Source organism: Erinaceus europaeus, chromosome 3, assembly GCF_950295315.1.
Source record: "Erinaceus europaeus chromosome 3, mEriEur2.1, whole genome shotgun sequence".
Classification (NCBI taxonomy): domain Eukaryota; kingdom Metazoa; phylum Chordata; class Mammalia; order Eulipotyphla; family Erinaceidae; genus Erinaceus; species Erinaceus europaeus.
Genome location: NC_080164.1, coordinates 34389825 through 34461913, shown reverse-complemented (window position 1 = coordinate 34461913; position 72089 = coordinate 34389825).

Sequence of the window (72089 nt, the reverse complement as noted above, 5' to 3'; positions counted from 1 at the left end):
TCTGGAGCCCCGCTAGTCCATGTCACCTTTACTCTAATTCTTAACCCAAATTAAATTATAATCACCTCTTTGGTGTCACCCCTTATTGACTGGCCTGCTAAAGGCAGAAAATCCTACCGTTGCCGACGATGCGATCAGAGCACTCGCTGTTAGCAGCTTCTCAGTCCGCCATCTTCCCGCCGTCCTGTTTTACTTCCTTAAGAATCAGCTGCCTCTGCTCAGGCAGCTTGAGGCAATCTAGGACAGGGTTTTTTACCCTGCTCTATTTAATTATTAATATTATATAAAAGTGTATCTCCCCCCCTTTACTCTTAGTGTATTTTTCATTGCTAGGGGACTGGGCATCTTATCCATTGCAAGAGGAACTTGTTTTACTACTCCTACCTCCTTTACCCACTCTCCCTTTCTCCCGCCTCCTAGATAATTAAAAAATAAAATAAAGTAAATACATAAATTAATTAATTAAAAAAATTTCCTTTCACTGCTCCTTTATTACAGTTCTTTTTCTTATCTTTTTTTTCTTTTCTCTCTCTTGTTTTACTTTCTTTTTTTTCTTGTCTTCCTTACTTCCTCCTTCTTTGGCTTTCTGAATTCACTGATACTCGTTTGTGAATTATTTTGGGGAAGAAATCTGATTCAGAGTGGACTCTCTATGTGGGTGTCTCTGCTCTATTTCCCTTTCTCTTCTTGCTACTCCTAGAATACACAGCGGATAGTAGATTTTCATAATTGTCTATTCTTGCTATCCTTTTTTTCCTTTCTCTTTCTTCTTCACCTGGACTTGGCTGCTATTTTTTCACAGACTGGAAACATTGTTTGGCTAACTGGTAGTGGTTAAACTGCTTCAATCCTTGCTTCAGTTGCTATTATAAATTCTGAGGTTGGTGATTGCATTTGTCATAAAGGTATTTAGTACAGTGTTGCTTGTACTCAAAACACAACAACTGAGGAACAACAGAACATAAAAATAAGAAACACATTAATCAAAAAAATGGGTAGATCAAGAGCAAATAAAACTGCTACTACAATGAATGAAGACAAGAGCCCAGAAGAAACCAAAAATCAGCCAGAAGTAACCATAGATAAGAAAAGTATGCAAGCAATAATAAACTTATTAATCACAGAAATGAAAACAACATTGGAGGAAAGGAATGGCAGTATTAGGGAAACAACAGTTGAGACCCCCAAGGAAAATACCGATTATCTTGAGGCAATTAGAGAACTGAAAGCTGAAATAGCTGAACTGAGGAAAGCAGCTGAGGGAAGGGAAAGCAGACTAACAGAAGCAGAAAACAGAACTAGCCAGTCAGAAGATGAGCTAGAGAAAACTAAGAAAGAGGTGAAAGAGCTCAAAAAGAGATTAAGAGACACTGGAAACAACAGCAGAGACATACGGGACGATCTCGAAAAAAGTAACATTCTTATAATTGGCCTGCCAGAGGAAGAAAGAGAGGAAGGGAAAGGAAAAATTATAGAGGAAATTATAGAAGAATACTTCCCAGACCTGAATTACAGAAAGGACATTAAGATTCAAGAGTCTCAGAGATTTCCAAACAGAATCAACCCAGACCTGAAGACACCAAGACATATCATAGTCACAATGAGAAGAAGTAAGGATAAAGAAAGGATCCTAAAGGCTGCAAGAGACAAAAAAAAGTCACATACAGGGGAAAACCCATAAGACTATCAGGAGACTTATCCACTCAAACTCTAAAAGCCAGAGGAGAGAATGGCAAGATATCTATTGAGCCCTAAAAGAAAAAGGGTTTGAACCAAGGATAATATATCCTGCTAGACTTTCATTCAAACTAGGTGGAGGGCTCAATACCTTCTTAGACAAACAACAGTTAAAGGAAGCAACCATCACCAAACCGGCCCTGAAAGAGGCTCTAAAAGACCTCTTATAAACAAGAACTTCACTATAATACTTGCCATATATCAAAGGAAATAAAAATTCATTGAACAATGGTACCACAATACATTAAATCCATAATATCAATAAATGTCAATGGCTTAAACTCACCCATCAAAAGGCACAGAGTGGGAATATGGTTCAGAAAACACAACCCAACCACATGCTGCTTGCAAAAATCCCATCTGACACAAGATAAACACAGACTTAAAGTGAAAGGATGGAAAGCTATCATATAGGCTAATGGAACACACACACACACACACACACACACACACACACACACACACACACACACACACACAAAGCTGGAACAGCCATTCTCATCTCTGACACAATAGATTTTAAATTAAATAAAGTAATAAAAGATAGCAAGAACATTACATAATGATTAGAGGATCAATCAGCCAAGAAGACTTAACAATTATTAACATCTGTGCACCCAATGAGGGATCTAAATACATCAAGCACCTACAGAAAGAACGTCAAAAATGCATCAATAGTAATACAATAATAGTGGGAGATTTTAACACCCCACTCTCACACTTAGATCAACAAAGCAAAGAATCAACAAAGAAACAAGAGAATTAAAAGAAGAGATGGTCAGACTAGACCCCCTGGACATCTTCAGAGCCCTTCACCATAAAAGCCTGGAATACACATTCTTCTCAAATCCACATAACACATACTCAAGGATAGACCACATGTTAACCCACAAAGACAGTATCAATAAGTTCAAGAACATTGAAATCATCCCAAGTGTCTTCTCAGACCACAGTGGAGTAAAACTAACATTTAACAACAAACAGAAAATTATTAAAAGGCACAGGATTTGGAAACTAAACAACATACTGCTTAAGACCCACTGGGTCAGAGAGTCACTCAAGCAAGAAATTCAAATGTTCCTTGAAACAAATGAAAATGAAGACACAACCTATCAAAATATTTGGGACACAGCTAAAGCAGTATTGAGAGGGAAACTCATAGCCATATAATCACATATTAAACAACAAGAAAAATCTCAAACAACCTTACTGCACACCTCAAGGACTTAGAGGTAGAAGAACAAAGGAACCCTAAAGCAACCAGAAGGACAGAGATCACTAACATTAGAGCAGAAATAAACAACATTGAAAATAAGAGAACCATACAGAAGATCAAAGAAGCCAAATGTTGTTTCTTTGAAAGATTAAACAAAACTGACAAATCCCTAGCCAGACTCACTAAACAAAAAAGGGAGAAGACTCAAATTCATAGAATTGTAAATGATAGAGGAGATAGCACAACTGACACCACAGAAATCCAGAAAATCATTCGAGACTTCTATGAAGAACTATATGACACCAAGCTAGAAAATCTGGAAGAAATGGAACAATTGCTAGAAGCATATGCCCTTTCAAAATGGAACCAAGAAGAACTACAAAACCTAAATGCACCAATCACAGACAAAGAAATCGAAACCATTATTAAGAATCTCCCCAACAACAAATTGGACCAGATGACTCCACAAACGAATTCTACACAACCTTCAGGAAACAGTTAATACCCATACTTCTAAAGGTTTTCCATAAGATTGAAAAAACAGGAACACTCCCTTCCACCTTCTATGAAGCCAACATCACCCCGATACCAATAGCAGATAGGGACACCACAAAAAAGGAAAACTACAGACCAATATCTCTGATGAACATAAATGCCAAAATAGTAAACAAGATCTTGCCAACCAGATACAGTAGCATATCAAAAAGATTGTTCATCATGATCAAGTGGGATTTATCCCAATAATGTAAGGTTGGTTCAACATACATAAGTCAATCAATGTCATTCACCACATCAATAAAAGCAAAGCCAAAAAACCACATGATTATCTCAATAGATGCAGAGAAAGCCTTTGACAAAATCCAACACCCATTCATGCTCAAAACCCTACAAAAAATGGGAATAGATGGGAAATTCCTCAAGATAGTGGAATCCATATATAGCAAACCTACAGACAACATCATACTCAATGGACAGAAGATGAAAGCATTCCCCCTCAGATCGTGGACTAGACAGGGCTGTCCACTGTCACCATTACTCTTCAACATAGTGTTGGAAGTTCTTGCCATAGCAATCAGGCAAGAGAAATGAATCAAAGGAACACAGATAGGAAGGGAAGAATTCAAGCTCTCACTATTTATAGATGATATGATAGTATACATAGAAAAACCTAAAGAATCCAGCAGAAAACTATTGGAAGTTATTAGGCAATATAGCAAGGTGTCAGGCTACAATATCAATGTACAAAAATCAGTGGCATTTCTTTATGAAAACACTAAATCTCAAGAAGACATCCAGAAATCACTCCCATTCACTGTTGCAGCAAAATCAATAAAATACCTAGTAGAAAAGCTGACCAATTAAGTGAAAGACTTGTATACTGAAAACTATGAGTCAGTATTCAAGGAAACAGAAGCTAATACCAAAAAAATGGAAAGACATCCCATGCTCATGGATCAGAAGAATAAATATCATCAAAATGAATATTCTCCCCAGAGCAATATACTAATTTAATGCAATACCTATCAAAGTTCCACCAAGCTTCTTTAAGAGGATAGAACAAAAACTACAATCATTTATCTGGAAAGAGAAAACACCTAGAATTGCCAAAACCATCTTGAGGAAAAGAAAGAGAAATGGAGGCATCATACTCCCAGACCTCAAACTTTATTATAAAGCCATCATAATCAAAACATCATGGTACTGGAGCAAAAATAGGCACACAGACCAGTGGAACTGAACTGAAAGCCTAGAACTAAACCCCCACACCTATGGACATCTAGTCTTTGATAAGGGGGCCCAAAGTATTAAATGGAGGAAGGAGGTTATCTTCAATAAATGGTGTTGGGGAAACTTGACTGAAACATGCAGAAAAATGAAACTGAACCACCTTATCTCACCAGAAACAAAAACCAACTCCAAATGGATTAAAGACCTGGATGTTAGACCGGAAACAATCAAATACTTAGAGGAAAACATTGGTAAAACACTTTCCCACCTACACCTCAAGTACATCTTTGATGAAACAAACCCAATTGCAAGGAAGACTAAAGCAGAAACAAACAAATGGGACTATATCAAATTGAAAAGCTTCTGCACAGCCAAACAATCACACAAATAAAGAGATCCCTCACAGAATGGGAGAAGATCTTTATATGCCATACATCAGACAAGAGACTAATCACCAAAATATACAAAGAGCTCAGCAAACTTAGCACCAAAAAAGCAAAAGACTTCATCCGTAAATGGGTAGAGGATATGAACAGAACATTCACTCCAGAGGAGATCCAAAAGGTTAACAAACATAGGAAAACTGCTCTAGGTCACTGATTGTCAGAGAAATGCAAATAAAGACAATATTGAGATGCCACCTCACCCCTGTGAGAATGGCATACATCAAAAAAGACAGCAGCAACAAATGCTGGAGAGGCTGTGGGGACAGAGGAACCTTTCTGTACTGCTGGTGGGAATGTAAATTGGTATAGCCTCTGTGGAAAGCTGTCTGGAGAACTCTCAGAAGGCTAGACATGGACCTTCCATATGACCCAGTAATTCCTCTCCTGGGGATATAACCCAAGGACTCCATAACACCCAACCAAAAAGAGGTGTGTACTCCTATGTTCATAGCAGCACAGTTCATAATAGCTAAAACCTGGAAGCAACCCAGGTGCCCAACAACAGATGAGTGGCTGAGAAAGCTGTGGTATATATACACAATGGAATACTATGCAGCTACTAAGAACAATAAACTCAACTTCTCTGACCCACTTGGTCAGAACTAGAAGGAATTATATTAAGTGAGCTAAGTCAGAAAGATAAAGATGAGTATGGGATGATCCCACTCATCAACAGAAGTTGAGAAAGAAGATCAGAAAGAGAAATTAAAGGCAGGATCTGACTAAATTGAAAGTAGGGAACCAAAGTAAAAACCCTGTGGTGAGCGGGAGAGTGGACATGTGGCTTCCTGGGCAGGGGGTGGGGGCGTGATGGGGTTGGGGGGTAGGGGTGGGTGTGTGGGATGGGACACAATCTTTTGGTGATGGGAATGGTGTTTATGTACACACCTATTAAATTGTAGTAATATAAATCACTGTTTAATTAATATAAGGGGGAAAATTGATTGTATGTCTAACAAAGGGACCTTTCAAAGCTAACCCAATTTTTAAATAATGTGATGATAACAGTAACTATCCATTGTCTTCTTGATCCCTAAGACAGCAGGAACCTCACATTTCCACTATAGAGCTTAAACTTCCCCCAGTTTCATTGAGTTCAGTTATAACTTTAAAAAACGTCCATCTGAGTAAGGACACATGGAATTACTTTTGTTTTCTGATTGACAATATAAATCACTTAGTCATAGATAATGTTTCAGAGCAATGGTTATAAAGATGTTGGGTGTAACTAGATGAAATATATTGACATTGATGATGAACACAACAATAACAAATGTTTTTTCCACTGTACTGTACTCACTATTCATTTAGTGTCAATGGATTGAAGACTACTGACCTTATTTTAAGCTTATTCTGTTGGCATCTATTTCATTGTAATCATATCCTGGGATAAAATACAGCCATTACTAAAACTTATTTATTACTCTTAATGACAGCTCAGGATATTTACTATACTTCTATTTTCTTGCTCAACATTTTCCATTCCCTCTTTGTATTTAATTATAGACTACTACTTCAGTGGTATTTGAGGCCAGTCAGTCAAACCCAATCCCTACAGAGAGATATGTCATAGTCATTGCTATTTTCTTCATCTAGGAAGGAATTCATCTGTATTCTTGAAGTAACATTCCTACATCTGTGCTCAAGCTATCTTATCTTCTTCAATTGCTCTTTCTTGTAGTTTACATGAAAGCTTGTATTTTTTAGCCCTAAAACATGTCCTCTCCTTCATGTGTCACTTGTGAGCTGACTCATCATCTGTATAATTCCCTCCTACATCTGTGTCACTACCCCAAATCTCCCATTTCTTATGCACATTTGTCACAGGAGATAGTTCACAATAATCATTTTCACTAGTTCAGTATACTCATTGTAGCACAGTCCTGTTTAGGATTTACCCCATTTCTTTACTTGCTAGCAGTTTCAAGGGAGAAAATTACACTTACTGGAGGCTATAAGTCTGTCATTTGTACAAGTATAATTTTTCACTAGTTGGATATACTTTACTCATTTATCTCAACTCATTTAATTTCCAAGTCTACTGGCAATGTATCTTCTGCATTGCCTGGAGTCCTTCCATCCAGATCCATTTTTAGGGCAACAAAGATTATTCTGTTTCTTGAAACTCCCTACCCAAGAGTTTCTAAGACACTTGCATCTTCAAGGACTCGTCTAACCTGCTGGTTGTTTCCCCATTTTTTAGTATGACTTTAATTACTTCCTTGTTTGTTAGAAATTCTTTTTTTCATATATTTTACTTATTTAATTTTAATGAGAGAATGAAGAGAGAGAGAGCTACCAAAGCACTGCTCAGCTCTAGTTTATGGTGATGCTGGGGATTAAGCCTGGGACCTCAGAGCCTCAGCCATGGAAACCTTTTGTATAGCCATTAAACAGTCTCCCCAGCCCACTCTGATTGCTTCTCAAATGAAATGAGAATGATCTCCCCTGGATATCTCCTCTTTAGACTCCTAGATGAATCTTTAAATCGATTAGATAACCTAAGCCTTTACTTTTTTCTTACACTTTTGCTGAGAACATTAAACTTTCACAGCAGGAATTTGTTGTACACTGTAACCTAACTATCAGACTCTGGTACAGTGGAAACCAGTTCTTGTGATGGAAAACAAAAGATTAATAGCACGGAGTAGTTTTCAAGTATAGTACATCATAGATATTCAATAAACAATTCTTGAATGAATTAACGATTAAGAAAACTCTGAGATCCTCAGAGGATGAATTATTTTCAGGTTACTGCTGTCTACCATTCTGGATTCATTTAACCACACTTAGGGGGGAGCCAAATATATCTTCTAGCAGTTTCAAGGGAGAAAATTACACTTACTGGAGGCTATAAGTCTGTCATTTGTACAAGTATAATTTTTCATTAGTTGGATATATTTTACTCCTCTTTGAATATATTCTCTGGTTTCTGAAAAAGGTTTATTTCAGAGAAAGTACCAAAGGGGACAAGCATTACTCATAAAAGACCATCTCAGTCAAGTTCTAATGGCAAGAAGAGCCAAGTCAACCAGCTACCACAAGCCTTTTCCCCCTTTACCATCTGCACTAAATACTTGCTAGAAACCATCAGGTGGCTGCTCAGGATGAAAAGAAAGGATTTTCTCTATAATGTATTTCATTACAGAGATTGTTTAAGGCACGATTTCTGTTTATGGTCCCAGGATAAATTATAATCACCTTTGTTTACTTCCTATTCCTTTCTTAATTAACTGACAACCTATTAGCATACATTTTTTATCCCAGGAGCATTAATTATACATAATTTATATCATAGGCATTTATTCCATATCAGTGGGATGAATAAAACATTTACCTGCTTATAGCTACTTGAGGTTAACATTTTTATACAAAAAAACTCACCTGAGACTTCCAATCAAATTATTGGATTTTTAATTTTCTGTTACATAATGATACTGTACTAGTCAACATCGTAGTTTTTTATTCCACGCTAGGCTAAACAGTCGTTTAGCAGAGTGCTGTGCTGGCAGCATTAATTAACCAATGATACATGCTTTGCTGCACAATGAGATGCATATAATAAAAGTGTAAAACTTGCTACTATGAGAGCTGGATGCATACTGAGATCATACTACCAATGTAACCCTGGTGAAGTTATAAGGGAGTTGAAGACTTTAGTTCCAGACATGTCAGAACTGGAAGCCATCCTGAAGATCAAAGGCATCAGCTTTAGAGGTTGAAAGGTAAGAACACTGAGGGTCAGAGAAGGCAAATATTGGCACATCCCACTCTGTCAGCAAGCAAATGTCAGAGCTCCAGATACAGTATTAATGCAGGGACCACATTCCAGCACTAATCCACCCTCAAAGGTATGTTCTTCTCTCTGGCAATATGGCAAAACCTGCAGGTTTGAAGCAGCTGAAGTTCCATAGATCCATACCCAAATGTTTTGAAATATGTTCTATAAAAATCAAACTTTGGAGAGCAGTCTTTAAGTTGCTTAATGTGGAGGTAAAGTGTTATCAAACAGTATCAGTAAAAGTCTTGCAAAAGAAAAGATGATTGACTCTAGTGTCCTAAGTCAGAAAGTTTCTGTTATAGGTTACACAACTCCTTGTCAATTTCCTCTCCCATGACTGTTTTGCTTTTTGCTGAATGCATGGGTGCTCAATTTGTGGCCCCTAGGCATTGTCAGCTCTCTGAACATTGATTCATCAATACAGTATAGCAAAAAAAAAAAAAAAAAAAAAAAAAAAATCAGTGGCAGAGCTAACTTAAATTCAAATGTTCTGTTTTACCTGAGAAATCTTCTGTTGTTTATGGAGAAATACAGAGGAGCTTGGTAGTTTCATGAGGGAAGGAAGAAGACACATATGTGCTTGAAGCTGAACCAGCTTGCTTACAATCCAGGTGGTAGGTGGTGGAGAAGGAGAAAGGACAACTGGAGGAGATGACGTATCTCTCTGTGATAAGCCCTCTGTGAGCTGCCAGTTCCAGAAGGAGGGGCCTTCCTGGCCCTACTACATAAAGGCAGACATTTTCTGATCAGTCTAAGCTCTTCTTATCCTCTAGTAATAATTATTTTCAAACTAGTCTTTGGGCACAAGAAATTCAGATAGTCCTAGTGGGAGTGTCAGAGAAAAATGGGTCCTTAGTTCCTAGGGAATGGGCTGTTTTGGTAGCTCTGTTGTGTCTCCACTGGTCAGCAAATAGTCTCATACAAAGAAACTTATTAATTCAATGGACTCCTGATGCTGCATTGGGGCCTCTTGATAATAGGCTATTCGGAATTAGAAATTTGACATTTTCAGGGACATCAGAGTGAGAAAAAAAAAAAGAAAAAAAATCTGTGAGTACCAGAGCAGTGGTATTTAGTTGATTTTGACAGCAATTATACCCAGGGAAGACAAGTTCAATGATCTCACAAGGCTGTCTGTACTGCATGGGCCTCTTACCCTAATTCTATTTGTAGTAGGATGCAAAAGTCATCTCCGTTTCTCTTGAGATACCAGTTTTTTTGCTCAGCCTGAGAAGATGATAAAATATAATAATTCACTGTGAGATGATGAATAATTTTTTTTCTGTTGAGGTGATTAGTGGTTTTCAGTAAATACAGTTGTTGATACAAGAGTAAATTTTCTCAACTTTTTAAAAAACACTCTCACTCCCAGACTAAGTCCTCCGCTCCACTATTGTGAGCCAGGATCTGAAAATTGCCTCCCTCACCCTGCCCCCCAGAGGTCTTTATTTTGGTGCCCACATGAAACATAATAGGAACTAAAATCTGATTTTTAAAAGAAAAACAATAAAATGCACACACACAACACACACACACATATATATATAAACTAATATGAGTAGTGATCTCTGGAACAATGGAAACACAGACAATGTTCATATGTCACTACTTATTTTTATTCATTTTCAATATGCTTTATAATGAGTAGAAGTACTTAAATAACTTACAAAGTGACACAAAAATACAGTAATAAAAAGTGAAATAGTGGTAAAGCCACCTTTATCATGGATGTGCTTACTATAAAGACTAGCACATGTATGACCCTGGTGCTCAATGAAAACTATTAAAGAAAACACCAATTTGCTCACCAACTACATTCAAACAAAAAAATTCAGATTATTTTTTCTTCTCGCTTGGCTCATAGAGCAATGGGTTAGACAGAGGGAGGAAAACATAACATTTAGTCAAGCAAACTGGTCAGTAGAAGAAGGTGTTGATTCAAAATTGTTGTGTTTTAAAATATAACATACTCAGCTCTCATTCACAGTATATTGATCTAGTTCTTGCCAAAAATATTTTGAAGAATGAGCCTTGTTTTTGAAGTTAAACTCATGCTCCTTTGAGCCACTCCTTACATTTTGTTTTGCCAACTGTTGAGCTCTAGTCACTGGGGAATATAATATGTATATAGCCTGCCTTCAATCCTGTCTCCAAAGGTGCTTTCAGGGTATGGAAACTACTCCATCCAAGGTTCTTGTTTCAGTTTACCTTCAACTTCCTTGACAGAACCTGTCAGTGACACTCTTAGCATCTGCTTGGTGGTAATTATATTTTCTTGTCTTATTACCTCAGTGATCCTGAGAGAAATTCAGTCACTGCTCGCTATTCACATTTCCTCTTTGCACCAATTTCTTTGCCTCTGCATCTCTGTGTGAATTTTTTCTAGCTCTGCAGAATGTAATATTTTTAAGACTGTACTCGTAGAAAATTGTCCCTCATTTTAACATTTCACTTTTGAGGTTTATCGAATATTTCAGTAACTTGAAACTGGCTCTGTTTTTAGTGAAAATGACTTTACTTAGTTATTTGTGACTAAATTTACCAACAACTATTATTTCTATTGTTATTCCAACATGAGGTGAATTTTATTGAGCACCAGGACATTGTGAGTACAATTATAAGCAAGATATAGCCTCTGGCTTCAAGAAAACTATGAATTAACATAATAAACATGTAAAAGATATTTTAGTTTAATATTTAACACAAACATATCATAAAATATTACATTCTAATAAGGTCATTATATAAGAACATCAACTTGAAAACTATCAAGAGCTTAAGGGGAAAAAAAAAACACCGGTAGTGTTCATCTTTACAAATAACCAGGAAGTTTTTTTTTTATTTAAGAAAGTATTAATTAACAAAACCATAGGGTAGGAGGGGTACAAATCCACACAATTCCCACCACCCATTCTCCATATCCCACCCCCTCCCCTGATAGCTTTCCCATTCTCTATCCCTCTGGGAGCATGGACCCAGGGTCATTGTGGGTTGCAGAAGGTAGAAGGTCTGGCTTCTGTAATTGCTTCCCCGCTGAACATGGGCGTTGACTGGTCGGTCCATACTACCAGTCTGCCTCTCTCTTTCCCTAGTAGGGTGGGTCTCTGGGGAAGCAGAGCTCCAGGACACATTGGTGGGGTCTTCAGTCTAGGGAAGCCTGGCCGGCATCCTGATGACATCTGGAACCTGGTGACTGAAAAGAGAGTTAACATACGAAGCCAAACAAGTTGTTGAGCAATCATGGATCCAAAGGTTTGAATAGTGGAGAGGAGGTGTTGGGCGGGTACTCACTGCAAACTCTAGTGTACTGCTTTCAGGTAAATATTTTGCACTAGTTTACGCATACGTGTGAACATATGCTCTTTCTCACAGAAACTGGTGTATATCTAGGTTTTGGGACTTTGTTAGAAAGTGAACCACCTGAGATGGAATTAGAGTATACTATGACAGGAAAGATCTCACCTGAGTATTGAAGCTGGAGGGTTGTCATTCCACATGTGTAGTCTCTGGACACAGTCTGAAGTAAAGCATGTTGAGGTGGCAATTGTGTTGGTTAGGTTGTGATCGGCAGATATAATATTATTTGATATGGATTGGGAGAGGCATACGGGAAAGTGGGCCCTATCCAATGGTTCCAGGACTGGGGGAAGTAGAGGCTCTATAGTGGAGATGTGAGGTTCCTGCTGTCTTAGGGTTCAAAAAGACAATCGATAGTTAATGTTATCATCACATTATTTGGTAATTGGGTTAACTTTGAAAGGTCCTTTTGTTAGGGTTTGCTGTACAGTACCCAGTATCTTGTATATAGCTGTGCTATTGGTTGCTTCTGATCTACTTAGTCTAGGCTTTTGAGAGAGTCTGCATATCAATTACACTGCATATATTGAGAAAAGATTTAGTTTGTGTTTTGAAAAACTTCGAGACATACAATTAATTTTCCCCCTCTCATATTAATTAACTAGTGATGTATATGACTACATTTTACTAGGAGTGTACATTGGTTTGTTTCTGCTTTAGTCTTCCTTGCAATTGGGTTTGATTCATCAAAGATGCCCTTGATGTGTAGGTGGGAAACTGTTTTACCAATGTTTTCCTCTAAGTATTTGATTGTTTGTGGTCTGACATCTAGGTCTTTGATCCATTTGGAGTTGATTTTTGTTTCTGGTGAGATAAAGTGGTTCAGTTTCATTCTTCTGCATGTTACAACCCAGTTTTCCCAGCACCATTTATTGAAGAGAGCCTCCTTCTTCCATTTAATCCTTTGGGCCCCCTTATCAAAGATTAGATGTATGGGGATTTATTTCTGGGCTTTCAATTCTGTTCCACTGGTCTGTGTGCCTATTTTTTTCCAGAACAATGCTGTTTTGATGATGATGGCTTTATAATATAGTTTAAGGTCTGGGAATGTGATGCCTCCATTTCTGTTTCTTTTCCTTAAGATGGTTTTTGGCAATTCTAGGTGTTTTCATTTTCCAGATAAATGATTGTAATGTTTGTTCTATTCTCTTAAAGAAGCTTGGTGGAACTTTGATGGGTATTGAATTAAATTTGTATATGGCTCTGGGGAGAATATTCATTTTGATGATATATATTCTTACAATCCATGAGCATGGGATATCTTTCCATTTCTTGGTATCAGTTTCTATTTCCTTGAGTAGCGACTCATAGTTTTCAGTATATAAGTCTTTCACTTCTTTGGTCAACTTTATTCCTAGGTATTTGATTGATTTTGCTGAAATAGTAAATGGGAGTGATTTCTGGATGTCTTCTTCTTCAGATTTAGTGTTTGCATAAAGAAATGCCACTAATTTTTGTACATTGATTTTGTAGCCTGATACCTTGCTATATTGCATAATAACTTCCAGTAGTTTTCTGCTGGATTCTGTAGGTTTTTCTATGTATACTATCATATCATCTGCAAATAGTGAGAGCTTGAATTCTTCCCTTCCAATCTGTATTCCTTTGATTTCTTTCTCTTGCCTGATTGCTATGGAAAGAACTTCCAATACTATGTTGAAGAGTAACGGTGACAGTGGACAGCCCTGTCTAGTCCCTGATCTGAGGGGGAATGCTTTCATCTTCTGTCCATTGAGTATGATGTTGTCTGTAGGTTTGCTATATTTAGACTCCACTATCTTGAGGAATTTCCCATTTTTTGTAGAGTTTTGAGCATGAATGGGTGTTGGATTTTGTCAAAGGCTTTCTCTGCATCTATTGAGATAATCATGTGGTTTTTGGCTTTGCTTTTATTGATGTGCTGAATGACATTGATTGACTTACGGATGTTGAACCAGCCTTGCATTCCTGGGATGAATCCCACATGGTCGTGATGACCAATCTTTTTGATATGTTGCTGTATCCAGTTGGCCAAGATCTTGTTTAATATTTTGGCATCTATGTTCATCAGAGATATTGGTCTGTAGTTTTCCTTTTTTGTTCTGTCCCTATCAGCTTTTGGTATCAGGGTGATGTTGGCTTCATAGAAGGAGGAAGGGAGTATTCCTGTTTCTTCAATCTTATGGAAAAGCTTAAGAAGTATGGGTACTAACTGTTTCCTGAAAGTTTTGTAGAATTCGTTTGTGAAGCCATCTGGTCCAGGACTTTTGTTGTTGGGGAGGTTCTTAATTACGGTTTCAATTTCTTTGTTTGTTATTGGTGCATTTAGATTTTGTAGTTCTTCTTGGTTCAGTTTTGGAAGGGCATATGCTTCTAGAAATTGATCCATTTCTTCCAGATTCTCTAGCTTGGTGGCATATAGTTCTTCATAGAAGTTTCGCAGGATTCTCTGGATTTCTGTGGTGTCTTTTGTGATATCTCCTCCATCGTTTACAGTTCTATTAATTTGCGTCTTCTCTCTTTTTGTTTGGTGAGTCTGGCTAGGGGTTTGTCAATTTTGTTTAATCTTTCAAAGAACCAACATTTGGCTTCATTGATCTTTTGTATGGTTCTTTTATTTTCGATGTTGTTTATTTCTGCTCTAACTTTAGTGATTTCTGTCCTTCTGGATGCTTTATGGTTCCTTTGTTCCTCTTCCTCTAAGTCCTTGAGGTGTGCAGTAAGGTCATTCATTTGAGCTTCTTCTTGATGTTTAATATGTGATTGTATGGCTATAAGTTTCCCTCTCAGTACTGCTTTAGCTGTGTCCCAAATATTTTGATAGGTTGTGTCTTCCTTTTCATTTGTTTCCAGGAACATTTGAATTTCCTGCTTGAGTGAATCTCTGACCTAGTGGGTCTTAAGGAGTATGTTGTTTAGTTTCCAAATTCTGTGACTTTTAATAATTGTCTCTCTGTTGTTAAATGTTAGTTTTACTCCACTGTGGTCTGAGAAGATACTAGGGATGATTTCAATGTTCTTGAATTTATTGATGCTGTCTTTGTGGCCTAACATGTGGTCTATCCTTGAGTATGTGTTATGTGGATTTGAAAAGAAGGTATATTCCAGTTTTTTGGGGTGAAGGACTCTGAAAATGTCCAAGAGGTCTAGTCTGTCAATCTCTTCATTCAGTTCTCTTGTATCTTTGTTGGTTTTCTTCTTTGTTGATCTGTCTAAGTGTGAGAGTGGGGTATTGAAGTCTCCCACTATTATTGTATTACTATTGATGTATTTTTGAAATTCTTTCAGTAAGTGCTTGATGTATTTAGATGATCCCTCATTGGGTGCATAGATGTTAATGATTGTTAAGTCTTCTTGGCTGATTGATCCTCTAATCATTATGTAATGTGCTTGCCTATCTTTTATTACTTTATCTAATTTAAAATCTATCGTGTCTGAGATGAGAATGGCTGTTTCTGCCCTTTTTTGTGGTCCTTTAGCCTGTATGATAGTTTTCCATCCTTTCACTTTAAGTCTGTGTTTATCTTGTGACAGATGGGATTCTTACAAGCAGCATATGGTTGGATTATGTTTTCTGATCCATCCCCCAACTCTGTGCCTTTGGATGGGTGAGTTTAGGCCATTGACATTTATTGATATTATGGATTTAATGTATTGTAGTGCCATTGTTAAAAAAAATGGTTTTGTTTGCTCTGATATATTGCCAGTATTGTAGTGATGTTCTTGTTTATAAGAGGTCTTTTAGAACCTCTTTCATGGCCGGTTTGGTGATGGTTGCCTCCTTTAACTGTTGTTTGTCTAAGAAGGTTTTGATCCCTCCATCTAGTTTGAATGAAAGTCTAGCAGGATATATTATCCTTGGTTGAAACCCTTTTTCTTTTAGGGCTCAATAGATATCTTGCCATTCTCTTCTGGCTTTTAGAGTTTGAATGGAGAAGTCTGCAGATAATCTTATGGGTTTTCCCTTGTCTGGGAATTTTTATTTGTCTCTTGCAGGCTTTAGGATCCTTTCTTTATCCTTACTTCTTCTCATTGTGACTTTGATGTGTCTTGGTGTCTTCAGGTCTGGGTTGATTCTGTTTGGTACTCTCTGGGCCTCTTGAATCTTGATGTCGATGTCCTTTCTGTTATTCAGGTCTGGGAAGTTTTCTTCTATTATTTCCTCTAGAATGTTTGCTTCCCCTTCCTCTCTTTCTTCCTCTGGCAGGCCAATTATGCGAATTTTACTTCTTTTGAGATCATCCCATATGTCTCTGTTGTTGTTTTCAGTGTCTCTCAATCTCTTTTTCAACTCTTTCACCTCTTTCTTAGTTTTCTCTAACTCATCCTCTGTCTGACTAATTCTGTTTTCTGCTTCTGTTAGTCTGCTTTCCCTTGCCTCAGCTTCTTTCTTCATTACAGCTATTTCAGCTTTCAGTTCTCTAATTGCCTCAAGATAATCCGTATTTTCCTTGGGGGTCTCAACTGTTGTTTCCCTAATACTGCAATTCCTTTCCTCCAATGTTGTTTTCATTTCTGTGATTAATAAGTTTATTATTGCTTGCATACTTTTCTTATCTATGGTTACTTCTGGCTGATTTGTAGTTTCTTCTTGGCTCTTGTCTTCATTCATTGGAGTAGCAGTTTTATTTGTTTTTGATCTACCCATTTTTTTGATTTATGTTTTTTTTTATGCTCTGTTGTTTCTCAGCTGTTGTGTCTTGAGTACAAGCAACACTGTACTAAATACCTTTATGACAATTACACTCACCAACCTCAGGAATTACAGTAGCAATGGAAGCAAGTATTAAAGCAGTTTAATCACTACCAGTTAGCCAAACAATTTCTCCAGTCCGTGAAAGAATAGTAATCAAATCCCAGTGAAGAAGAAAGAGAGAAAAAAAAAAAGAAGGGATAGCAAGAATAGACAGTTATGCAAGTCTACTATCCACTGTATATTCTAGGGGTAACAAGATGGGAAAGGGAACTAGAGCAGAGATACACACATAGAGAGTCCACTCTGAGTCAGAATTCTTCCTCAAAATAATTCCCAAATGTGTATCAGTGAATTCAAAAAAGCATACTGTTTGGTGGTGTGGGGGCTGGGGCCTGTGGCTTTGGGAGCTGTAGGATTAAGGAAGAAAGGATGACAAGAATGAGAAAAAGAATAAAAAAAGAAAGAGAGAGAGAAAGAAGAAAAAGATAAGAAAAAGAACAGTCATAAAAGAGCGGTGAAAGGAGTTTTTAATTAATTAATTTATTTTTAATTATTTAATTAGCTATGCGGGGTAAGGTGGGGGTGGTTGGCTACTTAGGAAGAAAAAAGGCCAGAGGTTTCAGAAGGGTATAGACTTAGAATGAATGATACTCCCTGGTGGGACAGGAAGGAGGTTTTTTTAAAGGTAAATCTGAGAGACAACATCTTACCTCTATATCAGAGACAAAATTGTTTATTTAAAAACAAACAAACAAAGAAGAATTACTACTATGTTACTAATCCTTTCCTGAAGTTCTCCTCATAAGTGACTATTCTTCAAGACAAATGTTACATCTGGTGTAAATCTACCTCCAGTTTCCCAGATCAAGACAGTAATCCTTCTTCCACATCCTCAACCCTTTGTTGGCCAGTCCTTATGACCTAAGTGGAGGGCATCTTCTGTTGACAACTGTTCTCTCTATGCCGGTCTATGGCATCTCTTTTGTCCCTTGCAGTACTCTGCATAAGGCTACCACACAGGGTTTCAGACATCCAAATGGGTGTAGAGACGGGATTCATTACCAGTCTTCCTGTCTTACTATTTAAACAAGTTCTTAGTAGGTTTATCTTTGTTGTTCATGCTCATTTCCCAAGATTATAAATATCAAAGTGCAGGGGTCATGCATTACATGCATGTTAGATATAATTGATATGTCCCTGTGTAACGTATGCTACAAGGTATGATGGGAGAGCCAGGATGTCAGTTTACAAGCTCTTCTGGAACTTCCTTTTTTTTTTTTTTTCCCTTTCTCTCCAGTATCTGACTCCAACACCATTTACTACATATTTTCAGTAGACATTTGTTCCATAAGGTATGCTTCCCCTTAATTTTTCTTTCAAAAGGAAATCCATAATGTTAGTATCTTGAAATCCCTTGGGATCAGAGAGCAGATTATCAGTGAATGACACCAAATCTTCATGATAAGGATAATGTTTAGTCCTTCTGGTGCATATAGATATAAAAAAATGATGCTCCTTGCACTAACTTATGCTCTTCAGGAAAATCTGAAATGATCTTAATTTTCCTCAGACTACAGGCTAGACAAGTTCTTCAGCCAATATTAAAAAGTAATTTCCAAGCTCATTACTAAATGAGCAATGAAGGAGCTGAAATTATCAAGCAAAATGATGACTCAGGACAGATGGCTGGTGAACTAGATGACTAGCCTTAGAGTCCACAGGACCTGAATTTAAAGTAAAAGCAAGTTTATTTAAGTTATTTTAGTCTCTTTTAAGGCCACTTGTGACACATTATAATTAGCACTAGCTATTCAAAAATGCTTTCTAAGGGGCCAGCATAAAGTTCCAAATAGAGATGGAGGAATATTAATGACATGGCATTTAGAATTTAGTTTAGCAATCTGCCTGAGAGGTGATACAAAATTGATTTTAATCTATCTATGCAGGCATTTATTTCTTCACACTCAAGAACATACTCAAGAGAAACAAAATACAGACATTACACCCATCTACCTGAAATAAATAAAAATAATAATCCTCAGCAATTATTTGCACAGCATATATATACATATATATATATGGATTCATAGTTTAGACATTAAGCCCCAGCAATAACCTTGGTAGCAGGAAAAAATATATATCTACTGTGCTTTCTTTCAGCGACAAGACATAAAAGCCACAAAGGCATTGAGCTACTTAAAGTAACAGATTCAGTGACATGCTTTCTAATTCAATGTGTGGTGTCCCTCAGTTAAACTTAACTGAAATGCTATGTTTACCATTTTATAGAGAAAATCAGTTACAGTGAAACAGTAGCACAAATAAAAATGTGACAAAGTCATTATAGTGTAAGAAGAGAAGGCAGGCCCAAGTCAGAAACAGAGATAACTTTTTAAAATTTTATTTATTTATTAATGAGAAAGAGAGAGAAAGAACCAGACATCACTCTGGCACATGTGCTACCAGGGATAGAACTCAGAATCTCATGTTTGAGAGTCCAAAGCTTTATCACTGTGCCACCTCCTGGACCACAAGAAACAGATAATTTAAGTAGATAAGCATAATCTTTTGCTGTATGAGCTTTATATTGCTGCATAACGTATTGCCTTCAGGCATAATCATTAGGATAACATTCATCTACTCCCACAGTTTCTAAGGACCAGAAACCTGGGAATGACTAAGAGGGGTGACTCTAGCTCAGGGTATCTCAGAAGGTCACAGTCAAACTTATGTCCAGATCTGTATCTTAAAGAAGTCTTGATGGGATTGAGTGATCCACTTCTAAGATAGCTCATTCACATAGATATTGAGGTGTTATGTCTCACGATTGTTGGTTGGGAGTTTCAATTTCTCTTTATAAAAATCTTTCCACAGGGAAGTTATCTGAATATGTGCAAGGCAGGATAGATCGATTTGCTCCCCCAGAATAAGATGGGTTACTAGGTTGCTTGAGACATTCGGTTATCAAAGAGAAAAGAAAAACCTACATGAAAACTGGAAACTTTGATAACCTGACCTAAGGAGTGCTATAAATTATACTATCTTGACACCCAAACCAATGCTGGGACACTGTTCTTAGGGGCTGGCTACACAGGGTGGAGATGATGATTATTGGAAGTCATGTAGGATATTGGAAACCACATTTGCCACAAAAATCTGACTATTTCTGTAAAGTTGTCACAGAGGATACTTTTCTTAGCTTCCTTGGTTGAGCCATGACAAAGGTAGAGGCACCATTGACTAAGAATGTCATTTGACACAAACACAATTTTAGTTTTCTTTTTTTTTAAAAGGAATCATAAATTCTACTTTGAAAAGACTTATTTTTTCTTCACAGCAAAAGAAACCACTACCCAAATCAAGAGACCCCTCACAGAATGGGAGAAGATCTTTACATGCCATACATCAGATAAGAGTTTAATAACCAACATATATAAAGAGCTTACCAGACTCAACAACAAGACAACAAATAACCCCATCCAAAAATGGGGGGAGGAATTGGACAGAATATTCACCACAGAAGAGATCCAAAAGGCCAAGAAACACATGAAAAAATGCTCCAAGTCTCTGATTGTCAGAGAAATGCAAATCAAGACAACAATGAGATATCACTTCACTCCTGTGAGAATGTCACACATCAGAAAAGGTAACAGCAGCAAATGCTGGAGAGGGTGTGGGGTCAAAGGAACCCTCCTGCACTGCTGGTGGGAATGTCAATTGGTCCAACCTCTGTGGAGAACAGTCTGGAGAACTCTCAGAAGGCTAGAAATGGACCTACCCTATGACCCTGCAATTCCCCTCCTGGGGATATATCCTAAGGAACCCAACACATCCATCCAAAAAGATCTGTGTACACATATGTTCTTGGCAGCACAATTTGTAATAGCCAAAACCTGGAAGCAACCCAGGTGTCCAACAACAGATGAGTGGCTGAGCAAGTTGTGGTATATATACACAATGGAATACTACTCAGCTGTAAAAAATGGTGACTTCACCGTTTTCAGCCAATCTTGGATGGACCTTGAAAAAATCATGTTGAGTGAAATAAGTCAGAAACAGAAGGATGAACATGGGATGATCTCACTCTCAGGCCGAAGTTGAAAAACAAGATTAGAAAAGAAAACACAAGTCGAACCTGAAATGGAATTGGAGTATTACACCAAAGTAAAAGACTCTGGGGTGGGTGGGTAGGTGGGGAGAATACAGGTCCATGAAAAATGATGAATGAAATAGTGGGGGTTGTATTGCTAAATGGGAATCTGGGGAATGTTATGCATGTAAAAAAAAAAAAAGAAGTAGAAACGCAAAGCAGAAATTGACTGAGTTTGGAGTATGGCACCAAAGTAAGAAAGCAGAAGTATACTAGAGTTTGCAGTGAGTACCTCCCTAATACTTCCTCTCCACTTTTCTAAGCTTTGGGTCCATGATTGCTCAACAATTTGCTTGGCTTTGTATGTTAACTCTCTTTTCAGTCACCAGGTTCCAGGTGTCATCAGGATGCCGGCCAGACTTCCCTGGATTGAAGACACCACCAATGTGTCCTGGAGCTCAGCTTCCCCAGAGACCCATCCTACCAGGTAAAGAGAGAGGCAGACTGGGAGTATGGACCGACCAGTCAACGCCCATGTTCAGCGAGGAAGCAATTACAGAAGCCAGACCTTCTTACCTTCTGCAACCCTCAATGACCCTGGGTCCATGCTCCCAGAGGGATAGAGAATGGGAAAGCTATCGGGGGAGGGGATGGGATATGGAGATTGGGCGGTGGGAATTGTGTGGAGTTGTACCCCTCCTACCCTATGGTTTTGTTAATTAATCCTTTCTTAAATAAAAAAATAAATAAATAAATAAATAAAAAAGAAAAGACTTATTTTCAGATGTCTATGAGATTTTCATGTTAGGTATGAATACAGTAACATAAAAATAGTTATTGTTTCTTCAACATGGTAATTAAGTACAAGCCAGTAACCTCACTAAATAGTAATAATAGTGTAGAGCTGTTATTTGACCTAATTTGGAGGAAAAAAATAGACTGTGCTGGACTTTGTAAAAAGTGGTATGTCAGTCTCAAGTCAGACACTTTGAACGAGAACTCAAGAGCAATTTTGATTATATTTAAGGTGTGCAGTGCATGTTTAGTATTAATATCACATTATTTGATAACTCAAAATTATATCTTAATTCTGACCTGCCCCCTGAACTCCAGATTTATGAAAACAATTGCTGTTTCACATACATGATGCGCTTAAGTTTTTAATAGGTCTTCAAACTTAACATTTGTGAAACAGATTTCCTGAGTTTTATCTCATACCACCATCAAATCTGTTCCTTCTTGAGTTCTCCATATGAATTAAATTTTACTATCATCAATCAAGTTGATCCAGGTCCAATATAACAATGGTTTTAAATTATTTTGTACTAGTTTAATTACATTTACAATCACTATCTAACTATATTGATTCTGCTTGTAAGTATGAATCAAAATATGTTTATGTCTATATCCGATGGAATTGCCTTAGATAGAGTTATGATAAATTTGGACTGCTAAGAGTTATTCAGAATAACTCTTTTCTTTTTAAATGCACTAGTAGGAATCCAACTCATGGCCTTGCTGATAGTTCTCTGATATTTTCTGATGAACTTAACACTAAATGTGAAACCCTTTATCATGACAGAAAAAGCTTTGCCTAGGCTTTGTCACTATTAGACACATTCCCCATATCGTTGAGATATAAACTTATGAACTTTCCAATTACTGCTTTGTTTAACTTCTTAATTACTACTTTTGTTTAAATTTTGTTTTGATCTTGATGACAAATACTAAAAACATTGTCTGTTGTGTAATAGTATCTCAGTGAATTAGTTTTGAAGCCATGTAAAATGATGAAACAAAAGTTTAGATTGAGGAAAAAGAATACAGGAGAAATAATGAAAACAAAGCAAAAATATACTACCATAAAATTTACAAATAAATACTTAAATACATTTTTATTAGCATATAAAATTCATTATTAGTAGGTAAAATCAAACATTATAACAAATGTGCAAGGTTTAAATAAAAAGTTCATTCCAGTTTCAGTAACTGGTAATCTGAATAAACGGGAAAAAAAAACCCTCATTTTCACAATAGCTACTAGGAAAAACACTTGGTAAAATTCACCATTTCTTCATAGTAAGCAGTTTTCACTGGAAATAGGAGAAAGTTTTCTAAACCTGCTAAATAAATGTCCTAGTTAACCACACTAAGAGCACATGAAGATAATTACTAGATTAATTATCATCAAGGTGAAAAACAAGAAACTAATGCTCATTAAGACAAAATCTGAAGAGATAAACCACATATAATAAAAGATAATATGAGATTTATCTCTCTTTTTGAAGATTTATTTTATTTTTATTATTTTTACTTTTATTTATTTATTGTATAGTGACAGCCAGTTATAGAGAAGGAAGGGGGAGACAGAAAGGGAGAGAATCAGAGAGACTCCTGCAGCCTTGTTTCACCACTGGTGAAGCTTTTCCTCTGCAGGTGAGGACCGGAGGCTCAAACCCAGGTGAACCCAGGTTTTTGCGCATTGTAACATGTACGTTCAACCAGATGTGCCACCACACGGCACCTTCTTAAGTTTTATTAATGTTATAGGGAAGAGAGAGACCAGATCACCACTCTGGCCTGTGTTGTCATGAAACAAATCTTGAACCACATGCATAAAAATTCAGAAATTAATAGATTCAGCATCAATTCTTAATCGTCCTATGGGATCTTAATTTTCTGTATTTACTTTTAAATTTCAAAGACCAAAAAATTTGGAGAAAAGAGTTTTTCCAGTATCTGAGCCTGTTATTAGAAATATCATTCTCTGATTTTAAGAAGAGAAGATATATCTGTGCTTCAGGTAGCTTCTGTTCTCCCTGGTCTAAGCTTTTAAGAGAGTCAACATATCAAAGACTCAGTATATGTACTAAAAAGATTCAGTCTATGCTTTGAAAAGTTTGGGACATTCAATCAATTTTACCCTCTCATATTAATTAAATAATAATTTATATGACTACAAATTAATAGAAGTGTACATAAACATCATTCCCACAACCAAAAAATACTGTGTCCTATCCCATCCACCCTCACCCTCAACCAGGGTTTTTACTTTGGTGTTCTACTCCAAATTTAGTCGAATCCTGCTTTGTGTTTCCTATTCTGTTATTCTTTCTCAACTTCTGTTTATGAGTGGGATCATCCCATACTCATCTTTATCTTCCTGACTTAGCTCACTTAACATAATTCCTACTAGCTCCATCCAAGATGGGTCAGAGAAGGTGCGTTCATTGTTCTTTAATAGCTGCATAGTATTCCATTGTGTATATGTACCACAGCTTTCTCAGCCTCTCATCTGTTGTTGGGCACCTGGGTTGCTTCCAGGTTTTAGCTATTATGAATTGTGCTGCTGTGAACATAGGTGTACACATATCTTTTTGGTTGGGTGTTAGGGAGTCCTTGGGGTATATCCCCAGGAAAGGAATTACTGGGTCATATAGGAGGTCCATATCTAGCCTTGTAAGAGTTATCCTGACTGCTCTCCACAGAGGCTGTACCAATTTAAATTAGCAGCAGCAGTGCAGAAAGGTTCCTCTGTCCCCACAGCCTCTCCAGCATTTGTTGCTTCTGTCCTTTTTGATGTATGTCATTCTCATAGGAGTGAGGCAGTATCTCAGTGTTGTCTTTATTTGCATTTTTTTGACAATCAGCGACATGGAGCAATTTTTCATGTTTTTTTAGCCTTTGGGGTCTCTTCTGTAGTGAATGTTCTCTTCATATCTTCTGACTATTTTTGGATGGAGTCATTTGCTTTTTTGTTGCTAAGTTTGCTAAGCTTTTTGTATACTTTGGCTATTAGTCTCTTTTCTGATGTATGGTATGTGGAGATCTACCATTCTTTTTTAATATTTATTTATCCCCTTTTTCTTGCCCTTGTTTTATTGTTGTAGTTATTATTGTTGTTGTTATTGATATAGTTGATGTTGGATAGGACAGAGAGAAATGGAGAGAGGCGGAGAAGACAGAGAGGGGGAGAGAATGATAGACACCTGCAGACCTGCTTCACCAATTGTGAAGCGACTATCCTGCAGTTGGGGATCCAGGGGCTTGAGCTAGAATCCTTACACTGGTCGTTGTGCTTTGTGCCACGTGCCCTTAACCTGCTGTGATACTGCCTGACTCCCAGATCTTCTCCCATTCTGAGAGGGGTGTCCTAGTTTGTGTGATAGTTTCTTTGGCTGTGCAGAAGCTTTTCAATTTGATGTAGTCCCACTGATTTGTTTCTGCTTTAGTCTTTCTTGCAGTTGGGCTTTTTATCATCAAAGATGCCCTTGAGGTTTAGGTGGTTAAGTATTGAACCAGTTTTCCTGTAAGTATTTCATAGTTTCTAGTCTAACATCCAGGTCCTTGGTCCATTTGGAGTTGATTTTTCTTTCTAGTGAGGTAAAGTGGTTCAGTTTCATTCTTCTGCATGTTTCAACCCAGTTTTCCCAGAACCATTTATTGGAGAGAACTTCCCTTCTCTATTTAATACTTTGGACCCACTGATCAAAGATTCAATGACCATAGGTGTGAGGGTTAATTCTGGACTTTCAATTCTGTTCCACTGGATTGTGTGCTTATTTTTGTTCCAATACTAGGCTGTTTTGATGATGATGACCTTATAATATAGTTTGAGATCTGGGAGTGTGATGCCTCCACTTCTGTTTCTTATCCTCAAGATTGTTAGGGCGATTCTTTGTGTTTTCTGGTTCCCGATAAATGGTTGTAGTTTTTGTCCTAGTCTCTTAAAGAAGGTGGTGGAACTTTGAAGGGTATCACTTTAAATGTGTACATGGTTCTGGGGAGAATATTCATTTTGATGATATTAATTCTTCCAATTCATGAAAATGCACAGCTATATACATGTAATGTCAAAGGGCATAAATCATGGTGTTGTTATGTTTGATAAAGCAAATCCTAACAAAGCGATTATTCAAAGTTAAACCAAATGCCAAATAATTGATTACAGTAATAATTATCTATTGTCTTCTTAAACCCTAAGATAGCAAGAACCTCCCACTGCCTCTATATAGCCTATATTTCCCTCAGTCCTGGAACCTCACTTTCCTGCATGCTTCTCTCAGTTCATGCCAAATGATATTGCATCTGTCAATCACAACCTAATCTACACAATGAGTACCACCTCAGCATGCTTCACTTCAGACTGTGTCAAGAGACGTCAGGCATGGAATGTCAACCCTCCACCTTCATTATTTCAGTGAGACCTTTCCTTTCATAGTATTCTCTAATTCCATTCCAGGTGGTTTACTCCTTAACAAAGTCATAAAACCTAGATATAGACCAGGTCCCGTGAGATAGAGCATATGTTCACATGTATCCATAAATTATGGCAAAATATATACCTGAAAGCAAAAGTACACAAAAGTCTGTACTGAGTCAATATAGAGTTCACAATGAAATAATGTCTACTTAGACTTAGATACTCTCCTCAACTACTTCCTATTACAGTTCTCTCACTCACTCCAAAGCTAACCTTACAAAGCAAGGACTGCAAAAGCTGAATAAGGGCAAGAGACTGGCATACTTTAATGATTCTTTCATCACTATCAGGCAACCCCATCAGCTGGACCCTATTCGGGAAGTCTTGAGATTCCAAAACAGATATGAAGGACCTAGACTTCAGATAAATCCCTCTCTCCATTGTTACCAGTCATTTATATCAGGAACAACACAATAGACCTTTTAGCGGGCCCCCATAGGACCTTGCCCTCAACTTGGATCTGCAATGGTAGAGAATGTCCCATCCTCCAAAAGGGAGGATGGACAACATACTCTATGCTACAGCTGAGGAAGATGGGTCAATATTGGACTTGTAACATTCTTACTCATGACCACAGAATGTGAGCTCAGATCTATAGGGATGCAGAGGTCACATAGGCTCCTAAACTGAATATGGCCCCCAGGCCACATCAAATTGATGCAGTTTATAGTCAACAATATTTATACCCCTTTCTCATATTAGGGAGATACTCTCTTCCCTGATACAGCTTTCTGGTCCTTTTTCCAGCCATAAAATCACATCCCCAGACAATAACTTGGATCCACCTGCATACCAGATTTCAGGCTTAGGAGAAAAGAGAAAAACAGAGAGAGAGAGAGAGAGAGAGAGAGAGAGAGAGAGAGAGAGAGAGAGAGGAAACTAGTATAGCCACAGGCCCTTTGGAATATAACTAAAATATGCCTACTAACTATCTACAGAATGGATGAACCCCCATCTCTTCATCTGCACTATTCCAGCCTTTAGGTTCATGATTGGTCAACAATTTGTTTGGCTTTGTATGTTAACTCTCTTTTCAGTCACCAGGTAGCCTGATGCTGACCAGAGTGGACACACAACTCCACCAATGTGTCCTGGAGCTCTGCTTCCCCAGAGCCCTTCCCCACTAGGGAAAGAGAGATGCAGGCTGGGAGTATGGATCCACCTATCAATGCCCATGTTCAGCAGGTAAGCAATTACAGAAGCCAGACCTTCCACCTTCTGCATCCCACAATGATCTTGGGTCCGTACTCCCAGAGGGCTAAAGAATAGGAAAGCTGTCAGGGGAGGGGATGGGATATGGAGTTCTGGTGGTGGGAAGTTGGAGTGTACCTTTCTTACTCTAGTTACTCAATGTTTCCTTTTTATAATTAATCAATTAATTAATTAATTAAAAAAAGATAATGGATCTCTAGGACACAATGAGTTACATCTTATACTCTTGTCTTCTCTATATAGGCAAGACCCATAGGCTGATTCTGGCCCTTGTATGTGAACAGACAGGAACTCTGATGGCCGCTCCCAGGATCAACAGTGGAAGTCCCTTGGGCTCACCCATATAGCCACAAAAGGCCACATGTCCCCTTTGCACATCTGCAAGATGACAGAGCTGATCAGCATCATCTGGTATGACCGGAATCCAGGTCAACTTTTAAGGACATTAGTGAATGTGAGAGAAGATTTAAAGAAAGAATTACTGCTGCTGGAATTTTGGAGTTAATACATCACCATGGTCACCTAGCCCTACTATTATTTATAAAATCTCAAATCAATGAGAAAGAGTGAACTAACTAGGAAAGGGAAAGTGTGTTTAAAATATTTAGTAAAAACAAACTATTCTTCTGTCAAGTAATACAAATACTAAAATCTGGTAGAATTACAAGAAAAATATGAAAAGAAAACATAGAACTTATAACCAAATACATTTTGTAAAGAGAAGTGCTTTCCAGGAGGTTTCTGAGATATTGAAGTAATGTTATGCCACACCTGACTACATAAACATATGCACAGATTCTTTTTTTATAAATAAATCAATTTTTGAGTTGTTGCAACATTTTAATTATATACTTAAACGTGTAGACAAATGCAAATATGATGAATATCCCAAAATTATAAACATAAATTCTGTATGTCAATTAAGGGAAAGTAAAAACCTAGGAAATTTAGAATAGTAATAGATACATTATGTGAATGGACACATTAAAGATTAAGAACCCAACTAGATAACAGAGTTATCTAGGAAGCTCTATTTTTTTTTTATAAATAGATAAATGAAAATTAAAAAGTTATTTTTTCTTCCTTCTCTCTATTATTATTATTATTATTATTATTATTATTATTACCTCCAGGGTTGTTGCTGGGGTTTGGTGCAGCACAAGATGTCTACCATATAAAACAGCCATTTTTTCTTCTTTTATTCTTTTTCCTATATTTCCTTTTAAAAAAAAGCTGGGTAGGGCAGAGAGAAATTGAGAGAGGAGGAAGGATAGAGATGAGAGAGAGAAATACACCTGCAGTCATGGTTCATAGCTCATGAAGCATCCTGCCTGCTGGTGCAGAGTGGGAGCTTGAACTCAGGTCCTTGAGCTAGGTAATAACTGGATGCGCCACCGCCCAGGTCCCTATTTTCACTCTTTCAACATGGAATATTGATAGAATAAAGGTTTACAGAGGTAGAGGGTAAAATCAAACCATCCATATGTATGATTGGCCACTGTAAACTGAAAAAAAGACTATTTAATTATATATATGTATTTATATATAATTACAATATATTTATATATTGATATATGTATCAATTAAAATGAAATTTGTTATTATTGTTGTTCGATAGGACAGAGAGAAATTGAGAGAGGAGAGGGAGACAGAGAGAAAGATAGACACCTAAAGACCTGCTTCGCCGCTTGTGAAGGGAGCCCCTGCAGGTAGGGAAGCAAGGACTCGAACCCGGATCCTTGTGCTGGACTTTGAGGTTTGTGCCATGTGTGCTTAACCCACTGGGCGATGGCCCAGCGCCCTCAAAATAAAATTTGAATTAACAAATCTATTTCTATCACCCTCCACAGAGACTTTTTAAACTTTTCAAACACTTTTACAATAATATCTACTGTAATATTATTTGCAGTAATCCCAAATTGAAAGTATAATACACATAAAATGAGTAATTGATTTAAAATACATCACATCCATCTGAAAGAATAACATGTAGGCACCTAAAAATTAATGGATTAAGATGTGCTACTGCCATGGAAGAACATCCCAGATAAAGTATAAATGAAGAAGTACAAATTGTGGGCACATGTGTACTGCAATTCTTTTTTTTTTCATAAAAAGAATATTAGAACCACATACACATGTGTTCTTTATATTTGGAAAAAAATGAAGATCTTCTTTAAAATCTATGTACTATTTAATTTTTTTATTGTTAGAATGTCAATCTATAAGGTGAAACTAAGCCAAGTGGATAAAAACTGACATGGAGATTCTTCTTTTGAATTTACATACGTATATTCTTTATTGCTACTTCCAAGCCCTTGTAGCTCTGACATGCTTCTCATTTTTTCACTCAAGTACACTTATGTTTGCAAATTATTTATCTAAAGTTATTTTATTATCCAATGCATTCATTCTTTAAATGATTTTATTTTGGAGATCAGGCGATAGTGCAGCAGGTTAAGTACACGTGGCACAAAGCACAAGGACCAGCATAATGATACCAGTTCAAGCCCCTGGCTCCCCACTTGCAGGAGAGTCGCTTCACAGCCAGTGAAGCAGATCTGCAGGTATCTATCTTTATCTCTCCCTCTTTGTCTTCCCCTCCTCTCTCCAATTATCTCTGTCCTATCCAACAACGAAGACATCAATAACAACAACAAAAAAAATTAAAAAGGGCAACTACAGGGAAAAATAAATAAATGCAAAAAATTTAAATTATTTTATTTTAATCAGAGAGGGAGTGGAGACAGAGAGCAGAATACTGCTCAGCTCTGGCTTGTGGTGCTGCCCGTGACTGAGGCTGAGACCTTAGAATCTCAGGTACTGCCTGAAACTGTTCTGAGTAACCACTCTGCTATCTCCCCAGCATTTCAAATAAATTCACTCTTGTAGCTTGGGCAGTTGGATAAATGAGAGATAACAGATAAATGCAAAAAAAAAAATGTCATTCAATTTTAAAGAAATTGCACAAGCAACTAATCATCAATATAATGCAAGTATCATCTAAATGTTCTTAAAGTAAATATCTGAAAATAAGGTGTTGAAAAAAAAAAAACGGACGGACATGTTTTTGTTCATTTAGGTAAAGCAGACATGCAAATGGACACTCCGGGAACTCATGTCATTTTAAGTTCTTTTATTCTAGCTAGTCAGTACCAAGGTATGTCACTGGCTTGTACATGCACAAAATAATATGTCTTTTCTAATGCTAGTAAATGTTTGGTAGGTCATATGATTTTAAAAGCAGTCAGTTGTGTTTTAAAAATATACTTTGAAACACTTCATTGAATCAGGTGTTTTCTTGAAAATATCTGTTTATATATTCATATGGTAAGATTCAAAACATCTGTGGTTGGCAATTTCTAACCTATGATTGCCACACCTCATTTCAGAAAATACCTGAGTATCAAGTACTTCAACTGTTTTTTTCAAAATGTTCAAAGTGGTTTTTAGCTACTTTATGAGTTTTTGATTAGTTTTATCAAGTGTTTTAGATATTTGATTAAACTTCTTAGCACTTATTCCCTAAGTCATAGGGTATTTGTCTGATGACCAATATTAACTAATATAGCCACCACTCAAGGTCTCTGAGACATCATAAAAAAAACCTACCTGCTCCATTGTCTCCTTTAGTTTTCACAATATTTTGCAACAACTTGAAGCCCTATTACAGAAATTTGAGGCTTTCAGAGCTAGAGTGTGCATTTGCCTAAGGTTAGAGAAATCAGGAAGTTACAATGATAGAATAAGGATCCAAATTTAAACTTTAAAATTTTGACATCTAAGTTAAAATTAGGAATGGCAGCTGCATCTCAGTCTCCTCAGAGCATCCCCTTGACTGGGCACAAACTTAGCTATGACCTTATCAGGTACCAGTTCACACAGAATTTAGAGGGAGGTGGCCTGGTGGTGGCACACCTAGTTGATATGTAGAAAGATGTGGGTTCAAGTCCACTCCTCACCTGCAGGAAAGAAGCTTCACAAATGGTGAAGATATTGCAGGCAAATCTCTGTCTCCCTATCTCTCAAATTACCTCTTTTCTATCAAAGAAGAAAAATAAAAAGGAAAAAAAAAATGGCCACCAGGAGCAGTGGATTCATCATGTAGGCACGAAGCCCCAGCAATAACCTTGGTGGCAATAAGAATTAAAAATAAATAAAAATAAAGAATTTACTAGGAAGAGGATCGCTGTCATTGCAGGTTTGAAATGCCATAATCACACCTGGAAGGAGCCATTGGTGGGGATACTTGTGAATCGGGGGTCCCAGGTGTGTGTGTGTGTGTGTGTGTGTGTGTGTGTGTGTGTGTGTGTGTGTGTCTGTCCTGACACCTTCTCAAGTCCCTTTTTCCTTTTCCTTCCCCTTAACTACCAATCTGCATACCTTCCCAGAAAGAAGTTTTGTCTCTTCTCTTACCCAAATTGTACATAATTCCCAGGATAAATACATTTAACTTTTTGAAGTTCTCAACTAGACTTAAAACAAAAATATCACAGTGCCCATATTTCTTAGCAGATGTGTTATTTAGGTATGTTTCACAAGTACGTGATTGACTATGTTGTATTTACTTTATAGCAGTTTGTCAACCACCGCTGAAATAGCTAATGACAGTCAGCAATTAATATGTTTAAAGTTCTCTGTGTTTGTGTGAGTTACTCAGGTATTTCTTTGTTTATAGAACTCTGATTTCTGCCAATGGTTTCAGGTACCAACACCTGCAACGGAGGCCTAGAAAGTAAGTTAAGTTGACAGGTGGAATCCTTACTTACCCCCTGTTCTATATCAACAACCCATGCATTTCAGCCCAAACCCAGACTTTAAACTGAGGAGCAGCTTGATGCTCTGCTCTGCAGTTTAATTGTGCCATGTGGTCTTTAAAAAGCCTCTTTTTTTCCCCCTTTATTTTCTGAACAGTCAGGATAAAATTGGCTTCTGGTCAACAATTCGTTTTCTTTCTCCCTCCTCTGAGGTAGAATAGCCAAAAAGGATTTTGTTTTGTTCCATTTTGCCTGCAAAACTATGAGTAGCCAAATATGACTACAAATTATCTGCATTGTTTTTATGAAGAAAAATATATTTATTTTCCTAGCACTTGGAAACATCGCTTCCTAGGGCCAAGGAACTGAAGCTGTCCCCTGATTTCTGTCCCACTCTTGGCCTAATTGGCTAGATCTGGACATACAAGAGGGTGTATGTGGCTAAATCGGGGTGTTATGAAAATAGTTCACAAAGCAAGTGGAAAGCTATATATAAAATGATATTTACTTCTCATTTTAAATGAAGCCTAAGACAAAAGGCATATAGGTAAACACAGCTGCAACATTTTTAGCCATATAATCAAATACAAAAATAATATTGGAAAACTATGTTAATTATTGTAATTAAATTGTGAACAGTATTGATAGAAAAATATCTGTTAAACCTATAAAATCAAAATGGAGCTTGTCATATTATGGGTGCCTAGAGAGTTTTACTATTTCATCAACTCACTACCACTCCTCAGCAGCAGAGTGGAGAAAGAAATGAGTTGAGGGCGCTACACAATGATTCTGTGCTGAGCAGATTTCAAGCTGGGTGTGAGGGGAGTGAAGTTTGTTTGTTCTAACTCCTGAAACTTGGTGGGAAATAGAAAAAGGGATGCAGACTGTTATGATGTATATATGAAGTGTGCCCTTCCTCACCTTTCACCAGTGTGATTTTAATTTCCACATTGCCATCTCTAACATGATGCAAACATCTTAAGACACTTAGAAATTCAAATTCTGGGGCTGGACCATGGTGCATCTGGTAGAACACACACACCACAATGCACAAAGACCAGAGTTCAAGTTCCCAGTCCCCATCTTCTGGGAGGGGGTGCAGAGAGTTTGAGAAGTAGTATAGAAGTGCTGCAGGTCTCCCTCTCCCTCTCCCTCTCCCTCTCCCTCTCCCTCTCCCTCTCCCTCTCCCTCTCCCTCTCCCTCTCCCTCTCCCTCTCCCTCTCCCTCTCCCTCTCCTTCTCCCTCTCCCTTTCATTTTTCCCCCCTCTGGCTCCATCCAAAATAAATAAATTGATTCACTTTAAATAGGTGAAGTTCAAATTTTACTTTAAACAAACCACTATCTTATACAGAAAGCAATGTGTCATTATTTCAGTGCTGCTTTTCTTTCTTATTTTGTTACTGTATGGTTATGAAATCCTCATCCTTGATTCTAAATGCTTTGGTATTTGAGGGATGGTAATGCAAAATTGCTTCATCGGTAGTGTCTAAACATTCTAAAAGTCCACAAGATTGTTGCTGGCTACCTTTAATCTTAGTATCACTTTCTGCATTAATTATGATGTTCATGATACAGTTTTTACCCCCATAAATTTTTAAAATAGATATCAGTCTTGCTTTGATCCACTATATTTGCCTTTAAGAATTGTAGCAGGTGGAGGAGAAAAATTAGTCTTTAAACAAGGACTACATTGGTGCTATTATACATCACTTCATACCATCCAGGAAAAAGTGCTTCTTCAAACCTTCTAGTCAACTTTACTCACAGTAAAGGTTGGTTGAGGAGCCACACTAGTCTTCCCCATCTGTTGCTTCCTGGAAATGTTTGTACAGGATCTGGGCTTTCTGCCGAGTTCCATTTCCATCATAAGTCTTGTGTTTCCTGTGCATATTCTCACTCTACACATTAACCCCCTTTTCAGTTTTCACTTAAGTCTTATTTCTCACTTGATGAGCAATTTTTTCACTCTCTGGATCATTTACAACAGTTTCACAAATGTCTTTTTCTCATTTCTGTAGGGAGAAATTGGTGAACTTGTTCATTCCTCAGATTCTGAGCCATTGCTGAATTTATTTCACTCTTTAATTTACTCATTTTAAAGTTCTAGCTAAGAGTTCTAAGTGTTTTCTTTTTTCATTTTCATCATCTGCACTAGCGTAAAGGTTTTTTTTTTATTAACAAGGAGAATAGACAATTATTAAACAACAAAAATACCCCTATTTTTTTGACAAATCAATATAAATGATTTCATGTAACAACTAAAGATGATTCTAGTGGGACAAGGTTATGGCACACCTGGTTGAAAGCACATGTTTCAGTGTGCAAGAACCCGGGTTCAAGTCCCTGGTTCCCACCTGCAGGCGGAAGGCTTTTTAAGTGGTGAAGCAACATCACAGGTGTCTCTTTCTCTCTCTGCTTTCTATCCCCCCTACCATTTTGTTATCTATTTCTATCCAATAAATAAAAATAATAAATAATAAATAAATTTTATTCTAGCTGTGCAGAAATGAATCCCCTGGATTGTATCTCTGATTGACTCATGGATTCAAACCTGTAGTTACAGACTATAGATAATCCATCCTTTAGCAAAAAAAAATCACATTATCTAAAATCAGAGAACCAGATAGACATTCTCACCTTCAAACTCCACATTCTTTGCACAGTTTATTGCAAGTCATGCATACCATTTAATCTCAAGTGATTATCAAGATTATACAAGATGAGAATCACTAATACAATTATGTCAACTTTTAGAGTAGAAAGGATTAAATGAAGTAATATATATTTAAGTATTTATTTAGATACAGAGAGAGGAGGTGAGCAAGAGAGAGAAAGAGAGAGAAAAGGTAACATTAAGACATCATTCAAGAATATAGTAACCCAGTGATCAAAGCAAGAGACTCAAATATTTAATCCTGCACCCTGCATGTGGATCACTTGCAGGGCAGAAACTTCATGAGCAGTGAAGCAGGGCTTCATATGTCCCCTTTTTTTTCTACCTCTCTATCGCCACCATCCCTCTCAGTTCTCTCTGTACTATCAAAGAAAAGGAAAAAATGACCATTGGAAATGGTGGATTAATTATGCAGTCACTCAACCCCAGCACCCTGGTGGCAGAAAAAAAAAAAAAGCAAAAGAGAGAGAGGAAGAATGAAATGAAGGGTTTTTTGTTTGTTTGTTTGTTTTGTTTTACCTAGTAGAACCAAATATGATATGTTGTTCGTGGAAATGTGAAATGTTTCAGCCACTGTGGAAAATGGTATGATAATTCTTCAGAAATTTAAGTAAGATTTTCATATGATCTAACATTCCTTTTCTGGCCATAGACCAAAAAAAAAAAAAAAATGAATACAGAAACTGAAAAGACGTTTGTATAGCTGTGTTCACAGCAGCGTGATTCATTAGAGCCCCAAAATGAAAATGTCTCAGAGACTCATGGATGGATAGATAAATAAAGAATGCACATGGAATAGAGCACTATTCAGTTTTTAAGAAATGAGATTCTGATATATGCTACAGCACAGATGAATCCTGAAGACATATATTAAGTAAACCTGTAGGGGGGCCTTGGGGACAGAAACCTCATCTGTCATACATGAAGGGACCTGAGAGCACTAAATGGACATTGGGGGCTGGGTGGTGGTGCACCTGGTTGAGAGCACATGTTACAGTGCACAAGGACCCAAGTTCGAGCACCCAGTCCCCACCTGCAGGGGGAAATTTTCTCAAGTGGTGAAGCAATGCTGCATGTGTGTCTCTCTGTCTCTCACCCTCTTTATCCCTCCCTTCGATTTTTTTACTGTCTCTATCCAATAAATAATTTAAATAAATAAATAAAAAGGACATTGGAAGACATAACAGGAATTCAGTTCTCACTGAGCTGGTCTACCAACCCCTCTACTGCACCTTCCTCAGGTAGCATAGAGGAGGAACCAGACACTAGGATGTCTTGAAACTCCACCAGTATGTCCCCCTTCCATCTGTTTTGAGATCATAGGATGCAGATGTGCACACCAGTAGACAATGACTAAAAGTTACTCATTATGAAGGAAGTCAAGGTCTGAGAAACCAGCCTGTTTCAGCATATACGTGTCTCAGTACACTTATTCCGATTCCAGTCCACTATAAAAATAGAACAATGAGAAAATCTGTGGCCTCTCTCACTCCTGAGGCCTTACACTTGTTTGTGTTTATCTTTCTTTTCCTACCTCTGCTTTGTTTTAATGAATATTTTCCCTCCTTAAAACCTGAGGAAGTTGCCTGTGGTTTTTCAGTGTGGACATTCATCTATAACCCAACCAGCAGAGTTCAAAGGGGAACCCTAGACCCTCTGCCCTGCTTCACCAACTACAGACTGAGCAGAAAATGAATTCTACTGTATGTTTCCTGGTAAAAAGAAGACTGAATGGGGGAGGGGTATTAACAATGGGTATGCCACATGGGGAAGAAATTCTGAATAACTCACTTACATAGTCTTAAACATGACTTAAGCAGCTTCTCAAAGCAGACAACTCTAAGAATAAAACAGGATCAGTTAAAGCGATGAAGTTTGGTCTGGAAGATAGCATAACGGTTTTGCAGCAGTATTTTGTGCCTGAGGCTCCAAGTTTAATCTCGGCACCATTACTAACCAGAGCTGGAAAGTATTCTGACAATAAAAACAAACAAGCAAAATTATGTAAGTTCTACCTTCTCTAGGAAGAAGGGGAACATCTGCTAAGAAGGAAAGCTATAAAATAAATAAATGATAGTTAGCTAGCTAGCTAGCTTATTGAGAGCTAAAACTTAGTTTCTACCCTCTCCATAGACCAGGTCCTCATAGGAATCTCTTTCAAAGGTAATCTTCATTCTGCCTCTAGGACCCCATCTATAAATCAGTCTTTTTCCAAAGACAGACTTTTTAAATTTAATTTATTTAATTTCCCTTTTTGTTGCCCTTGTTTTTTTATTATTGTTGTCGTAGTTATTGTTGTTGTTATTGATGTCATTGCTGATAAATAGGACAGAGAAATGGAGAGGAGGGGAAGACAGAGAGGGGGAAAGAAAAATAGACACCTGTAGACCTGCTTCACCACCTGTGAAACAACTCCCCAGCAGGTGGGGAGCCGGGTCCTCGAACCAGGATCCTTATGCAGGTCCTTGCACTTTGTGCCATGTGCCCCAGACGGATTTTTGAGGTAGTAGTTTTTGCTCCCCTCATCTATATGAAGTACCTCAGTAATCACATTCATATCCGGTTTGGGATATGAGAAGACTGGAGAACTACTGTTAATGGCTACAACCTTTCAAGTTAGTAGGAATAAAAAGCTCTGAAGATGGATGATGGTGATTGCATAACAATGGGGATGCACTTAGTACCATTTACCACTTAGAGTGGTGAATTCTAAATGGATCACTTGCAGCTTCTCCATGCCATCCAGGCACATAGGCCATGCAGTATTATAATTACATTGGCACATATCATTCTTTCTACTCTCTCTCTCTCAATACCTCACTGGAAAAAAATCATTTTTTTCTGTCATTCACTCTTTTTCTCTTTTCTGTTCTTAACGCTACAGCCCCACACCCTTATAGCTATCTTTAAAAGAGCTACTCTGAAAACTAATAGCATCAATTCTCTTAGTTGGCAAAACAGGTATTAAGGGAATAGAAAGATGTTGATGTCAAATTCTCCAATCTTCCCAGTTTTTATTTGTTGAGACATGAACACAAACTCTGAGCATCTTGTATATGTTTATACTAGAAGTGGGGAAATGTTGAAACACCGGTCATGTTGTTCATAATAGGACTTTGGGACATACTTAGCATATGGCTGACGTCAGCCTACGAACATAGTAAGAATTTACACAAACCCACAAAGGATTGTGGGCGCATCGGAACTTAAGTGTGTGTATTCTGGATATGCCCTCTCTGTTACTGCAAACTCAGATGCAGCTCCCATTTCCTGTGCTCTCCCAGTGCCTGCTCTCCTCTCTGGATGTCACCATGGCTGCTTCTCACGGGACCTGAACACGTGAAGTTCAGTTCTGGTATAAGTAGCTTAAGACTTATGGTCTTCAGCATAAGTCTTATGACTAGTTAGTATCTCTGCCTCATTGTCTATTTTGCTGTAGCTAAATAATACCATATGTAATGCTGTACCATAGTGTAATAAACTCCCCATTTATTTAAACCCACCCAAGCCATGTCAGTTTTTGTTTTTATATTATCTAATTACTATATTAACCATCAATTAGTCTAATAACTTTGCAGAAGTTATCAAAAGAACTACATTTCCAAGTCTCATTCTATGAATAATACCTATTGTAAGGAATAAGTGGAATCAGGTGTGCAATGTACAAGACCTATTCATTCATTTAATACACACTAACTAGGTTAAAAGAATAGAAATTCATTCTTATTTTTTCCATTGTATTGTCAAATGTGTTTTAGTTTCTTTATTACATATATTGGTGTGTTTTATTTTATTTATTTATTTATTTATTATAGAAAAGAAACAGAGAAAGGAGGTGGAGATAGAAAGGGAAAAAGACAGAGAGACACCTGCACCACTTGTGAAGCTTTCCCCCAGCAGGTGGGGATCAGAGGCTTGAACCTGGGTCCTTGTGCACTGCAATGTGTGCACTTAGCAAGGTGTGACAATATCTGACCCTGATATTGGTAAATATTTTTTTAATTTATTTTTTATTTAAGAAAGGATAAATTAACAAAACCATAGTGTAGGAAGGGTACAACTCCACACAATTCCCACCACCCAATCTCCATATCCCACCCCCTCCCCTGATAGCTTTCCCATTCTCCATCCCTCTAGGAGCATGGACCCAGGGTCATTGTGGGTTGCAGAAGGTGGAAGGTCTGGCTTCTGTAATTGCTTCCCGGCTGAACATGGATGTTGACTGGTTGGTCCATACTCCCAGTCTGCCTCTCTCTTTCCCTAGTAGAGTGGGTCTCTGGGAAAGCTGCGCTCCAGGACACATTGGTGGGGTCTTCAGTCCAGGGAAGCCTGGCCGCCATCCTGATGGCATCTGGAACCTGGTGGCTGAAAAGAGAGTTAACATACAAAGCCAAACAAATTGTTGAGCAATCATGGACCCAAAGCTTGGAATAGTGGAGAGGAAGTGTTAGGGGGGTACTCACTGCAAACTCTAGTGTACTTCTGCTTTCAGGTATATATTTTGCACTAGTTTATGGATACTTGTGAACATATGCTCTCTCTCATAGAACCTGGTCTATATCTAGGTTTTGGGACTTTGTTAGAAAGTGAACCACCTGGGATGGAATTAGAGAATACTATGAAAAGAAAGGTCTCACCTGAGTAATGAAAATGAAGGGTTGTCATTCCACACCTGAAGTCTCTGGACACAGTCTGAAGTGAAGCATGTTGAGGTGGCAATCGTTGTGTTGATTAGGCTGTGATTGGCAGATGCAATATTATTTGATATGGACTGGGAGAGGCATGTGGGAAAGTTGGCCCTATCCTAAGATTCCAGGACTGGTGGAAATATAGGCTCTCTAGAGGAGATGTGAGTTTCCTGCTGTCTTAGGGTTCAAAAAGACAATCGATAGTTAATGTTATCATCACATTATTTGATAATTGGGTTAACTTTGAAAAGTCCTTTTGTTAGAGTTTGCTGTATAGTACCCAGTATCTTGTAGGTAAATATTTTTAATAACTAGTAGCCCAGTTTGTGTTTGCTTCTAGAGCTTACATATAGAAATAACTAATGTCTATCTTCAAGTCCTTTGATCAAAATAATTCAGAGGTAAGTGAAATCACATGCAGATTATAGAAATATTTTTGCCAGTCTTTCTGCCATCTCTGGTGTCGACCTTTTTTCCTCCTAGGCCAACATTCTTCATTTGCAATTCAGTAAGAGTGCTATTTACTACTATTTAACTGTGATGAAAGGGTGGGGTATTGTTGTTGTTGTGGCCAGGTGTAGGGCTGCACCACGGAGAAGAGAGAGAGAGGAGGTCTGGAACAAGTGGTGTACACAAATCTTTATAATAGGATGGGGGGTGGCTCAGGCCACGTGGAGTCAGCCGACAATGGCCGTCCCCACTACCTCACCAGAGAGAGAGAGAGAGCATGACCCGAAGGAACCCAACGAGAGAGCCGGGGGGGGAGTGTGAGGGGGCTTTTATTGAGCAATAACCAGGGGTGACATGTGGGGGCAGGATTGGTAGAAGGGGGCACTGTGGGGCGTGGTAAAACCTGGGGGCGAAGACTACATCAGAATAATTCCTCAGCATCATCTCCTCCTTTCCCTATATATCTAAATGGACACAGTAAAGAAAAATGGAATGGAGCAGGCTTAAATATTTTAGAGGAATGCCATGCTCAGGTGGGAAGATGTACGACTTTCTGTAGATGAGGGAAGGCTTAAATGGCTGCCAACCTTGCGAGATTTATGTGCTCAACCCCTCTTTAGAGAGAGAGACTTACCTGGAGGGACTCATCTCATAGGTTTAAGTGCAGCCTGCTCAACCATCTCTTCACAATATCTCTACATCTTTTCTATCTTTCTACCTAGTAATAGCATAAGATGGTTCAAAGTCTGTAAAAGACTATCATGGAGCAGAAACCTTTTGGGCATAAACCTAAATGATATAACAAAACAAGAAGGGACAAGTAGGGGAGTAGTAAAATCCAGTGTGGTGTGAAGGGAAGGGCTGGTGTGTAAAGGAATGTTCCCTGCTTGGGGGGAGAGGGGCAAGTACATAATGAGGGGGAGGTGGGAGGGCATGAACCACCAAACAGAGGGGCTATTTGGCATTGTATAGTCCTCAAGGCAACAGTCTGTAAAGTCTATGAACTACTCAGGATCAGTCTATAAAAAACCAGCAGCGTGAAGGGAAATAAGCTGCTTTAAAATTGTGTAGAATGTCTATAGGGTGTGCCAGCAAGTCCGATACAAGTCTCAGTCCAAAGTAGGTGGCTAGGGGACGAATTGGCAGGAGATGAGACGCTGCATGAGGGAGGTCAGCCACTGGAATTCTGCTTTTCTGTAGATAGCCAGCTGGAACCACCAACACGTGACAGGCAAATCAGAAGCAGGGACAACAAGCAGGCATTAAGAAAGTTCTGTCCTTGGAGTCTTTCTTCAGATCGCGTTAAGTGACATCTAGGGTTTCGGGGGGTGTGTCACTGTAGTCGTGCTGTCTAGTGGGTGATGTCAGGATGTGCAGGGGTTCAGATGGTTTTTCCGGGATTCCTGTGAAAGAAACACAATCTGTTTCTCGTGGTTAATTTGAACTTGTTACAGGTTAGTGGTTTATTATAGTTGATACCTCGATTATAATTGGTTTAAATATCTTTATGATTTTATTTAAAGGTCATCTAATGTGACCTTCTGTAGCAGTCTCTACAGCAGGATCTTGAGACCAATTTTAGTTAAAATATGTATTTTAAACAGACTCAAATTGCTTAGAGAGTTAACGCATTTTCATGACAATGATTTTAACATTTACAGTGCCAGATTGATGCCAGATCTGTTGTGGATTAATTTCCACAAGATAGTTTACAGGGCACTCTTAGGGGCCCTCCAAAGGTGTCCTGTATAGAGAATTTATATTTTAGTTTTGGGAATGTATAGTCACGTTAAACATTTAGACTTTTACCTTAGTTACCTTAGCAAATTAATTTTACCTTGTCTGGTAATAATGTAGCTGTAGGGTTACACTTTTGACCATTAAGTTAGTCTTACCAAACTTGAGACATACCCATAAACATTTAGTTATAACACACTGGAGGAAAAAGAACTTTTGTTATAAAAACATATCATTTTAAAAACAAATTTATATCTGTCATTAGTCACATAGTTTAAGACCAAACACTTACATATATACCAAAACTATATATAAAAATCAAAAGAGGGAGAAAAACAAAAATTTTGGAATGTTTCTGGATGTCTCCAGAAACTTTGGCTGCATCCAGCATTTTTATATAAAGCCAATTACCTTTTAGAGTACTCTGTGCAGATGGGTCAGGCAAAAAAAATTTTTGGTCATTCAACACACTCACTCACAAAGCACAACTGGCCAGTTATAACGTAAGACATTCAGGGAAAGGGTAGGAGAGAGGTCTCTGTGAGCCAGATTTTGTAGGTTCTGCCATGTCGTATTACGGGTTCTGGGATGTATCCTGCATCTGGTCCTCTTGTAGTATTTCTTGTTCTTCAGGGATAACAGCGCCATCCTGTGGGTATTGTCGGACATGGCGGGCAGGAACCCAGACAGGTTTAGAGAAATTTTGAGGGAAAACACACGTGAAACCCCTTCCCATGGTCAATAGGGGGTCAGGCCCTTTCCAAATTTTATCGAGTGGGTCTCTCCATTTGACCTTAATGGATGGGAGGGTAGATGGTGTTTGCCAGTGAAGAATAATAGGAGGTAGGTCCGAATTATTGTAAATATTAAAGAGATTTAATGTAGTTAAGGCTTTTGCTAGCTGGATATTGGGGGGATATGTTCCTCCTTTAACTTTATTTAATTGAGCCTTAAGGGTTTGATGGGCCCTCTTGACAATGCCTTGTCCCTAATGATTATAGGGAATGCCTGTGGTATGAGTAATGGCTAACATTCCCCATTGGGACAGACGTACAACAATTCACCCCCTGGCAATTCTTTGGTGGACATCTGCTTTGGACTTGCTTCTATCGGACTCATTGGTATGCCTCGGACACTTTGCACAAAACTAGCAGTTTCACTTTATGCTGCTGGGTTTCTCAAAGACTGACTGCAGCCAGCTGCCTTGAGATTCTAGGCCATACCCCTCTTCTTCTTCTTCTTCTTCTTCTTCTAGGATTGCCCTTCTTCCGTAGCCAGTCAACAGCGTCAGGTTGAGCCTGATGTAAAGTTTCGAGACCTCCTTTGAATCTGGAGAGGTGGCAGTCGTTGACTATGTGGGTCATAGTCTGTCTGTAGCTGCAGGGGCAGTTTGGGTTGTCTCTGGCTCCCCAGCGATGGAACATAGCGGCGCACAGGCCATGGCCTGTTTGATAGTGATTGAGGAGCGCCCAATCACAACGTGCTAGGTCAAAGCCGGGTTGACTCTTGCAGGGGTCTGTGATGAGGTGTTTGTTCTTTACCTCAGCTGACCCCATGCTAGGTAATGCCCACAAAAAAAAAAAAAATGCCCGTCGAGGCAAGTAAAGCCCACAGAGGCAAGAAATGTTTTTTTTTTAGCTGATAAAGTTTTGCCCACAGAGGCAAAAATGACCCCCTCAGGCCTTCCCTTGGCAGCACACTGGTTCTTGTCTTACATGTTCCTCCATGTTTGTGCCAGTTTCTTTTATGAAAATGCCTGTATGATATAGGTTTCTGTTCACCCCACACCCCTGATACTATGGACATTTAGTTAAAAAGAAAAGGGGGAAATTGTTGATATGTTTCATATTGGTTTGGCCCTTGCTAGTTTCACGGGCCCTCTTTCTCCCAGCCCCCTATGCTAAGTAGTTGGAAAATTCTTGGGACGGCCGCATAAAGAGAAGGAGGCTGGAGAGATCTGTGTGGTGGTTACTTTAAGGGTCTCTCTCTGCCACCAGAGGAGAAAGACAGGAGAGCACATGTTTGCCCGCTCATGAATAAAGCTTCTCTGCCCAGCCGTGTGTCTTTGGTCATCTCTGTCGACCACCGCAATGCTAGCCCAGCCAGCTGTAGCCTTCGAAACTTAATGACAGGGTATGATAACAAGTCTCTTTTTAAATTATTTTTTTAATTTTTATTTATAAAAATGAAACACTGGCAAAAGCCATAGAATAAGAGAGGTACAACTCTACACAATGCCCACCACCAGGACTCCATAACCCCTCCCCTCCCCTGATAGCTTTCCTATTCTTTATCCCTCTGGGAGTGTTGGACCCAGGGTCATTATGTTGTGCAGAAGGTGGAAGGTCTGGCTTCTGTAATTGTTTCCCTGCTGAACATGGGTGTTGACAGGTCAACCCACACTCCCAGCAGATAATAGGTCTCTTTAGCTACACACTTTAGCATGTAGTTCCAGAGGAACTTCAGTGGGTATCAAGGGCTTTTGTGTGACTAGACTAATGGGACATAGGCACCGTGGTCTCCTAGTCAAGATCTCAAGATGCCTGCCTCCATGGGTGGCCAACACTATATCGTTTCTTCTCCAAAACAGAAGATTCCGGGTGCATCTGGGTGACAAGTCTAGCAGATGGAGACGTGTCTCAAGTGGCCTCCCCCAGGGCTCTGTTCTGGCTCCTACGCTATTTAATATTTACATCAATGACCTTCCAGAAACTTCTTCAAGGAAGTTCATCTACGCTGATGACATCTGCTGTGCAACTCAGGCATCCAAGTTTGACATCCTTGAGGAAACACTCATGAAAGACATGTCTCTGATATCTGATTACTGTAAAAAATGGTGACTAATCCCTAGCACTGCAAAAACCGTATTATCTGTTTTCCATCTACACCATGCCTCAGCCTCACATGAGCTTAATGAGCAGCTTTATGATACAAGAATCTGGCATGAAGCCCAGCCAGTCTATCTTGGCGTTACTCTCGATCGCACCCTGTCATTTCACGAACATCTCATAAAAACTGCAGCAAAGGTGGGCGCGAGGAATAACATCATTGCAAGACTGGCCAGCTCCTCATGGGGCGTGAGCACTTCCACACTACGATCATCATCTCTGGCATTATGCTATTCCACTGCAGAATACTGTGCCCCAGTATGGTTCCGTAGCCCCCATGTCCACTTGGTCGATTCCAAATTATATTCCTCCATGAGGATAATTTCTGGAACCATCTGTTCCACCCCGGTTCCGTGGCTGCCAGTTCTTAGCAACATCGCTCCACCAGATGTTCGTCGGGATGCGGCATCATCTAAGTTCATTTCCCATGTCTACACTCGACCGGACCTGCCAATATACGCAGATATCTTCACCCACCCTGTTCAACGCTTGACGTCTCGTCATCCAATCTGGTCCCCTAAGCCTACACTGAACTTCTCTGTTCCAGACTCTTGGAAACAGACTTGGCAGTCAGCTGAGGTAAAGAACAAACACCTCATCACAGACCCCTGCAAGAGTCAACCCGGCTTTGACCTAGCACATTATGATTGGGCGCTCCTCAATCGCTATTGAACAGGCCATGGCCCGTGTGCCGCTATGTTCCATCGCTGGGGAGCCAGAGACGACCCGAACTGTCCCTGCGACTACAGACAGACTATGACCTACATAGTCAACGACTGCCACCTCTCCAGATTCAAAGGAGGTCTCGAAACTTTACATCAGGCTCAACCTGATGCTGTTGACTGGCTACAGAAGAAGGGCAAACGCTAGAAGAAGAAGAATTGGAAGTGTCCTCTTCATCTCTTGAGTAATATATATCTCTAATTACATGACTCTGATTGTTCAAGTCTTTCAAGACCAATCCTGGCTAATGTAAAATATAAAGACAGTAATACAAAGTGTAATTACACTTGCAAAGAGCTACAGTAGGGTCAGAGAACTTCAGTGATGGAGCCACATCATTAGTGAATGTGTGAACTGAATTTGGACTATGAATTCCCTATAATAGTTCAGAACCACTTTTCCTCAGCCTTACAAACATCTCCATACAGACCCCTTATGAAGAACAATCAGAGCTTGGTAGAGAGACAGCTCAGTATTATATTGAACTTAGTTTTATGTAATAAACAAGAATTTGACTTTTTTTTTTCTCCATTCACTGGGGTCAAAGATGCTTAGAAGCATCTGATTTCTTTTTATTTAAATTTTGACTTCTAGCTGGTTTCTATTCCACAAGATAAGGCTACTTTAAAGAATTTAAAGGTTCATTCTACCTGATCCAAGCCTTCTTCCCACCCATTCTCAGAATAGGTCAAACAACTGGCTCAGGCTTTCAGTACAGAAGAGAAAATAATATGTTCTTGCAGCACTTTAATTCCTAAGTCCACAGAGCCAGGGTCTTAGAAAATTTAAGAAGCAACCCTGGAGGTCAATAAGTGGATAAGGTGTTGGATCCTCAAATATAAGTTCTGAAGTTTGACTAGGTCATTGCATATATCAGAGTAATGCTCTAGTTCTCTGTTCTGCTCCTCCTCTCTGACATAAAAATAATAATAAAGAAAATGTAAGTATGGTGTTATTAGATTTATTTTGGACGATAAGCATTACAATGATCAGTTGGTAATTTCTTCATATCTAGGCATGTGGTCTCTCAGGAGTCTTATGGAACAGAAGACTTACAAGCTTCCAGAACTCAGATGAGAATGTTTGTAACTAAGTTTCATTTCTCTTCCTTCCATCATCAGCTCCTGCTCCCATAAATTCACCTAGCAGCTTTGGAATAATGGGAATCATTGTAGCAGAGAAGTAAGAGTGGACAGGGCAAAAAACAAAGATTTTCTTTAAGCTCTGATAAGAATTCTAAATCAGTATTTATATGAGAGACTCACAAGAGAGACAACCATGTTTCAGAGAGACAAAGCAGGGATAGAAAGAGAGGAAACTGCTTTAGAAGCATGCTAACTAGAAAAAGAAGGAGAGAGAGAGAGAAAGAGAGAGAGAAAGAGAGATGGGCCAGGTGGTGGCACACCTTGTAGTGTGCAAGTTACAATTTGCAAAGTCCTGGGTTTGAGCCCCTGGACCCCACCTGAAGAGAGAAAGCTTTGCAGGTAGTAGTGAAGCAGAGCTGCAGATTTCTGTGTCTCTCTCCCTCTCTGTCTTCTCCTTCCTTTCAGTTTCTGGCTGTCTCTATTAAATGAATCAATAAAGATTAAAAAATAATAAAAGCACCCTTGTCTCCCTCTGGAAGGCCATTCTAAAAGAAAGTCTGAGAGAGAGAGAGAGAGTAATAAAAGCCCCTATTTTTCTGTTGTTTTATAGTGACTGCAGGGAATATGCATATGCAGGGATTTACTTCAGCCTTATTCATTTGCATTGTACGGCCTTAGCAGTCAGGTAGAGAGGGAGATGCTACTGGTGTAGTATATACACTGGTGCTTCTAGTCACTCTACCTGGCTTCTTGCAGTGTAGAGGGAGAGGGGTTGCTAATCTCCTACCTCTAGGATTGTTCCTAAGCAGATCCCTAACACCATTTTGGTCCTAGTGTCTATAAAGCACCTCAAGCTAGGATATAATCTCCAGGACTCATTTTACCAGGGGAACCTCACATCATTGCTATACAATTAGGAATATCTAAGGGCACCTTCCATTGCCCCTTTCTTCACCCATTGACATTTTATTACTGTGGTCATACGTTGTGTAGGGACAAACTTCCATAAAAGTTGAGACCTTATCTTATGTAATTCTAAAATAATAAGTCTAGTAGCTCCTTCTTGATCGTGGGTGGGGATTAGTGAACTCTTTTTAAAAAATATTTATTTATTCCCTTTCGCTGCCCTTATTGTTTTTATATTGTAGTTTTTTATTGTTGTTGTTACCGATGTCGTAGTTGTTGGATAGGACAGAGAGAAATGGAGAGAGGAGGGGAACACAGAGAGGGGGAGAGAAAGACAAACACCTGCAGACCTACTTCACCGCTTGTGAAGCAATTCCCCTGCAGGTGGGGAGCCGCTGTGGGCTTGAACCGGGATCCTTACAGGTCCTTGCGCTTTGCACCACGTGCGCTTAACCAGTTGCGACACCACCTGACTTCCGATTAGTGAACTCTTATCTCTTTAAACACAGGTCATGGCATCTCAGCTAGAAAAAAAAAATCCTGTCCATATCAATTAGATATTGTTGTTAAATACATCAACATATTTCTTCTTTTTTTTATCTTTTTAATATATATTTATTTATTTATTCCCTTTTGTTGCTGTTTTTTTATTGTTGTAGTTATTATTGTTTTCCTTGTTGGATAGAGCAGAGAGAGATGGAGAGAGAGGAGAGGAAGGCAGAGGGGGAGAGAAAGATAGACACCTGCAGACCTGCTTCACCACCTGTGAAGTGACTCCCTTATAGGTGGGGAGCCAGGGGCCACAACCAGGATCGTTATGCTAGTCCTTGTGCTTTGCGTCACCTGCACTTAACCCAAAGCATTACTGCTTGACTCCCATCAACATAATCTTTCTATGAATGTGTTGAATGGACAAATGGAAGAAGGAATAAATATTTATGTGAGGAATAAAAGATTCCTGTGTTACAAACTGGATCAAAAGACCTTTAGCAGTGGAGAAAAAAAAAAAAACTGCATCATCTGTTCTGTTTATTTTAATCACATAAACTCTTATTGGCAATGATTTATGCATTATTAGATTGCTCAAATATTTCAATAATATATTTCTTTCCTTCATGTTTTAAGGTAATTATTTATATTTTAGTGTTTACTTACTTAGTAGCATGAATAAGTCATTGTACAGAGTGAATACATTTGCAATATTAATAGGAAACATGGTATAAAGATATGACCAAAGTTCCTGATATAGGTAGAAAAAGAAAGTATTACCAATATGTATTAACCATGCACCCTAACAACGGATTATGGCATCTTTATTTTTCCTTTTTCTTTTATTCTGTCTTCCTTTCCTTCATTCTATCCCACCAGTGCTGTCTATCACTGGGACATAATACCTACAGAACTTCAGTGCAATGCCTCTCCCCCGAAACACACACACATAGTCACTCTCATGTGGTGGGTAGAGCTCAAACCAGGACTCTCTCACATGACAACATAAGTACTCTACTAAATAGCTAACCGATAATCCCCAGCATCTTCTTTTCTTCTGCAACAATACCACAAGGTAGTTAAGTTATAGTTACAGAAAACTGGGTTGTAAAAAAATCGTAATGTTGGGGGAGTCGGGCGGTAGCGCAGCGGGTTAAGCGCACATGGCACAAAGTGCAAAGACTGGCATAAGGATCTCGGTTCCAGTCCCGGCTCCCCATCTGCAGGGGAGTCGCTTCACAGGCGGTGAAGCAGGTCTGTAGGTGTCTTTCTCTCCCCCTCTTGGTCTTCCCCTCCTCTCTCCATTTCTCTCTCTCTTATCCAACAATGACATCAATAACTACAACAATAAAACAACAAGGACAATAAAAGGGAATAAATAAATACAAGAAAAATGTCAAAAAAAAAATAATGTTGAGCACCTATTTGATAAGTGACTAATGGGGTTGAAGTTCAGGTATGTTTCAAAAGTCTTTCTCAGTCTTGCTACAATTAAGTGAGTGAATATTTGCGTGCCATTTGATTAATTTGCTCTTTTGACGTTGGTCGTGGGAACTGTGTGAAACTCTAACTTTACCGTCTTTTTTTTTTAAGAGACATTTTTATTTGTGATTAGCAATGGGGTACAAGATTGCAATATTAATGCATAACTCAACATTACACATAATAGCAAGTTCTGTGTCTCCACACTCACACATCCTATATTTGTTTTTTATTATTTTTTAAAATTTTTATTTTTTAAAAAGGAAACACTGACAAAACTATAGGATAAGAAGGATTCAACTCCATACAATTCCCACCACCAGAACTCCATATACCCTTCCCTCCCTTGATAGCATTCTTATTCTTTATCCCTCTAGGAGTCATTATGGGGTGCAGAAGGTAGAAGGTCTGGCTTCTGTTAATTGCTTCCCCACACTGGCAGATTGACTCATACTCCCAGCCTGTCTCTCTCTTTCCCTAGTGAGGCAGGGATCTGGGGAAGTGGGGCTCCAGGACACATTGGTGAGGTCATCTGCTCAAGGAAGTCCTGTTGGCATCATGGTAGCATCTGGAACATGATGGCTGAAAAATGAGTTAGCATATAAAGCCAAACAAATTGTTGGCTAATAATGAACCTAAATCCAAGAATATTGCAGATAAAGATTTGGGATCTCTGTTTTGTAGATAGCTAGTAGTCTATTTTATTTATATTCCAAAGGGCCCATAACTATATTAGTTTTCCCTGAGCCTGACATCTCATATGCAGGTGGACTCAAGTTGTTCAAGCCCCTGGTCCCCACCTGCAGAGTGGGGTGAAGCAGGTCTACAGGTATCTCTTTATCTCCCTCTCCACTCTTGATTTCTCTGTCTCAATCCAGTAATAAATACAAATTGAATTAAATTTTTTTAAATTGAAAATTTGACACCTTTATACCTTTGTAAAATAAACTGGTGCAAAGAAAGAGTTTCATTTTAGGATAGTTTCCCTTTATAACACAGGGATGAGCAGACTGTGGCAACTGAATGGAACATCCTGGCAGCCTGCATTAGGAGAATGATAACGTGAAAGTCAATGTTTAAAACATTCCCTTAAAAATCAACTCTCAAAATTAAAAATACAATCTCTGAGAAACTCCTAGAATACTTGGAAAGTATGAGCAAGAAGGAACTCGTTCATTCTGTACTTGCTTGGCCAGGCTTATAAAGATCTCAAGCTGAAGTTAATCACCTTTAAGTACAAGAACAGTAACTGTCTTTTACAACATTCTTTTCTGTACTTTACTTTCCTACAGAGTCTGTAATTCAGTAATACATAGTAACTGAAACCAGGAGTTTCTATAAATGGTGATGCTAACTCTGAACTTGAAACATAGTATATAATGTGAAGATCAACTTTTTTTAAAAGAATTTATTAATTTATTCATGAGAAAGATAGGAGGAGAGTAAGAACCAGACTTCACTCTGGTAGTCAACTCTGGCAGAGTTCACAGGTATATAAATCTACCGGTTTGGTACAGAAGAAAAGAAAAAAAAAAAAAAGAGGAGCTCTTACACTTGGGACAGCACTTGGAGATTGTCTCTGGATACTTCTAATGAAAATATCTCCAATCCTGGGTTCTCTGCTCTTTTTTTCTATTTCTCAAAATTTTGGGTGACAGACTATATCCTATATCATCAATATGAACAGGATTTGTAGAAGCAACTTTCCTTGGCATCTACCCACTTTCAGCTCTAGTCTTTTCTCTGACAAGTGGGATACTTAGAAAAATGAAAATTTAAATAGAATGTCCAAAGTCTGTGTGGATTATACAGTGATAGGACACCATACCTGCATGCTGGAGGCACCAGAAGTTGGTAGTTCAATATTCGCACTACCATATGCCAGAGCTGAAAAGTGCTTTGATTTTTCTATCTTTGCCTCATGAACATAAATAAATAATTATTTAAAAATATAATCATCAAAGTTCTGTATTTAGTATTCTAACCGAGAATGCTAGGCTTGGCATTGAAAATTTATTTTTTCAGAAAATTATATACTTTAAAAATCTTCAAGAAGATTCCCTACACCCACTGCCATGTATATGCTTAAACAAACATCTACCTCTGTGACTTGTTAGTAAGAAGGCATAAAAGCTATTTTAAAATAAAATAATGGTGATGAAAGTGGTGGTAATCATAATAGCAGTGATATTAACAGGTCTAGTGTGTATTGCCAGTAGAGAAGAATAATAAAGCATATTTGTTATCTATATAATAAAAAATGTCAAGATGGAAGAATTCCTGAATGGGTTAGAGTCATTTTTCTATTAAATGTTGTCACGAAGAACCTAGGCTCATTTCAGCTTCTTACTATCCATCCTCAGAATAATGGTTTTTGCTTTCAAGTTGACCTTTAAAGTCACAGAATATGAAGCAGAATATACCACTTACAATAGATGAAGGCAGAAAAATCTATGTTTGCCTTCCACATTTTAGAATAAGTAGGGCGTGCTTTTATTATCTTTATTTATTAGATAAAAACAGCCATAATTTGAGAGAGCAGGGGTAGATAGAAAGAGAGAAAGAGAGACACCTGCAGCACTGATTCACTACTTGCATAACTTTCCCCCTGCAGGTGGAACCTAGGGCTCAAACCAGGGTCCCTATGCATCGTGACGTGTTTTCAACTAGGTATTCCATCACCCAGCCCCTCTCCCCCTCTCCTCCCAATTTCTCTCTGTCCTACCCAATAAAATGGAAAAAAGTAGCTGCTAGGAGCAATAGATTGGTAGTGTAGTCATTGAGAGCCCCAGAGCTAATTCTGGAGGATACATCATCTAACTCCAAACAATATACATATATATATATATATACATATATATATATGTATATTGTTTGGAGTCAGATGATAAGTCAATTATTATAACACACTTATTACCATACTTGAGGACACTAATTCACAATTCTAGTCAGCATCTATGGGGGAACAAGGTTCACGATGTAAAGTAATACTAAAGATGTCTTTCCTTCTCCCTATCTCTTTTTTCTCCTTCTCTATATCTCACCATCTATAAAAAAATGTCACCCCTAGGAATGATGGAGTCATGCAGACATCAAACTCCAATGATAACCACAGTGGAAAATATATATATTTCACTGACAACAAAAAAGGATTTGAGATTGCAGTTCCTTTCATCAGCACTATACATGACCCTATGCAAATTGCTACTGTTGTTTCTGAAGTCTCACATAGAAGAGGTTTTGCTTTTAATAGTCATATAAGGAAATCAATTGATCACAAACAAGGGGAATTTTTATGCTTTGAGATTACTTGCATATATGGCTTAACAAAGAAAGGCAAAGCACAGGGATATTGGCTAATCTCTGATAGAAAATGCAGCTACTTAATATTTTCTTACTAAAGAAAACATTGTAATTGGGGGATTAGTTAGTTCTTCTGGTATAACTACATTAAAATAGTCACTTGGGTTGAAAAACTGACCATGATGTATACAGTGTAAAAGGACCTTCAGAGTTCTGGGTTTGCAAGATAGCTCAGTTAGGAGGGTGATTGTGTTGCCAAATGCATGACTCAGGTTTGAGGTGAGGAACCAATGTTGTGGTGTAATTGTTCCTGTCTATCTGTATCTCTGCCTCTCTGTCTTAAAAACATTGACTTGGAGCAATGAAATCCTGGTGGTGATAAAAAGAAAAATAGTCTGCTTTTTAAAAAAATATTTTACCTGAATTTATCTTTATAATACATAAATTGTATAAATACTAATTAATAGTATTTGAAGAATATGAAATGTAATAATGATCAGGCACCATAGAGAATGATTTCTAATTGTAATTTACTAATAAGATGGTCTTCAGTATAATGATGATTTTTAGAAACAATACTAAAGGAACCATCTGCAAAGTTTTTTTTTTTAATTAAAAATAAAAACGACAAGGGATGGGGGTAGCTCACTTATCTTACAAAATTCCTTACCAAGAATGATGCTCTGGGTTTAAACCCAGGTACCACATGAGAGAACCAGGAATGTCACCAGGGGAGCACCTTGGATGGAAGAAGAGTGCTGAGTTCTTTGCTTCTTTCCTCTCTCTGTCACTCTATTCCTTCTCTCTCTCTTCTTACCTCTAAAATATAGATTAAATCATCAACATTGTGAGCTACTCTGCAGTGTTATACTACACCCAGGTCCTGTATTCATTTCCTCTCTCCATCATCACTGGCCACTTCCATCAGGAACGTTATCATAATCCCTCTGTGGGCCTCTATCGGACCTTACCCTCAATTTAGAAAAGCAATGGTAGGGACTGCCCCACTGTCCAAAGGGAAGCTGGGACAAACTACACTATCAGTCAAGGAAGACTGGTTCTGAAATGAGCACAAACTAAAATGTTCCTAGCTGTGACCATGAACTGCAAGCTCAGACTGACAGGGATGCAGAGGTTACAGAGGGCCCTGAGCTAAATATGAATAGGTACAGACTTTAGGTAAAATAGATGGGATTATCATCTGAGGCCCTTGTCAGGGAATTCTGGGATTCCCACATAGATATTATGGGTCTAGACCTCTAAAATATCCTTTTCTACATCATCACTTGTCATTTTCATCAGAAACAAGATTATAAACCCTCTTGTAGACCTCTACAGGACTTTGCTCTCAATGTAGAACAACAGTGGCAGAAACTGCCCCACTCTACAAAGGGAGGCTGGGTCAGTCTACACTATCACTCAAGGAAGACTAATCCTGAAATGAGTACAGCCTAGAACGGTCCTATCTAAGACCATAGAATGCAAGCTCAGATGGACAGGGATGCAGAGGTTACATAGGCTCCTGTGCTAAATATGACTAGACATGGGCCCAAGGTCAGATCTATGGAGTTTATAGTCTTAGGTACATATATACTTTCCCCATATTTGAGAGCTACTCTCTGCCCTGACCCAGTTTTCTAATCTAATTCCCAACTCTGACACTATGTCCCCAGATACTACCTCTAGCCCACCTGCATGTTAGCTGTAGGACTCAAGCAAATATTAGTAAAGTCATGGGCCCCTTGGAATATACCTAAAATAGACTTCCTAGCCTCTTACAACAAAACACTAAATCTCTATTCTTGCCTTTAGACTCATGATTATAATACAGTTATTCTGCTTTATATATTAATGCTTTTAAGCCACCAAATTTCAGATGTTACAGTGACGCCATCCTGACTTCTTGGGCAGATGATCTCATCAATGTGTCTTAGAATTCCACCTCCCAAGAGCCTTACCTGTCTAGGAAAAAGTAGGCGCAGGCTGGGAATATGGATGAATCTGCCAATGTCCATGGTGAACAGAGAAGTAATTACAGAAATCAGACATTTCATTTTCTGCACCCCATGAGGAATTCTGGTTCATATCTCCGGAGGGACAAAGAATAGGGAACCTTCCAAATGGAGCATAAAGGATATGGAACTCTGGTAATGGGAATTATATGGAATTGTATCCTTCTTGTTATTAAATCACTAATAAAATGAAAAAAGATAATGTCAGGAAGATGAGAAAATAGAGTATGAGAACCCAAATTTCAGAATAGGTATTTGCAAAGTATTGTGCAAAAGGCACAACTGATGAAGAACTAGTATTTGATATATACAATAAACTCTTAAAAGCTAGTTAACTATGAACAAGTTCTATGACCATAACACCTTGAACACCCCTGATCTCATATGAAGTGAATAACCCAATTTAGCAATGGACAAAAGAGGGCCATACAATGGTGGTACACCTGGTTGAGAGCACATGATACAATGTTCAAGCCTCCTGTCCCCCCCCTGCAGGGGGAAGTTTCACAAATAGTGAAGCAGAGCTGTAGGTATCTCTCTGACTCTCTCCCTCTCTGTATCCCCCTTCCTCTCAATTTCTGGGAGTTTCTATAAATAACAATAAAAGAAAAAAAGTTAAAAAGAAAACGGATGGGAGCCAGGTGGTGGCACAGTGGGTTAAGCGCACTGGCACAAAGCGCAAGGACCAGCATAAGGATCCCGGTTCCAGTCCCTGGCTCCCCATCTGCAGGGCAGTCACTTTACAGGCGGTGAAGCAGGTCTGTATGTGTCTATCTTTCTCTCCCCTTCTCTGTCTTCCCCATCTCTCTCCATTTCTTTCTGTCCTATCCAACAACGACAAGATCAATAACAACAATAACAACAACAATAAACAAGGGCAACAAAAGGAAAAATAAATTAAAAAATAAATAAAAGAACTAAAAAAAAAGAAAATGGATGAAAGAACTTGACATACACCTTGCTAAAGCAGATATAATGAAGGCAAGTAAGCATATGGAAAGATACCCATCATCAGGAAATACAGATAAAAAAGAAAAATAAGGCATTTCCGTACACCTATTAAATGGTGAAAAACTCTGAAAATTTCTGGGTTTTGGTGGCTTGCCAGAAAATTTTGGTAAGGTTGCAGAGCAACGGGAATTATAACTGACTGCTAGTAGGAATACAAACTGTCGCAGTCACTGTGAAAGATACTTTGATGTTTCTTATAAAATCAAATGTAATCCTACCCTACCAGTAAGCAATTTAATTTTTATGACTATTACACAAGAGCTTAAGCCTTTTCTACACAAAAATCTGATATATTTGTTTATAGAAACTTTATTGTCATGCATAGGAATGAGCAGTATATCTTTCAGTCAGTATAGATCAACTTTTTTTTCTTTTTACATTGAAGCAATGGAATATTACTCTGTGCTTAAAAAGAAATATGCTATACAGTTATGGAAAATACATGGGGGAAACTCCAATGCATATTACTGAGTAAAAGAAGCCAACCTGAAAGGGCTATATAGTACATGGTTCCAATCATAAGACTTTATGGAAAAAGCAAAACTAAGGAGACAGTAAAAAGATCAATGGTTGCCAACCATTGGTGACAGTGATGACAGATGGAGGGAGGGAGGGAGGGGATGAAACGTACAGAGTTTTTTTAGGGCAGTGAACATGTTCTGTATGTTAGCATAATGGTGGCTACATGTCATTATATCCCATGCATTTTGTCCAAACCCTTAGCAGTACAACTCAAAGAATCAACTTGGATGTGAACTATGGACTCTGGGTGATTGTAAAGTGTCAGTGGTGACAAATGGGATTTTCTGGTGGGTGCGGTGGCTGATAAGGACAGATGTTCTGCATGTGTGGTGGCAGAAGATAAATAGAAAAATCGCCGTTCCTTCTGCTCAGTTATGCTGTGAGCCAAAAAATGCTATAAAAAGAAATATGTCCTGAGCTGGCAACATAGCTCAGCTGGGAGGGTGTCTGCCTTACCATGCATGCCAATCAGATTGGAGCCAGGTGACGACATCACATTGGGGGAAGCTACGATGGATGTCAAGATATCTTTCACCCTCTCCCTTTATCTCTATGTCTCTGTTCCTCTCTTTCCATATGAAAAAGCAGAAATGGCAAGGACAAAAAAAGATGAAAGAAAAGAAAAAGATTTTCAGCAGCCACCATAAATAAATAAAAATAAAATACTGAATTTGGACACTTCAGTGACATATTAATGGAACTATACTCACCATAAAATTCATTACTATTTGTAATCATGGGTTGAGTGATTCAGTCAAAGAGTTTCAAATATGTGAACTAAAAAATTATACTGGAAACTTGAGAAATAATTCACTGGATAAGGTATGTGCCTTGCTGCTCATCCAACTCAACTTTGAGTCTCATAGCCACATGGAAGTTTTCTGACTGGGATTTTCCAGGTGCTATGGTGTCTCTAGCTGCCTCCCATTCTCTGTCTGTGTGTGTCTCTATTTAAATTAATGAAAATGTTCAACCATCAGCAGCAAAATTACACAGTTGAGGCTCTCTCTCTCTTTCCTCACAGCTATCTATCTATCATCTATCTATCTATCTATCTATCTATCTATCTATCTATCTATCTACCTATCTAGTTGAAAAATTTGACCCAGAGCACTAAAATCACACATGTAAGGTCCTGGCTTCACAGAAAATAACATGCCAGTCTCTTGCCCTTATTCAGCTTTTGCAGTCCTTGCTTTGCGAAGGTTAGCTTTGGAGTGAGAGAGAACTGTAATAGGAAGTAGGTGAGGAGGGTATCTAAGTCTAAGTAGACATTATTTCATTATGAACTTTATACTGACTCACTACAGACTATTGTGTATTTTTTGCTTTCAGGTATATATTTTGCACTAATTTATGGATATATGTGAACATATGCTCTATCTTATGGGATCTGGTCTTAATCTAGGTTTTGGGACTTTGTTAGGAAGTGAACCACCTGGAATGGAATTAGAGACTACCATGAAAGGAAAAGTCTCACCAGAGTAATTTGCTGTATAATACCAACCATAACCATATTTTATGTCCTTTTAAATGATTTGTATATAGCTATGCCATCAATAGTTGAGTCTGTTCTCCCTGGACTAAGGTTTTAAGAGGGTCAACATATCAAAGATTCAGCCTATGTATTAAAAAGACTCAGTCTGTGCTTCAAAAAGTTTGAAATATTCAATCAGTTTTTCCCCTCTCATTTTACTTCGCTATTTATATGATTACAAATTAATAGCAGTGTACATAAACAACATTCCCACAACCAAAAGACTGTGTTCCATCCCCCACCCTTAACCACTTCCCACCCACCTCATGAAGCTGAACAGCTACCCTCACCCGTAACCCAGGGTTTTTTCCTTGGTGCCCTACTCCAAATTTAGTCAGATCCTGCTTTGTGTATCCCTTTCTATTCTTCTTTGTCAACTTCTGTTTATGAGTGGGATCATCCCATACTCATATTTATCTTTCTGACTTAGCCCACTTAACATAATTCCTTCTAACTCCATCCAAGATGGGTCAGAGAAGGTTGGTTCATTGTTCTTAGTAGTTGCATAGTATTTCATTGTGTATATAGACCACAGCTTTCTCAGCCACTCATCTGTTGTAGGGCACCTGGGTTGCTTCCAGGTTTTAGCTATTATGAATTGTGCTACTATGAACATAGGTGTACACATATCTTTTTGGTTAGGTGTTATGGAGTCTTTGGAGAATATCTCCAGGAGAGGAATTGCTGGGTAATATGGAATGTCCATGTGTAGCCTGGTGAGAGTATCCAGACTGCTCTCCAGAGAAGCTGGACCAATTTACATTCCCACCAGCAGTGCAGAAGGGTTCCTTTATCTTCACAGCCTCTATAGCAATTCTTGCTGCTGTCCTTTTTGATGCATGCCATTCTCACAGGGGTGAGATGGCATATCAGTGTTGTCTTCATTTGCATTTATCAGAAAATCAGCACCTGGAACATATTTTCATATGTTTGTTAGCCTTTTGGATCTCTTGTTTAGTGAATGTCGTTTTCATATCCTCTGCCCATTTTTGGATGGGGTCCTTTGCTTTTTTGTTGTTAAGTTTAATGAGCTCTTTGTATATTTTGGTTATTAGTCTTTTGTCTGATGTATGGTTTGTGAAGATCTTCTCCCATTCTGTGAAGGGTCTCCTTGTTTCTGTGATAGTTTCTTTGGGTGTGCAGAAGCTTTTCAATTTGATATAGTCCCATTGGTTTGTTTCTACTATATTCTTCCTTGCAATTGATTTTGTTTCATCAAAGATGCCCTTGAGGTTTAGGTAGGAAAGTGTTCTACCAATGTTTTCCTCTAGTATTTGATAGTTTCTGGTCTAACATCCAAGTCCTTGGTCAATTTGGAGTTGGTTTTTGTTTCTGGTGAGATAAGGTGGTTCAGGTTAATTCTTCTGCATGTTACAGTTAAGTTTCCCCACCACCACTTATTGAAGATAACCTCCTTCCTCCATTTAATACTTTGGGCTCCCTTATTAAAATATTAGATGTCCATAGGTGTGGGGGTTTAGTTCTAGCCTTTCATTTCTGTTCCATTGGTCTATGTGCCTTTTTTTTTTCCAGTGCCAGGCTGTTTTGATGATGATGGCCTTATAATATACTTTGAGATCAGGGAGGGTGATACCTCCATTACTGTTTCTTTTCCTCAAGATGGTTTTGGCAATTCTAGGTGTTTTCTGTTTCCAGATAAATGATTGTAGTTTTTGTTCTATTCTCTTTTTTTTTTTTAGTTTTTTTTTTTTATTTAAGAAACGATTAATCAACAAAACCATAGGGTAGGAGGGATACAACTCCACACAATTCCCACCACCCAATCTCCATATCCCACCCCCTCCCCTGATAGCCTTCCCATTCTCTATCCCCCTGGGAGCATGGACCCAGGGTCATTGTGGGTTGCAGAAGATGGAAGGTCTGGCTTCTGTAATTGCTTCCCCGCTGAACATGGGCGTTGACTGGTTGGTCCATACTCCCAGTCTGCCTCTCTCTTTCCCTAGTAGGGTGGGTCTCTGGGGAAGCGGAGCTCCAGGACACATTGGTGGGGTCTTCAATCCAGGGAAGCCTGGCCATCATCCTGATGGCATCTGGAACCTGGTGACTGAAAAGAGAGTTAACATACAAAGCCAAACAAATTGTTGAGCAATCACGGACCCAAAGCTTGGGATAGTGGAGAGGAAGTGTTAGGGAGGTACTCACTGCAAACTCTAGTGTACTTCTGCTTTCAAGTAAATATTCTGCAGTAGTTTATGGATACGTGTGAACATATGCTCTCTCTCACAGAAACTGGTGTATATCTAGGTTTTGGGACTTTGTTAGAAAGTGAACCACCTGAGATGGAATTAGAGTATACTATGAAAGGAAAGGTCTCACCCGAGTAATGAAGCTGAAGGGTTGTCATTCCACATGTGAAGTCTCTGGACACAGTCTGAAGTGAAGCATGTTGAGGTGGCAATCGTTGCGTTGGTTAGGCTGTGATCGGCAGATGGAATATTATTTGATATGGATTGGGAGAGGCATACGGGAAAGTGGGCCCTATCCAAGGGTTCCAGGACTGGGGGAAGTAGGGGCTCTATAGTGGAGTTCTATTCTCTTAAAGAAGCGTGGTGGAACTTTGATGGGTAACCTGTTAAATTTGTTTATGGCTCTGGGGAGAATATTCATTTTGATGATATTATTTATTCTTCCAATCCATGAGCAAGGGATGTCTTTCTATTTCTTGGAATCAGTTTCTATTTCCTTGAACAGTGACTCATAGTTTTCAATATACAAGTCTTTCACTTATTTGGTCAACTTTATTCCTAGGTATTTTATTTATTTTGCTGCAACAGTGAGTGGGAGTGATTTCTGGATATCTTCTTCAGATTTAATGTTTGTATAAAGAAATGCCGCTGATTTTTGTACATTGATTTTGTAGCCTGATATCTTACTATATTGCCTAATACCCTCCAGTAGTTTTCTGCTGGATTTTTTAGGTTTTTCTATGTATACTATCATATCATCTCTAAATAGAGCTTGACTTCTTCCCTTCCAATCTGTATTCCTTTGATTTATTTCTCCTACCTGATTACTATGGCAAGAACTTCCAATGCTATACTGAAGAGTAATGATGATAGTGGACAGCCCTGTCTAGTCCCTGTTCTGATGGGGGATGCTTTCAGCTTCTGTCCATTGAGTATGATGTTGGCTATATATGGACTCCACTATCTTAAGGAATTTCCCATCTATTCCTATTTTATGTAGTGTTTTGAGCATGAATGGGCGTTGAATTTTGTCAAAGGATTTCTCTCCATTTACTGAAGTAATCAAGTTGGTTTTTGTTTACCTTTTATTGATGTAGTGAATGACATTGATTGACTTACATATGTTGAACCAGCCTTGAATTTCTTGAAATAAATCCAACTTGGTCGTGATGAACAATCTTTTTGATATGCTGTTGTATCCGGTTGGCCCGGATCTTGTTTAATATTTTGGCATCTATGTTCATCAGAAATATTGGTCAGTAGTTTTCCTTTATTGTTCTGTCCCTATCTGCTTTTGGTATCAGGGTGATGTTGGCTTCATGGAAGCTGGGAGTGTCCTTGTTTCTTCGATCTTGTGGAAAAACTTTACAAGTATAGGTATTAACTGTTCCATGAAGATTTTGTAGAATTCGTTTGTGAAGCCATCTGGTCCAAGACTTTTGTTGTTGGGGAGATTCTTAATAACTGTTTCGATTTCTTTGTCTTTGATTGATTCATTTAGGTTTTGTAGTTCTTGGTTCAGTTTTGGGAGGGCACATGTTTCTAGGAATTCTTCCGTTTCTTCCATATTCTCTAGCTTGGTGGCATATAGTTCTTCATAGAAGTTTCATATGATTTTCTGGATTTCTGTGGTGTCAGTTGTGATATCTCCTCTATCATTTACAATTCTATTAATTTGAATCTTCTTCCTTTTTTTTCATTAAGTATGGCTAGAGGTTTGTCAATTTTGTTTAATGTTTCAAAGAACCAACATTTGGCTTCATTGATCTTTTGCGTGGTTCTCTTATTTTCAGTGTTGTTTATTTCTACTCTAATTTTAGTGATTTCTGTCCTTCTGGTTGCTGTAGGGTTCCTTTGTTCCTCTTCCTCTAAGTCCTTAATGTGTGCAGTAAGGTCATTTATTTGAGCTTTTTCTTGTTATTTAATATGTGATTGTATGTCTATGAGTTTCTCTCTCAGTACTGCTTTAGCTCTCCCAAATATTTTGATAGCTTGTGAAGTCATTTCCTCTTGTTTCCTGGAACATTTGAATTTCTTGCTTGAGTGACTCTCTGACCCAGTGGGTCTTAAGCAGTATGTTGTTTAGTTTCAAAATTCTGTCTCTTTTAGTAATTTTCTGTTTGTTGTTAAATGTTAGCTTTATTCCACTGTGAGCTGAGAAGATACTTGGGATGATTTCAATGCTCTTAAACTTATTGATGCTGTCTTTGCATCCTATCATATGGTATATCCTTGAGTATATGCTGTGTGTATTTGAAAAAAATGTGCATTCGTATTTTGGGGGGTGAAGAACTCTGAAAATGTTTGGGAGGTCTAGTCTGACCATCTCTTCATGAATTCTCTTGTTTCTTTGTTGAATCTCTGTTCATTGATCTGTCTAAGTGTGTGAGTGTGGTGTTGAAGTCTCCCATTATTACTGCATTACTATTGATGTATTTTTGTAGTTCTTTCAGTAGTTGTTTGATGTATTTAGGTGGTCCCTCATTGCATGCAAACATGTTAATAACTGTTAAATCTTCTTGGTTGATTGATCCTCTAACCATTAGGTAATGATCTTACCTATCTTTTATTACTTTATTTAATTAAAATCTGTTGTATCAGGGATGAGAATTGATGTTCCTGCCTTTATTTATTTATTTATTTATTTATTTTGTTGTTGTCCATTAGCCTGTATGATAGTATTCCATCCTTTTACTTTAAATCTGTGTTTGTCTTGTTGGGTCAGATGGGATTCTTGCAAGCAGCATATTGTTGGGTTGTTTTTTCTGATCCATCCTCCTATAATGTGCCTTTTAATGTATGAGTTTAAGCCACTTTTATTTATTGATATTAAGGATTGAATGTATTATAGTGCCATTATTCAACTTTTTTTATTTGCTCTGATATATGGCAAGTATTATGGTGATGTCCTTGTTTATAAGAGGTCTTTTAGAACCTCTTTCAGGGCAGGCTTGGTGATGGTTGCCTCCTTTAACTTTTCTCTGTCTGAGAAGTTTTTGATCCCACCATCTAGTCTGAATGAAAGTCTAGCAAAGTATACTATCCTTGGCTGAAATCCTTTTTTATTCTGTGCTTGACAGATATCTTGCCATTCTATTCTGGATTTTAGAGTTTGAGTGGAGAAGTATGCTGATAGTCTTAAGGGTTTTCCCTTGTATGTGACTTTTTGTTTTTCTCTTGTGGTCTTTAGAATCCTTTATTCATCCTTACTTCTTTTCATTGTAACTATGCTGTGTCTTGGTGTCTTCAGGTCTGGGTTAATTCTGTTTGGGATTCTCTGGGCCTCTTAAATCTTAATGTGCTTTCTGTTTTTTAGGTCTTGAAAGTTTTCTTTTATTATTTCCTCTGGAATGTTTACTTCTCCTTCCTCTCTTCCTCTGGCTGCCAATTTTATGAATGTTCCTTCTTCTTTAAAAATTTTTATTTATTTATTCCCTTTTGTTGCCCTTGTTGTTTTTTTATTGTTGTAGTTATTCTTGTTATTGTCATTGTTGGATAGGTCAGAGAGAAATGGAGAGAGGAGGGGAATACAGAGAGGGGATGAGAAGACAGACACCTCCAGACCTGCTTCACTGCCTATGAAGCAACTCCCCGGCTTCAAACCCCGTGCTCCTCACCAGCAGGGGAGTGACTTCACAGGCAGTAAAGCAAGTCTGCAGGTGTCTAATTTTCTCTTCCCCTCTCTGTCTTCCCCTCCTTTCTCCATTTCTCTCTGTCCTATATAACAATGATGACATCAATAACAACAATAATAACTACAACAATAAAAAAACATGGGCGACAAAAGGGAAAATAAATAAATAAAAAAAACATTTTAAAAAAGAAGAAGATAAATATACAGAGTCCACTCTGAGTCAGATTTCTTCCCTAAAATAATTCAAAAACAAGTATCAGTGAATTCAGAAAACAAAAGGAGGAACAAAGAAAAGAAGACAAGAACAACAACAACAACAAAAAAGATCAGTGAAAGGAAACAGTTGGTTTTTTTTTTTTTTTGAATTAGCTAGGTAGAATGAAAAAGGAGAATGGATGGAAGAGGTCGAATGAAACAAGTTCCTCTCACAATGGATAGGATACCGGGAAACCTAGCAATGGAAAAAACAATAACTGTTAATTTTGGTTAACGTGAAAAAAGAAGGGGGAAAAGGCACACACACACACACACACACACACACACACATATATATATATATATAACAGTTATAATAAAAATATAATAGAGTCAGTCTGCAGCTTGGATGTCTTCGATTGTCTCAGGCAGCCTGAACAAAGACTGACAATTGTAAGAAGTATCCAAAAAACAAAACAAACAAACAAAAAAACCTCCAGGTAGTCTTTCCCAGGCAGGGGTGAAGCTCTGATTGTTCAGATATTTTGTCACTCAAATAGAGCTCCAGCCATTTAGGAAAAAAGACAAGGAAACCCAAAAATAAGAGGATTGGAATTACACCCCTGGTGAGGCAGGAATATTGGTAAAGAAAATAGCTCAGCTGGAAGCCTGCTAGGAGAGGCTGTCCAGCCCCTGGAAGTTGACTCTGAGGTTGGGGGGAGGGGTGAGATTCAGAAATAATCAAAAGACTTTCTTTCTTTTTCCTCTTGGCCTCCATTTTCTAACTCAAGGCTGAACTATAGGACCCCTCCTTGGTATCACACTTAGGACCCCTTATTCACCCTCCTTCTGATGGCCCAGTATCCTACCCTATCGCTGCTTGTTGGAGCTCATGCCAGCAGCTGTCTCAAAGTCTCCATCTTGGCTCTGCCCCTGGAACTAGGCTTTTAAGGATTAGTTGGTTTTATTAGAGTATACACTTACTTGAAGTTACTGCTCATTAACAGTGTTCATGTTAAGTGAAATAACTGGAAGAAGAAGGAATTGGTATGCATAAATTCAATCATAAGTAAGACTTGATAATATGAGATGAGACCTTAAGGACTTTGTGTGATTTTCCACACTAGATCCTTAGGAGATGGGGGCAAGGGTTTGGAAGACAAGGATTGTAGGTCCAGTGCTTTAAGGAGTAGACTGGGGAAAGTTGGATGGAGCTTAGAGGGTGAGACATATTGACACCTATCTTGAAGAAATGTAGAACTGTAACTCTGTAATAATTCTGTACGTCAGGATTTCTTTCTTACAGCTTGAGACTTAGGCCAAAAAATAATTTATGCCTTTATTTAATATGAAGAAAGTGCTTTGACCACAGAATGTGAGCTCAGATCTACAGGGATGTAGAGGTCGCATAGGCTCCTAAGCTGAATATGGGCCCCAGATCAGATGAAATTGATGGGGTTTACAATCAGTAATATTTATACATCTTTCCCATATTTAGGAGCTACTCTCTTCCCTTATCCAGCTTTAGTTTGTTTTCTAACCCATGATATCATCTCCCCAGTCATTGAGTCCACCTACATATCAGATGTCAGGCTCAGAAAAAAAAATCCTGTGTGTGTGTGTGTGTATGTATATAGTCATAGGCCCTCTGGAATATAACTATGCAACTAAAATACTAAAATAGTTCTACTAAATATCTACAAAATGAAGACACCCAAATCTTCATCTGTGCTATTCCAGGCTTTAAGTTCATGATTAGTAGACAATTTGTTTGGCTTTATATGTTAACTTTTCTTTCAGCCACAAGGTTACTGATGCTACCGTTATGCCAACCGGACTTCTCTGGGCAGGCAACCCCATCAATGTGTCCTGGAGCCATGATTTCCTAGAGTCCTGCCCCACCAGGGAGAGAGAGACAGTCTGGGAGTATGAATCCACCTGTCAATGCCCATGTTCAGTGGGGAAGCAATTACAGAAGCCAGACCTCCGACTTCTGCACCTCATAATGTCACTTGGTCCATACTCTCAGAGGGTTAGAGAATAGGAAAGCTATCAGGGGATGGGATGAGATACGGAGTTCTGGTGGTGGGAATTGTGTGGAGTTTTACCCCTCTTACCCTATGGTTTTTGTCAGTGTTGCCTTTTTATAAATAAAGTTATATATATATATCATTTATATGAAACTGTTTTAATTCTGCTATGTGTCTTTTGCCTTTACTTCAGCCAAATTTATGAGAGACACCATAGAAACTGAGCAAAACTTTGTGGAGATAAGACTGCAAATTGGTGTTTCCATTTACATGAATGAAATGCTAATTATCATGTTGGGAATTTGAATTATTATTACAACTGATAAAAAATTGAATATGTATCATTTAAGATTTCCTGACAAAACCAGTACAGGACACCAGATAAAATAGTTAAATATAGGGCATGCCTAAGAACCCAACAATGAGTATTTTGTCAATATATTACTTATTTCAACAAGAGCAATCAGAAGTGAAATTAGATAAAACATTGATACTGTCTGATTATTTAATACAAGCAGTCAATGTAGCACTTTGTCCATATCTATCTATCATTTCAGAGTCTATTATCAGCTGCCATGCCTCTTACTACTTGGAACTAAATGTTTTCACACTTCATATTTCTCCTGAAGCACATGTGTTTGCGTGGAAGAATTCCAACATGAAAATCTCCAAGATGACACTCAACAAGCTCACATTTGAAGTGTAGAAATACAGATATGGAATATCTGCAAGTTCCCTTTACATGGTCTAGACATTTAAGGACTACGATATGTCTAAAGTTTTCATTTTATTCCAAAGCATTCAAGTACTAGAGGAGAGATCAACCATTTGGCTCACCACATCTCATTGCTTTTATAATCTATTTGCAACCTAATTGTTTATTTAATGACTTCCATTTTTTTTTTTTTTTGCCTTAATATCTTGCCTGGTAAGCGATTCCACACATTTGATTCTCTGCTTGGAAAAAAAGAAAAAAGAAAAAAAAAAGAAACACTTCCTGACATCTGTTCTGAATTTGTTTTTCTTTAATTTTCATTTATACCCTCTTGTTCTATCATCTGTGTTGGGCTCAAAATAGGAAACCATGTTGACATTTTCCAAACCATTTAAATTTTATGTTCTTTAATTAAAATCCCCCTCCTAACTAGATAGACATCTAACCTGGTGGGTAGATGCTGTGATACTACACTTGAAGGAAGAAAAAATTATTTAAACTCCCCTCATAAAAAAAGGAAAAAAAAAACTTGAAGTTGCAATATGTCTGTTTTATTCAGAACCATAGTGGAGAGTCACATTTATTTTCTCCCCAAGTCAAGTTCTAACTAAACTTGATTGAAATTAAGTTTAAAGCAGTAATATGTAGCTTTGAGACTCGGCAAACTGGCACCATGGGATGCTTTTTCTAAGCACTTTTTTTTTTCCTGGGCAGTGATATTTGTGTTGGTCAGAAACCCTGGCTACACAGACCAGTTCCAAATTTCTCAGCTCATATATCCCATTTCCAAATTTGGAAGCTAATATAAGCTCTTCTACTTGGGACTATTGCGTAAACTGCACAAATAAAAAGTATCATATTTTTTTCTATGAGGCACAGAAGCTATATCAAACTTAAATAGGAAGCAAATGAGAGGATATCTTGATGGTAGATTTCTGGTTATGTCAGAACCAATGTGTTAAATACTGAATTATTTAAAAAGCTAGACATGAACCTCACTCAGCTTAGTATCTACAGGCTATCCCCAAAGTACCTGAAAGACCCACTTGTAAATATATGTTTATTAGTTCTCCTCAGACTTTTTTGTCTAAATTAGTTCACATGCTGTTAACAATGTATCGTATTACCAGAATATCTTTTTTAAAGTATTTAATTCACAAATGTAATCTATATTTATTTATAAGTGCTATGCCTGGAATTAGACATATAGCAGCAAATGGAACAGATTTGGTATCTGCATTGATGGAATCTTATCCTTTACCATGAATAATATAAAGAACAAACATTAGAGCAACAATAACATACTTATTCATTGTAATCAAGTCTAAGATAAATAAATTACGGTCTTAAGAGTAATTCATTGAGATGGACATAGTTTATATTTAGTCCTGGAGGACTAAATATATGTGACACTTTAGGTGAGACCTGAAGGACAGGAATGAGAAAAAGTGTTCCCGGAAGATGATGTATCATTCCTATGACAATACTGCTTGGCAAGTCATCACACACCTCACAGTCTTCTGCAATACAAGTTGGGTGACACAATTTCTGACTCTGGTTATCTTTCTTTATATAATCCAGGATAGAGTTTATCAGCACATAATTTACATGAATCTGGAAGAGGAATAGGAGCTGATTCCACAGTTCAAAGGAAATGGTTGTGCAAGCCCTGGGAGCAGGTGGAACTCACAGGCATTTGACATACAACTCCTGTGCTGCTACAGACCAAAGCAATTGGCAGGAACTTTCTTAGGCATTTTTGAAAACCAGAGCTTTCTTGGTGTTCCTTTCTGAAGTTTCAATGTGTACTGTTTCCTTCGTGAAACCACTTTCAGTGTTTCAGGCTAATATCTCACTGCCTATTCTCATCTTCCAGCTGGAGCTCTCCTCTCTTGAATCATTCTCCTGGAGTTCTACTCATATTCTTATAAGCCCTTTTGCTCAAATCCAGTACTCATTATAGTCAGAACATTTAAAGCATCTTCATACTTCTACCTGAGCTCACACTGATATGAATTAAGAACATCTTAAGGAACAAATATCTTTAACACTGTCAAAGAAGTAAATACCAATAAAATCTAAGTAATGATGCTTTAGGAAATTATTCTGAGGTGAGGGGGCAGTGGAACAATTTGTTCAGCATACATAGTAATAACACTCAAAGATCTGGGTTCAAAACCCTGCTCCCCACACTTAGGGAAGATGTTTCATGAGTGGTGAAGCAGGTCTGCAGCTGTCTATCTCTCTCCCACTCTATATCTCCTTCCCTCTCAATTTTTTCTGTGTTGTCAAATAAAGTAATAAAGTAGAAAGAAAAGATATATAAGGAAAAAATTGGCCACCAGAAGCCATCAATTCATAGTGCTGGCCCTCAGCAAAAGTCCTGGTGGCAGTAAAACAAACAAACACATTTTAAAAAGAAAAGTATTCTGAGAAAAAATTCCATATTATGTCAATTCCCAGAGCACCAGGGTGTTTGGAAGTTGTGTGCATATTTTTTTCCCTTTTCTGTAAGGCTTTAATTTTAATTAGAAATAAAAATTCAACGTGTCTGAAAAGTGCAGGTATAATTATTCTTTCTCTATTCTTATCTTTCTAAACTGATGGAAAAGTTCTTCATAATATAAAATTACTCTTTATTTCTTTTTGATATTGTTATGATTCTGGAATGAGCTCAGAAACATACTGGTAAAAGTGACTGTGTCAAGGAAAACTGTTGCACACTTCCCAAAGCCCTTACCCTGCAGGAAGTTGATTGTTTAAAAATTACAAATCAGCTTTCCATTAAAATACATATAATTATGTCATTTAACATGGGGAAGTAATGTTCTGCAAAAAAAAATATACACACACACACACACACACACACACACACACACACACACACACACATATATATATATATATGTAGTGGGTCTCCTCTCTAGGATGAGCTAAGACTATAGGGAATTTGTGCTTACATATAACAACAATAAATTTCATTTTCCTCCAAGAACAAGTTTTCAAAGGTGCCTAAGGCTTGCTTAGCATGGCAAGACACACAATAATGATGAATCTGTCATATGATCTCAGGTTGCTCAATAAAGAGCCCAGTAATCTTATATCACAGCAAGGAGTAGCCATGAGATATTTATTTGTTTTTGTATAATTAAAATAACCTTTACAGACAGTAAAATCTTCCCTTTCAATGTAGAGCTTGTAAGTGTCGACAAATGCAGCCAGATTAACAGAAATAATAGTTCATCATACCCCAAGCCCAACTACAGAACTCATCTCCTTTAAGAAAAAATAAACAAGGGAATTTAATTAGCAGACTTGAGATATACAAATTTAATGCTTTCTTTGGAAGAATGAGCTAAGGTACTTTCCTATGTAATTTAGCACTGTCTCTGGGGGTCTGGATGAAGGAAGACAATGGCATTCAGAAACCAAAGGTATAACCAGTCTTAGAATTAGACAATGGGTGCTAAATGCCTGATTCTGTGAAATTAATCTGATTTTTTGGGGGGTCTGGCTCCCTCTTGCAGCTAGAAATTTAGGATACCTGAAAGATTATTCAGAAAGAGGTTGTGGAGACAAAGGAACCCTTCTGCACTGCTGGTGGAAATGTAAATTGGTCCAACCTCTATGGAGAGCAGTCTGGAGGACACTCACAAGGTTAGACATGGAATTTCCATATGACCCAATAATTCACCTCCTAAGGATATACCCCAAGGACACCATAACACCCAACCAAAAAGATCTGTGTACACATACGTTCACAGCAGCAAAATTTGCAATAGCTAAAACCTGGAAGCAAACCAAGTTCCCAACAGCAGATGAATGACTAAGAAAGCTGTGGTATATTTATACAATGCAGCTATTAAGAACAAAGAACCCACCTTCTCTGACCCATCTTAGATGGAGCTAGAAGGAATTATGTCAAGTGAGATAAGTCAGAAAGACAAAGATGAGTATGGGATGATCCCACTCATAACAGAAGTTGAGGAAGAAGAACAGAAAGGGATACTCAAAGCAAGATCTGAGTTTGGAGTAGGGCACCAAAGTAAAAATCTCTGAGTGAAGGGTGAAAGTAGATGTTCAGCTTCACTGGGGGAGGGGGATTCCAAACAGTCTTTTGGTGGTGGGAATGGTGTTGATGTACACTCCTTTTAATGTGTAGTCATATAAATCACTATTTAATTATATGAGAGAGTAAAAACTGATTGAATGTCTCAAATTATTTAATGCACAGACCATAGGCAGAGTTTATGCTCCTTCAATTTAAGCTTAAGACTTAAGACTTTGAATGTGTAATCAGACTGAATTTTAACAGTGATCTCAAATTGTTAATACATTTCTAATAATGATTTATTCTTTGAAATGTTGACTCTTCTAAAAGCTTCGACCAGGGAGAAAAGAAGCAATCAGTGGTGTTTCTTTAGAAGACACAGAAATATATAAATAATGTCAAAGGGCATAAATTAGGGTGATGTCCTGTACGATACAGAAAATCCTAACAATGGACTTTTCAAAGTCAACCCAATTGCCACATAATGTGATTATAGCAATAACTATTTATTGCCTTCTTAAACCCGAAGGCAGCAGGAACCTCCCGCTTCCTCTATAGATCCTATATTTTCCCCTTTCCAGGAACCTCCAGGATGGGGCTCACTCTCCTGCATGCTTTTCTCAATTCATACCAAATGATATTACCTCTTCTGATCTCAGCCTAATCAATGCAACATGTACCACCTCTGTTGTTAAGATTCGGAGGCTCTAGCTGGCCGGGCTAGCTTCACGGGCGGGTAACAGAGACGACCAGAGACATACGGCTGGGCAGGGAAGCTGTATTTCTTTATTCAGGAACAACGATTCATAAACTAAGACAAACTAATCACCAAACAGAACTCTGCTGCCTCTTTCCCCTGCGGCACCAAGCACTCTCTAACTCTGGAACTCTGGAAACCTCTCAGGGTTCCTTGGGGCGAGGCCAAGCGGGCCCGCAAAACTAGCAGGACTGATCCAATTTTCTTGGCAGGGGGAGAGCTAGAACAACCTAATGTAAAGCATACAACACACCTCAACATGCTTCACTTCAGACTGTGTCCAGAGATGTCAGGAGTGCAATGTCAACCCTTCAGCCTCATTACTCAGGTGACACCTTTCCTTTCTCTTAGGATTCTCTAATTCCATTTTGGGTGGTTCAGTTCCTAAAAAAGTCCTAAAACCAAGATATAGAACAGGTCCCATGAGATAGGGCAGATGTACATATCTATAAATTAGGGCAAAATATATACCTGAAAGCAAAAGTGCACAATAGTCTGCAGTGAATCAGTATATGCAACAAGCAAGTAAAAAGACCTAAAAAGATACCATAAAGTGTTCAATGAGATGGTTTCTACTTAGACTTAGGTACCCTCTTCACCTACTTCCTATTAACCTTCCCTCAGTCATTCTAAAGCTAACCTTATCAAAGTAAGGACTGCAAAAGCTGAATAAGGGCAAGAGACTGACATACTGTAATGATAACTATTTAGTCATTTCATTATCAGC